Source organism: Megalobrama amblycephala, linkage group LG3, assembly GCF_018812025.1.
Source record: "Megalobrama amblycephala isolate DHTTF-2021 linkage group LG3, ASM1881202v1, whole genome shotgun sequence".
Taxonomy (NCBI): domain Eukaryota; kingdom Metazoa; phylum Chordata; class Actinopteri; order Cypriniformes; family Xenocyprididae; genus Megalobrama; species Megalobrama amblycephala.
This window is the reverse complement of record NC_063046.1, coordinates 6,032,741-6,093,688: the sequence shown is the minus strand read 5'-3', so window position 1 is coordinate 6,093,688 and position 60,948 is coordinate 6,032,741. Positions and strand designations below refer to the sequence as shown.

The 60,948-nt window shown below is 36.4% G+C and overlaps 1 protein-coding gene across 1 annotated transcript; it reads left to right on the top strand.

Annotated features, from left to right (window-relative positions):
• The first annotated feature begins 2,488 nt into the window (after nucleotides 1-2,488).
• Nucleotides 2,489-19,692, top strand: LOC125264372 (macrophage mannose receptor 1-like). The gene is made up of 5 exons (XM_048183637.1): nucleotides 2,489-2,700; nucleotides 2,872-2,910; nucleotides 4,207-4,554; nucleotides 17,686-18,016; nucleotides 18,686-19,692. The coding sequence occupies exons 2-5, from the start codon at nucleotides 2,874-2,876 to the stop codon at nucleotides 19,071-19,073; spliced, it is 1,104 nt and encodes a 367-aa protein (XP_048039594.1). The 5' UTR covers nucleotides 2,489-2,700; nucleotides 2,872-2,873; the 3' UTR covers nucleotides 19,074-19,692.
• The last annotated feature ends 41,256 nt before the right edge of the window (nucleotides 19,693-60,948 follow it).

The window sequence follows — 60,948 nt, the reverse complement described above, 5'->3', positions numbered from 1 at the left end:
ATCCCTGGTGTTAAATAACACTGCTCTGTGTCTCCTGGGATCCACTCTACAGAGTGTTAAAAACTAACACTGAAGCAGTTACAGTTAATTAAATCATTAAGTGATGATTTAACATTAGTGAGGAACACAGACATCACGAATCAGCGTATGAATCTTAGCAATGGTGACAATCAACAAAAAGTTTAATGCAGCAATGCATGCTGGGTGGCACCATAGTACAAAAGTCCCAGCATGCATTGCAGCATGAATAATTTATGCAGCTGAATGGCTACTTTTTTGTAGCCTGTTTTGTGATGTTTAATCGTCATCATTGTTCTTGATGTCTGTTTGTGTCTTAATAATGCTGTAGTTTTAAACTTCTTTTGTGTGTGAATGAAGATCTTGTTGTAGTTTCCCAGTGCTGGTAATGTGGAGTTCACATCTATTAATACTACAACATACTTTTGATGAAGGATTAAACAATGGATTAGATCAGTAAATCAGGTCTGATTGTCATCCTCGATACATAATCATCACCTGATCAGCTTTCCTCTCTGCTTTTTTCCATAACAAATGAGTTTTTTCACTCTGTTACAGCCAAATAAACTAATTGAAACTAAACTTGAAAAAGTCAAGGCCCCGATATATTTCAAATGAAATGGAAGAACGAACTGATGTGACATAATTTCGAACCAAATCAGGCCGAAATGAAGTTCGTTTTGGAAGTTCAAAACAGCTTTCCAACAGTTTCAGCTGGTAAACACCTTCGAACTACCATCGGTCCGTGGCCATTACGTAAGGAAGGTGTGCGCTGAGGCTCCGCCTTCTTTCACTCAGAAAATCTTTTCCAGTTCATTTCTCCTCTCGAATCTGTAGAAGTCAGACGTCTACGAGTGAAAATATGAACACTATTTTATAGTGTTGTAATATAAACGAAGCATGACTTTACTGGAGTGACTTTACAGAGCTCGTGCAAACAAACATATCCACGTTAGAAAATCCTTGCTAGTTTCTCAATTTTGTCGTGTTTATTTTGTTACTGAGAGGAAAGCGCGCAACATATTCATCTAACCGTCGCTCTCAGCAGTGTGGGCGGCGTCAGATATTCGATTACAGTATATCGCTGCTCACGTATTTCGAACTTTGTTTTACCTCTAAACGAAAAAGAGCTTCGTTTGAAGTATTTCGGGGCCTTAAGGCTGAACAGACACCTGAAGATTTTAAGCCCTCCCCAATGATCTGGGGTTTTGGCTCAATTCAGCAAAAACAAATCCTCAATTGTGTGGTGTCAATATAATTATTTAACTCTTCCCGATCAATGGAGGCCTATATAGACGAGAGATTGTGTTAAGAGGTTAGAAAGTACCCTCATTTGTACAACTCTAGCATGAAAGAATACAAAGATGTTTACATGGGTTGTAACTCGTGGTGAGATTGCTCAAAACTGCATATGCGCCGATTGTCTGTGTATGCGTATGAGTCGAAAGAAGTATACTTTGCAAGGCTGTGCGTTCGACCATGTGCATATATACCCAGGGCTTAAATGGATAAGTACATTATCAAGTTAATAAATCTTACACCATTTTGACATGATTAAAAACACTGAGTGACTGAAACAATCTTTTTTTTTTTTCCACTGGTTTGTTCAGTTTGAACATTGTTGTCCTTTATTTTTAAGATCTGAGGTGAATTAGCTTATCCATCTTGCTTTCAGTAGGCTGTCTATAAAGGTTATGAAAAATGATACTCAAACTCTAAATTATTTTTACATTAAACACTTTACATTTTACATTAATCTGCACCTGAGATTACGTTGTAGGCTTATAGTACTGTTTCATAGTTTGCATTGATTCATATTGTTAAATCTGTGCATTACGATTGCTTTCTTGTAGTATGGTGGATTTTTGTCCACATTTTGTTTAGATATAATATAATTACTCAGGAATGTCACTGTTGTATCGCCAGAAGGAATCATGCAATATATCCTAGGATTTTGTTAAATGCTGCCACTGGTAGACTGTCCATTTAATTATGGATGAAATAAAACAAAATAAGAATTTTCTCAATAAGACTCATTCTAAAAAAAAAAAAAGAAAAAAAGTCAAGCGCAAGTGTGTGTGGACAGTCCCGTACATGAAGATGAGAGAGATGAAACACGAGTTATTCAGTCCAGCAATATCATTAAAGCAGCTGTTTATTTGTGAATGTTAAAATATAAATTTATCTTCAGGTGATCCTGCGCTCTATCAGAACTGGAGATCTGGACCAGATGATGGAGACGAGTGTGCTGTGATGAAGAATGAACAATGGCATGATTTGTCATGTAGAGATACTCGACATTTCATCTGCAACAACAGTGAGTTCAGCTATTTAAAATTACAACCATTAATTTATAGATGCACCATATACCAAATATAATGATTAGAAAAAAACATGCATTATTTGTGAATGTTAAAATATAAATTGTGATAATTTTTTGATTGAGGTCCATATTATATAGACTAATACTGACTGACACAGACGTCAACATGCAAATAAAGGGACAGAGGTGGACAAATACACAAATATAGAGGAAGTGAATATGATATGGGGTTTTTGAGAAATAAACAAATGATGTGAAATGAGGTGATGAATGAGGGATTAGAGCAGATATAATGATCACACTGTTTAAAGCTGCAGACAGAAACATCAGACTCAGGACAGAAACACACGACCTCTAAAGTAAGAACAACTCACATGTTCATTCTTCAAACACAACTAGACTTTGAGATGTTAATATTGTCTGAATGATTGTGAATTTTGTTTTTCTGCTGTTTTTTAAATGACATGATCATGTTTTACTCCAAGATGAATATGGGATTATCTGAGTTTTTCAATGTGTTTCTTCCTCAGAAATGGAGCAAACTCTATATTTCATTCTTCTTCTCATTGGTGAGTGTGTTTGTTGTTTTATTGATGGTTTATAGTTTCAGTTTATAGTTTACCATGATGCTAGATGAACAAACTCAGGGTTATAGGATTAGTTTCGAGTTGACAAATCCAAACCACTCCAATCCGGCTTTGTTGGTACCATGATGCTGATCATCAACTTTCTATTTCAACTCAGGCTTTGATCCTGAGTTTGTGGAGCATGTGCACATGAATCTGTGACATCAGTGGCAAACAGCCAATCACATGCCTTGCAACAAAGAGAAACTGATTCACTTCTCGCGAGAGAGCCAGCGAGATTCAAAACTCTTTTGAGGTTAAGAGATTGAAGAAAATGAAAAATTCAAATGCATTTACACTAAAGAAAATACTTGTCCATGAAAGATGTCAAATAAAAGAAATGATCTTGCTCTATCAGTGCAAGTGAAACTTGTGAAGTTAGTTTATATAGTTGATAAAATATAGTGATAAACGTACGTACTGACGTACGTCTCCGTTCCCTCCTTCAGGGAACGAGGGTTACATACGTAACCGAGACGTTCTTGTGCATGGATTCAAGTTCAGTGATGTCATTCAGCTCCTTTATTTGACCAATGAGAGTTTGATGATTTCTGCCAAATTCTGACTTTAGTTCTTCAATGCTTCTTTTCAAATCACTTTTCAGTTTCCTGAAATATCAAACATTTTATCAGGATTAAACACTCAAACACTCAAACATGTATGGTCACATGTAGTAATTTTTAAAGTTTATTTACAGCTTATTTATATTATACATGATCTGTATATATTAATATTCATTTAAACTAGATGTTTAAAAATAACTTTAAACTAACATCGCTTGTGTAATGGATTAATAATAATATAGATCATATAGTAATTTTATAAATCATATATAAATCATAAAATAATTGTAATTATCATTAAAGCCAGACAATTTCATTGTTGAATATTTTTTTTACTATATAGTGACCTTTAATTTGGAGGAAGAGAAACTGGGGGAATGACTTTATTACGTTGGATGTGTCAGTGTCACTTAGCTTACATCTGATTGGCCCAATTTCGGTTTGAGATCTCTAACCCAGAACATAACCTGCCCTGGAGCAGGTTAGCCATGGAGCATAAGTTACCATGGCGATGAACACCCCTAAAAGTCAAGTTACTTTCATGGTACCTAAAACCCAGGATTGGAGTAAACTAATCTGAAACTTACCTGGCTAGCCAGCTAATCCAGCTTCATGGTACAGGCCCCAGGTTTGACTCTGTTATGAAAAGCATTAAATCAAAGCCTCTCTTTCACAGCTCTCTGCTCCGTATCTGAATGTGTTCAGCGTCAGTATTACTATATAAGTGAGGCGAAGAGCTGGACTGAAGCTCAGAGATACTGCAGAGAGAAATACACAGATCTGGCCACCGTTGACAACATGAACGACATGAACGTGGTGAAGAGTTTGATTGAGGTTAAGTATGTCTGGATTGGGCTGCAGAGAACGAGTGTTGATAAATGGCAGTGGTCTTCAGGTGATCCTGTGCTCTATCTGAACTGGTCTATTGGACAACCAAATAACGGACACGAGTGTGCTGTGATGAAGAATGGACAATGGCATGATGTGTCATGTAGTAACAACCAGACTTTCATCTGCAACAACAGTGAGTTCAACTTTTTAAAATTGCAAGCATTAATTAATTAGATGCACCATATACCAAATATAACGGCTCCAGAACATTTACTTCTGATTAGAAAAAACACGCTTCAACTGATGCCTTAATGTTTAATATCTTCATCACAAAGGGTCAGCACCACCAACATCATACCCAGTCAACAGTTTGTCTCTCAGTGATGTAAAAGTGTAACCTCACAGCGCTCTCACTGTGTGCTCATACTGTGGTCACAATGTGAGATCAGCCCAGCTAGAAATGTTATTGCTCAAAGCACAGAACATTACAGTAATAATGAACACAAACAACTTACAGAGCTTTACTTGTTCCACCTGACTGCTGCAGATTTATTTTGGTGTGGATTGTGTTGAAATAGAAACGCTCCAGGTAGAGCCTCACGGGTTTCCATCTCATAATTATAGTTACTCATGGAGTGAACGCAGCAGGAGCTCATTGTTTTGGTTCAGGAGGAACTGTTAAAGGCGCTGCTGTTTGTTTTTGGCTCTCGGTGACTGAAGTCTGTCTAACTCTGTATAACCTTATGAAACGCTCTGATGACGAGTGATGCAGGTGCATATGCAATGATTTATCAAAATTAAAACAACACAGGCTGATTATGTTGCCTAAATAATTTATTTAATTTGTACAGAGCCCCTAAAGTGACATGGTGGTGGAAAAAAATTTGGATTGGAAGAAAAAACTATTTTTCAAAGCTTTTGCATTCTCTGATAAAACCTGTTGTGAGTTCAGACAAACACTTCCTGTTTAATTTCCCTCAGGCAGTGGTTCAGACGTCTATTGCTGTGTCCCAATTTGCCTACTTATACTATGCCCTAAAAGTATGTACTCTTTCTGTGAACAAAAAGTACTTACTTTTGAATGTGTAGCAAAAGAGTAGACAAGCTTTGGGACATACTATCATGTCATACAATTGCATCTTTTCTTTCTGTCACAACCTGTCACCGCAAACTGGCCTGTCAATCATCTTACATAGTCCACATTTCATTTAGCTAATTTCCTACCGTATCGAAGAGAAATACAGCACGTTGATCTGCAGTCGTATTAATGCATAATGATGCCTTTAAAAGTTAATGGCCAGATCTTTGGTTAGGAAATGGCCAGATCAGATCTTTATAAAAGTCCACATTGGTATTTGTAGATGAAAAATAACACAGATAACATTAAATAAATATTTTCTATCAGGTTAAACTTTTTATTAGTCACTCAAACCTCTCATCATCGGTCGCGTACATATCCGCCATGTTTTGTAGTTTAACGCTTTTTACTCGTGTTTGTAGTTCAGAACTGAATCCTTGTCCAAAGCGCAATGGATTGTGGGCAATATTAGCCTTTATAGTGTGCATGGATCCACACTTCAAAAATCTACTGGAAATAGTAAACCATCCAGGGACTTTTGGGATACTCTTTTCAACATACTATGCTTTGGGACACACTTATTTTAATCTCACATATTACTTAGGACGGATAGTATGGACATTGTGACGCAGGGCAAGTCTATGTGTGCACATGCCTGGTGTTCGAAAGGTGTACATTTTTGTAGTAACATTTTACAGGTTTTGCACTTTGCAGACGGTCCCTTCAGCTCCTGCACATAGAGATCAATGTATTTACAGTGTGGAGGAAGACTCATTTTCCTCAAAACTAGGTTGTAGCTCGTTGACTACGATTGTAAAGAGATGTTATAGTGTTTTAGCAAAGTTTAGCTCATGAGTTATTGATCCAGGAAATCTGAATCTGTGAATATGTTGCCAACTTTACTGAACTTATCCATTCAGGTGTCTTTCACTGACGTCAAACCGTGTCTTGAACTAAACACTGAACATATTTCTTTATATTTAAGTCTCAGTTCAGAATCAAACTCTATTAACTGCTCCATTGTTAATGTACAGAGCTGTCTGAACCACTGCCTGAGGGAAATTAAACAAAGTGTGTGTCTGAACTCACAACAGGTTTTGTCAGAGAACGCAAAAGTTTAGAAATATTTTTTTTTTCTTCCATCCCAATTTTTTCCACCACCATGTCCCTTTATGGGCTCTGTACATCTAAAGTTAGAAAGATGTAGAAATCCAGTTTTGTAGAAAAATGTTTAAATGATTTAAATATGTCAATTTTTTTTAAGCTATGTGTAAAATAATAATAATAAAAGTGTAAATAGAATACAAAAACTTTATAAATACTTTTTTTTTTTCCTTTTTCAAAACACTACAAATCCATCCTTCTTAAAAAAAAAAAAAAAAAAAGTTGGTTTATGTCTTTAAAAAAAAAAACAAACAAAAAAAACAAACAAACAAAAAAACACACGCAACACACAACATCAGGGACTCATACTATAAATTAATATAAATCAAATAAATGCAAATGCATGAAATAAATAACAGCCAAATAAAATAAACAGTAAACTAAATAGTAAAATAAAGTAAATATTTTTAATTTCATGTTTCAATATTGTCCACCACATAAAACAAATAATTTAAAAATAACACACATACAAATACCTGTTACAATTGTGCAGGCATGAGAATGCAAATGCAAGCACCAACATCTAATAACAAAAAGGTAATCAATAACCAGGAGTAATCCATACACAGCAGACGAGAGCAACGACCAGGGCTGGACTGGGACAAAAAAATGGCCCTGGCATTTTTGCTCAGACCGGCCCACCACAATCGGTCGGACACCACCCACCAGAGTATTACAATTAATTGGTAGAGTTATTAAAAATACACTTAGTAAGAGTAGGATTTCTAGATGGACAATGTGCTCCATGATATAAAAGCTAGTTAACCCTTAGAACGTGGATGTAGAATACTGATAATTCTATAAAGATTTTTTTTTTTTTTTCAATGAAACAGACAGCAGAAAAACTATAATTTACAATTACAAATATACTTTGTTTTAAAGAGCACAAACCCCTGTTTAAGTGTCAAACATTTACCTCTCATTGTTTAGATACTCCCCATTAAAAACAATGAAAAAGAAAACTATACTACCAAATTACTCACAAAAAAACGTCCTAATAAAATGATATTCATGTTATTCACTTGCCATAAACAACCAAGTGTTCATACCAGATTAATAGGGTACAAGAGCTACAAAACAACTTTTTATAGCTGAAAAGTGAGATCTAGTAGACCATCATCACGACTAACAGCTATAAATAGACACCTATAGTCTCGTTGTGAAATAAACACATCATCAGTAATATTACATTATAATAATAACCTGAATTTTTTTTTTTTTTTTTTGAAAAATCAGATTGCATCATTTCAGGTTTTTTTAGTTCATGAGAAGGGCCGTTACTGCATAAGTGAACTCTGATAGCTACAAGGGCACTGCTAACTACAAAAAACAGTGCAAAATAACTTTTGCTGTGCTATTTGACTTTAGCTGACTGAGTGACCAGTGCAGTAGGTGACAGTCTGACTTTATAATAACGACGGCGATTATGTTGTCTTATAATATTCATTCATTTAAGCATCATCGTCGTCGTCGTCGCATCATGAGTCCCTCGCTGTTAATCATGTAACTACCCTGCATACCATTTCTATTATACTCTCCTGCTTACTCTTACATTGGCTTCACTGTCAGACACCTGCTGCTCCTCTGCCTTACAGGTGTCTCCTCCATGTTCTTCTATGTTCACCTGTTTTTGCACGTCAGGTAGGCCTACTGTAGGTTTGGAAACTGAAGCTACAGTAGCCTAACCGCACTAAACATGCCAGTAATTTTTGCACGTTGAGGCATCAACCGCTAAATTTTTTTATTTTTTTGCCCGCAACTTCTCCGCACCCCCCTTGCACTTGCGCTTTTGTTTCTCCATCCTCCTAATCCACAGATGTTCTGGCGAAACAGAGGGGACGGGGTGGCGTCTGTTAAGAGATGTGATTGGGCCAGCCCAGTGTCAGTATGGAAAATGAACCAATGGGCCGCTGTCCCTGCTTTATGGGCCGGTCGTTGGCCAATTTTATGTTTATTAAAAAAAATCATATCATATAGCGGCCCCGCCCTCAAGTGCGTCGGCCCACCGGGCATTTGCCCGGTATGCCAGATTACCAGTCCAGGCCTGGCAACGACCAACAAACAACAACTGAAGCGTAAAGGTTTAAATAGACATTAACAATGGACAGATAAGGGACAGGTGTTGGTGATATGACGTCATGGTAACTAATGAGGGTAACTATAACGACACACAAGGTACAAGGCAAAACAGGACAAAACACAGGAAGTAAAGATTGAAACAAAATTACACTTCAACATAAAAGTCCTACAAAACACAAGACAACACAGGGATCATGACAATACCACTAATTAAATAAAAATACAACAATGTTAACATTACTAAAATCATTTAGTAACACATTTAGGCTAATAGTCATTCAGTGCCGAACCTGTAAAAAGTAATGATAGTAATGAAAACAATATTCAATAGGCAAATTATTTAGTAATACATTCAAAGTCTTTTTTTTTAGTAAAGTGTCAAACCTGTAACAAGTAGAACAATTTGTCCACTACATATGCATGGAGAAAAAAAAAAAAAACTAATAATGATAACAATATTCAATCGGCAAGTCATTCAGTAATACATTGGCATTCAGTAAAGTGTCACGTAAACAGTAGGACCATTGTCCGCTATACATAAAACAATCAAATAGTCTGTGAGATGTGCTTTGAGTGTGTGAGCATGGATCACTCTGCATCTTCATCACTATGGCCTGTGTGGTGGGGAGCGGTACAGGTTAACACACACAAGCCCAAGTTTATCTACTTGTAGAAAATTTGACTACACCACCTGGGAGGGTTTCACTCAGGAAATAGAAATAAACCCCAAAGTTTGTTATTAGGTCACACAGGTTTGATTATCTTACAGAGAAATGTAGGCAGGAAACGTGGGCATCATATAAAAGTACAAAATTTATTCACAACTTGAATTCAAGATAGAAAAATCACTTAAAATGGCCTCAATGATACGGTGCCATTCCTGGCAGCTCTCTCTCCAATGACAGCTCAAAAATAAACAGATATACACAAACAAATTACATAAAAGACAAAAACTGCACACAAAAATCACAAACTCATATTATACCAAGTTACAAAAACAAACTTAACAACAAAAAGAAAACATTATCAGATAACATAACTCAGATCACACACTCGTACACTTCAAAAGTGTCACACGGCAAACGCTGAAGCAGCACCACCACACAAGATCTTTCACCCGTGGGACCTCAGCTCCTGAAAGAAATCAAAAACAAAATAAATAAATCTCATAAACAGAAATAAATGAAAATCAGTCAAAGGGAGTCACAATTCCACCATAAAACGATGGGTAACAGTCACCACAGTACAGCACAATTAACAATATACAAATATTCTAAAGAAAAAGATAAACAAAAACGAAAAAGCTTGGTTCAAACCACGAGGAAAACAGGACTCGTAAGGCCACATCATCCTTAGGCCAGCTCCAATAACTGAACGAACCTCCACCCCAAAGTAAACCAGTAAAGGTAAACTAGAACAATCACAGAAACCAGACAGCAGCAGCAGAAGTCTGCTTGTTATGGGTGTCCTAAAAAAGGGGGCCCTGTGTCGATTTCACAAGTGCTTCAAGACATAATCACGCAGAGGTGATCCCAATGTGTCTCGACGCAGCGTCTCATTCCCTATTCAGGGAACCAGGGTTACATAAGTAACCCGAGACGTTTTTTGGACAAGTAATTTTTACTCAACTCACTCTCCTTTTATATTTTTTCAGTACTCTTTCCACCCTGATTGTGAGTGCGCATTTTGTTTCAGTTTTGTTTTCACTCGCTCCGTGTCCAATAAAACAATCCACGTAGTCCGTTTTCTGATAAAATATCTTCCTTTAATCTTGCTTGTCAGTTAAATAAAACAAATAAAATTAAAAAAGCAAAATATAATCTTAGATCGTAAATATCACGGATGCGGTAAAGAAAACTCTGCGACTCCACTGTATTCCAAAGAACGCACTACCGCCCAAGCTTCACAGTCGTGATTCTTAAAGAGCCAGTACACAATTTTAACATATTACATATTTTCAATGTAAAAATACAGAATATTTATCCAAATGGTACACACAAACAAAGTAAGCTCACAAATGAAGCCAACTCAAACAAAAATATTCAAAAACTGAATCCAATCAAAATGGGCTCCTACATTACCGGCCCCTAATTGTTCTCAAACTCTTTGAAACAATTACTTAAATTTAAACAGAAGGAGCAAAATTATTTTAATATCCTAAGTAAATTCTTAAAGTCCAAAGCAACACAAATTTAGGTTCCTATAGACATATTGCCTTCACTACTCATTCTGCCTCCTGCAACAGGCAAAGTTTTGTTATGGGTCTTTCCAAAATGTTGGTTTTTGTCTTTTGGGACTTGTCGAACGAGACCCTTCTTGTCGGGAATAGTTTCAATAACTCTTGCTAACATCCATGAATTTCTAGGGGCGGAGTCATCAACTACCAGAACAATGTCTCCAACAGAGAAGTTTCTTTTTGTGTCGTTCCACTTTTGTCTCTGTTGCAGTTGTGGCAAATATTCACGACACCGACGTTTCCAAAACAAATCAGAAACATACTGCACCTGTTTCCATTTGCGTCTAGAATACAGGTCGTCTTTGTCAAACAGTCCTGGAGGCAATGATGGCTTTGTTTTGAGTAACAACAAGTGATTCGGTGTCAAAGCTTCTAGATCATTTACGTCGCTTGATGTTGCTGTTATTGGACGACTGTTAATTATAGCCTCTGCCTCACAGAAAACAGTTTGAAGGCATTCCTCATCAAGAACTTGTTCTCTGATTGTAGCATTAAGGATTTTTCTTATTGAGCATATCAGTCTCTCCCATGCCCCGCCATGGTGAGACCCAGTGGGAGGATTGAAAACCCACTTAATTCCTTGCTGGCAGAGATGGTCTTGAATTTTTTCGTTGTTCCATTTTTCAATGGATTGTCTTAATTCACGCTCGGCAGCTACAAAATTGGTCCCATTGTCTGACCTGAGAACTTTCACTTGTCCTCTTCTGGCTACAAACCGACGTATAGCATTCAGACAGGAATCGGTGTCCAACGAAGAAACCACTTCGTTGGACACTGCACAAATTGCTAAGCAAGTGAAGATAACACCATATTTCTTGACAAGGCTTCTTCCACGTTTAACCATGAATGGTCCAAAGTACTCTACACCTACTCTTGTAAAAGGTGGATCATCTGGTAACACCCTCTCTGTTGGTAAGTCTGCCATTATTTGCTTTCCTGTGGAGGAATGTAAACAACGACAAATAACACATCTTGCTAGCATTTTTCTGATTGCAGATTTGGCACCTGGTATCCAGTATTTCTGTTGCAGTGTAGAAGTCATGTGATTTCTGCCACTGTGTCCTGTTTTCTCATGAATATTCTGGAGGATTAAGTTGGTAACATGAAGATCCTTAGAAATAATCATAGGACGCTTGCTTTCTTCCGGCATAGCAGCGTTGCTAAGTCTTCCGCCGACACGTAAAACTTCACTGTGCAACTGGGGGTTTAACCTGTAGATCGAACTGTTTTTCTTTATGGCTTGTCCACTTTGCAGAGCTGATATCTCCTCAGCAAACTTCTCTCTTTGACAGTACTTCACTATTTCAAGCTCAGCCTCCTTCAAATCATCAACTGAAATGTTACTTCCTTTCCATTTAGCTTTGATATCTTCCATCCTTTTGTTCACTATCTGCTTGCCTTTACTTGAATTGGCTAGAGTCTCTGCAGCAGTAAGTGTCTTTCTCTTTTGCACAAGTTCCAACAGCATGGTCTTAAATTTTAGAATCCACGCTACAATGCGCTGAAGCTTTATCCAAGAGGAGAAATGATCCATCAGTTGTCTAACAGAACTGTTATTATGTTGGGTCTGTATTGAATTGACCAACACAGACTTCTTGATCTCTGGATCATCTGCAGATATCATAATTTCTTCCATGCTCTTTGGCCACTTCTCAGTGGATTGGTAAAGAAATTTTGGGCCTGAGATCCACTTTTCATTTTGCATGAAAGTGTTGACCTTTTGCCCCCTCGAGGCGCAATCTGCTGGATTTGAGCCAGTTACAACATGGTTCCACTGTTCGATCTTTGAGGCCTTCAGAATTGTTGTGACTCTGTTCGCCACAAATGTTCTGAATCTTGTGCTTTCATTTCTGAGATATTTAAGTACAGCTGTGCTGTCTGTCCAGAAGACTGAAGGTTTAAGTTTCAGCTGTAACTCTCCTTTTAACATCAGATCCATCTTTGTGGCAACTGTCGCAGCTGTCAATTCCATTCGTGGGATTGTAGGCCTTTTTAGAGGGGCAACTCTGGCCTTCCCTATCATCAATGCACAGTGCACCTGGTCCTGTTGATTACGTAGAAGAAGATAGCTTGCTGTACCATACGTATCTTCACTCGCATCTGCAAAGTGATGTAGTTGTGCCACAACTAGGGATGTCCCGATCCGATCACGTGATCGGAAATCGGGCCCGATCACGTGGTTTCAGACTCGATCGGAATCGGACGTTACCTCCCGATCAGGACTCGGATATATATGTATATATATTCTCATTATTTTTAACACATCTATAGTTATGCGGTGGCACAGAGTTAGGCCTGTTTCACACTGCAAGTGTAAGCGTATTTTTTTCGGCGTGCATGTTAACCAACCTGTAACCAATGGATGCATTCACACTGCCAGCAGGAGGAGCTCGCGTCAGGCAGGAGCGTCGCGTAAGCAGCAGTGCCGCGATCGTCTCGGCACGAGTCTATCCCTGTGTCTCAATCAGCTCCCTAGCTCTTTAGGTTGTGAATCAGTATATAATGAAAGTGAATGTGGCTGATACCCTGATCAGTGCCCTGACTACTGAACTAGGGAGCTGATTGAGACACACGGTGCGCTGCTGACGCTCGATTAAAGTGAAAGCACACTTTTGATGGACAAAATAAATGTAATTTCACACACAAAGTGTTCGAAATGCACAGAATAAGCATGTCTAATGTGTTTTAACAAGAATTTGAGTATGACAGAAAAGAAAATTAAGAATCAAAAATTATTATAGAAGATTTACCCATTTAAACTTGTTTTTAATTATTCAGTTTGGGTTAAAGTATGGTGTATTATAAAAAACTAAAGTAAACTAGCCAGAAAATATGATATATAAACATTATTTTAGTTATTACACAGACTGCAGCATACCCAAATCAAACCAGAGTTTGCTGTCTTTTTTCACCGAGTTTGCTGTCTTGCTGTCTATTTATATAATATAAAAACAAAGTCTAATATAAAACCAAATATATTTGTTTTTATATTAGACTTTTTTTATATTTACTGTTGCACTAAAGTGAAGTGAAGAATTTATGTTATTTATTACTTGATTGTTCAAGCTACCTCACAGAAGTGCTCTGTTTGTTAAATGTTAAATGTTAAAATAAGGTGAATTAAATAAAAAATAAGGAACATCCTGGATCTGTTTTTTCGCTCTTCTTTATTTTTTTGTATTTATTCTTTTGTATCTTTATTCTTTTCTTATGTATTATAGAAGTATCGGATCGGGACTCGGTATCGGTAGGTACTCAAAATCAAATGACTCGGACTCGGACTCAAGGGCAAAAAAACTTGATCGGGACATCCCTAGCCACAACTGTTTCTCCGAAATCTGCTGGTTTAATGCATCTGCTCACCTTGAACTCTTCAAGCTGATGAAGTCCACTGAGCCAGTCTGTCCACCTTTGTTTTGCTTGCTCTGGAAGATCATCATCCCATCCTATTTTCAGTCTGCATAAATCCTGCAGGATCATCTTTGCTGGTAAAACTACAGGTGCAAGAAACCCCAATGGGTCATAGATAGAGCTGACGATCGAGAGCAGCCCTCGTCGAGTGAATGGACGATCTTTAATGACTATTTTGAATTGAAATGTGTCTGACTTGACATTCCAGTGGATGCCCAATGCTCTTTCCATTGGCAGTGTTTCCTGATCAAGATCCAAGTTTTTCATTCCATCAGCCCATTCATTCTAAGGGATAGCTGCTAGCACAGCGCGACTGTTGCTTGTCCACTTGACCAGGCGAAAACCTCCTTTGGAACATATTACTCGCAGACCATGATATAACTCTATGGCTTGTGTCTCAGTGGCTGTGGACTTTAAACAGTCATCTACGTAAACATTTTGAAGAACAGCATCAGCAACATCAGGTTTGAACAGTGTGCCATGATCTTCAGCACACTTCCTCAAAGCATAGCAGGCGCAGCTGGGCGAAGAAGTAGCGTCAAATAAGTGGACAACCATTTTATGTTCCACCAAGTCTCCGTTATAATCTCTGTGAGGCCACCACAGGAACCTGAGAAGATTTGAATCCTCTTCATGGATGCGAACCTGGTGGAACATAGCTTCCACATCTGCCATAAAGGCGATCCTTTCTTGTCTGAATCTTGAAATGACACCAACAAGATTACTTGTGAGGTTGGGACCTTGTAAATGTTGTTGGTTCAACGACATCCCTTGATAAGATGCCCCACAGTCAAAAACAACCCTCAGTTTGTGCTTGACGGGATGGTACACCCCATGGTGAGGTATGTACCATATTTTGCCATCTGTTTGCTTGTCGTTGTCTTCTGTGAGCTCAACAGCATAATCATTTTTGATTAAACTGTTCATGAAAGATGTATACTCTGTGTGGAAATCAGGATTTCTGATGAATTTTCTTTTCAAATTCAGAGCGTGTTGTTCAGCCACCACACGATTATTTGGCAACTGTATAGCCTTGTTCTTCAAAGGCAGGCACAAGCTGTAATGACCATCTACAAGCTTAGCTGACTCAGACATAATTTTCATGAATTGGAGGTCTTCCTTGGACATTTCCACTTGATCATCCTTTTCTGCTTCAGGGAAATCCTGCTTGAATTGCTGTTGCCACAAGTCTTCTAATCTGGCTACTGATAGTCTTCTGCTCTCTCAGAAGCTGCTTTGCCTTAAGATAGCCTTCTGATGGATTCATATGTAGACAGCTACGAACCAGTTCCTTAGGCTTTCCAGTTGTGTACTGTTCCATGAAGTACAAACGGTCTTTATCATTATCGGTACGATCTTCAACGCCATGTTCGAAGGCCCGAATGAACAACTTATAATCGAGAGGATCTTCTTTGAAAATAGGTATGTCAACTGAAGGAAGCATGGACATTTTTTGATGCTTCACTAAGCACTCAGTGATGTTGGCTTGGAGCTCCATGGCATTGCATAATGTTCCAACTACGTTTCCCTCTCTACCTGTAGAAGGTTCATTTGGGTTGGAGTTATTAGTTGACTGTGGCCTAAGAGGTTGAAAAACGTTATCAAGCAGACTTTCCTGTTTCAGTACATCTTCACGAGGCGTTATGCTACCTGTTTCCAGATCCATTCCCTTGTGACTTACTGCTGAAGACCGACAACTTTCATACTGCTTAATAACTTTAATCTTAGCATCTGACACTGCAAGGGCAACTTCTAGCTCGAATTCTTCTCTTTTAGCTTTTAGTTCAGCCTCTTGTCGTTCAATAGCTTGTATCTTCTTCAATGCAGCATGTTTAACAAGCAGTGCAGCTCTTTCTGCTTCAGCAGATATTTGTGCAGAAGAAGTTATAGATCTGCCATCTACTGACCCATGTTTCTTATGCTTCTTACTGGAAGTCACTGACACAGAGGAAATGCTATCATCAGGATTCACTTCTAGATCGCACTGTATTGCTTGCTCAGCATTTTCTGCAACCTGTTTCATCCACTTGTTGACTGCATTAATAAATCTTTCACATGAGCTGACTCTTGGTTCAAACCATGTATGCTGGTCCTTTGCATAATCTTCATCAGACATAAACTCCTCAACAGCGTGATTCAACTGACAAATCTTTATACAAATTTTTGTACTCAGTTTCCAGTTTAGTTCGAACAATGTCAATATGTGCAGAATCATCCATAAGTTGTTCAATTTCCTTAGATTTACTTGTGAGCTGAGCAACTTTAGCTTTCCTTGACTGCAAAAGCCTTTGCAATTTTTCTTCCTTTGCTTTCTCCGTCATTTTTATTGGCCTTTTAGCACTAGTGCAATCCTCATTTATCTTCGTACTTTCATCCATTCTTTAGTTTAAACCATCAAAACGAATGATTAATTGTCCTTATATCGTTTACTGAACTGTGCAGTATCACGTTTATATTTTTTTACCTCGGAAATCTTCTCCGCAGAAACTGCGCCATTAGATCGCGGGTAGATAAGGCCGCGCTTCTGAGGTAATCCTAGAACGTCCTTTTCCAACGAAACTCCACATAACATGTACTGCAAGATCCACTGTTCCGTAAAACATCCACATATCTCCGTGTCAAACACGTCCTTATCCTTCAGGAGTTAGTTTTCTTTAGGCCTACTAATGTGAGTGCGCATTTTGTTTCAGTTTTGGTTTCACTCGCTCCGTGTCCAATAAAACAATCCACGTAGTCCATTTTCTGATAAAATATCTTCCTTTAATCTTGCTTGTCAGTTAAATAAAACAAATAAAATTAAAAAAGCAAAATATAATCTTAGATCGTAAATATCACGGATGCGGTAAAGAAAACTCTGCGACTCCACTGTATTCCAAAGAGCGCACTACCGCCCAAGCTTCACAGTCGTGATTCTTAAAGAGCCAGTACACAATTTTAACATATTACATATTTTCAATGTAAAAATACAGAATATTTATCCAAATGGTACACACAAACAAAGTAAGCTCACAAATGAAGCCAACTCAAACAAAAATATTCAAAAACTGAATCCAATCAAAATAGGCTCCTACACTGATGACAGGTTTAAACTAACACTCATTCTGTTCACCTGTAGGTGTCGCTATTACCAAAATTATGTTACTTTTTAAAATCATCATGATGTTCACAAATGTTACTTCATGTTAAATCTTTAAAATAATCCTGAAGATATTGAGAAGATTCAGTATATCATCAGCTGTAGAAACAGTCTTTGAATGACACGTGTTTCTGATGTTTCCACTGCTGCTCCTGTTCACATCAAACCATAAAGCAGTGTGAGAATAATTAACTTTTTTTTATTATTGTTTTTCTTAAAGCAAACACAGGACTCGTCTTTGTCAATCAGATGAAGAATTGGAGAGACGCTCAGAGTTACTGCAGACAGAATCACATTGATCTGGTCAGTGTGAGGAACCAGAATGAGAATCAACAGCTTCAGCAGTTCATTAGTAATAATAGTCACATATCTGGTGATGTCTGGATCGGTCTGTTCAGAGTCTCATGGCAGTGGTCAGATCAGAGTGACTCCTTATTCAGATACTGGAAGTCTGGTGAACCTAATGATGTAAATGAAAAATGTGCAGTGATCACTGATGACACTCAGAGAGAATGGAATGACAACCCTTGCTACAAGGAATTTCCTTTTGTGTGTCATGAAGGTGAGCAGATCCTCACAAACACACACAATCCATCCATCACCTCCAGATATCTTAAAGGGTTAGTTCATCCCAAAATATAATTTCTGTCATTAATTATTCACCCTCATGTCGTTCCAAACCTGTAAGACTTTCATTCATCTTCAGAACACAAATGAAGATATTTTTAATGACAAAATGCTCAAAGATCAAAAAAATGAAAGATCCGCACACGAGAATGAAGTCAAAAAAGCTCCAACGAATTTATTATCCAGAGGCCACAAAAAGTGCAAGACAAGACTGTACACTCTGCACTTGCACTTTTTTTGGCGTCTGGATAATAAATTCGATTGATTCTCTTCAGAAAATTTGGACTAAACTGCTTGATTCATATGGATTAATTTTCTGATCTCTTTATGGAGTTGTTGAAGTGTCAATTGAGTTAAAAAAGCAGTGAATGGAAGGAAATCTGACAGCATTGTGTCATCAAAAACATCTTAATTTGTGTTCTGAAGATGAATTAAAGTCTTACGAGTTTGGGATGACACGAGGATGAGTAATTAATGACAGAAATTTAATTTTGGGGCGAACTAACCCTTTAAAGTTCACACTACATGTCTGACATGACAAATTCCTCCACAGTGTTTGTTCTGCATGTTGTTTTTGATCAGTCTCTCTCTAGTTTCTGCTTGTGGTTTGTTTTGTGTCCAGAAAAACTGATTCTGATCAAAGAGAATCTGACGTGGTCTGAAGCTCTGACATACTGCAGACAGAATCATACGTATCTGGTCTCGGTTCATTCAGGAGAGATTCAGCGTCGTGTGATGAATGTGGTCAAATGGGCGTCTACTGAGGCGGTGTGGTTGGGTTTGCGTCACTCCTGCACTCTGGGCCTCTGGTTCTGGGTGAGCGGACAGACCGAGTGCTATCAGAACTGGGCTCCAGGGAACGGCACAGGAGAGGACTGTGAGCATACAGTGAGATCTGGAGCAGTTCAGTCTGGAGGAGATCAGCTCTGGATCAGCCGTCCTGAGACTGACAGACTCAACTTCATCTGCAGCAGAAATTAAGAGTGAAGGATTCGTTTGTGCTGTTCTTTCACGACTGGCACATCTTTTTTAATTGGCAAACACTTTTTGTTCTGTTTTCATCAGATAATGTGCTTATATCAGTACAATTAAATTAATTTTAGAGTATAAAATACCAGTGTGCACTATATATGTTTTAAAGACCCCATGAAATCAAAATGAGTTTTCATCTGTGGCTTTTAGAAACATTTGGAAATTGCAGTCATTCTCTTCTGGAAAAATGGCTCAATATTTTTAACACAGACTGTTCAATCAAACACACTTACAGTCAACTAGACATTAGAAGATCATGATTCAAGGATTTGGCATAAATCATATTGACTATTTAAAAGAAAATCAAAGTAAAGCACAATCACATCAGTTGATTTCATGGGATCTTGGGATTCTGGTGGTGTGGATACTTTCTTCTACTCCTGTTTCTAGTCATATCTTTACAAATGACTTTAAAATGAAAAAATAATTTAAAATGATTGAGCATCTATATGTCTTAGTGAAATGAAATATGGTTTATTCTTAAAGAAAAACTAAAAGTTGAGTATAAAGTTTCTTGTAACCTGTAATTCAACAACACCAGCTCAAATAAACATCTTTACTAACAGCATTCTTGTGTTGTGACGTTTATAAAACACAAATATACATACAATTTTAATAATAGAAAATGTTGAATGACATATAGATTCTTTCAACTTATTTATTATCAACTCTAGACAGTAAAATCCCCAGAGTTAAATCAGCTCAGAGTTCATATGTTCCTCTCTAAATAGAGTTAAAGTAACACTGCAGAAAAATATCACTGTTATTCCAAGTGCCACATGACAGATTTGAAGAGCAACAGACAACTTTACCAGCTCAAATATTTATTTTTTATTTTCTTAATGTTCATATTTATTGTGTTTGGTCTTCAATGATTGGCCATTAATAAACATTTGCTAATATTGTCTTATTATGTAACCCTCTCCAGCCGGGTTCACTCATATAATGTCCTGACAGGAGCCCTGCTGTCCCAGATGTAGTTACAAAGATAATGACTGGTGCTTTCCTGAAAATTAGATACACAAGAACAATTTGTTATATAGCGCTGTGCCTCCAATTAATAAACCTTACTATTATGTGTTTGAATAAACAATGTATTAAATAGACAATAACTAAACAAAAATAACAATAAAACAAAAGAAAAATATGAATAATGTATATCAATTTACACAGTGGAAGAAACAAAAATTGTTAAGGGAAAATCACAATGAACTACACACAGTATGATAAAGTCCTATAGTTCAACACTGTACGAGACCCCAAAAATACAATGACTACATATAGCTGAACTAATCAATCAGTTTCCTCAAATACAATGAATCACACTATAGAAGAAATCAATAATGACTTGTTGGAAACAGAGATGACTCTTAAAGGGTTAGTTCACCCAAAAATGAAAATTCTGTCATTTATTACTCACCCTCATGTCGTTCCACACCCGTAAGACCTTCGTTCATCTTCAGAACACAAATTAAGATATTTTAGTTGAAATCCGATGGCTCCGTGAGCCTCCATAGGAAGCAATGACATTTCCTCTGTCAAGATCCATTAATGTACTAAAAACATATTTAAATCAGTTCATGTGAGTACAGTGGTTCAATATTAATATTATAAAGCGACAAGAATATTTTTGGTGCACCAAAAAAAAAAAAAAATAACGACTTATATAGTGTTGGCAGATTTCAAAACACTGCTTCAGGAAGCATCAGAGCATAATGAATCAGTGTGTCGAATCAGCGGTTGGGAGCGCCAAAGTCACGTGATTTCAGCCGTTAGCGGTTTGACACGCGATCTGAATCATGATTCGACACACTGATTCATTTATGATCCGAATCTTCCTGAAGCAGTGTTTTGAAATCGGCCATCATTAAATAAGTCGTTATTTTGTTTTTTGTTTTTGGCGCACCAAAAATATTCTCGTTGCTTTATAATATTAACATTGAACCACTGTACTCACATGAACTAATTTAAATATATTTTAGTACCTTTATGGATCTTGAGAGAGGAAGTGTCCATTTCTCCCTATGGAGGCCTCATGGAGCTACCGGATTACAAAAATATCTTAACCCTGGTATTATCTTTGGGGTCTATGAGACCCCACACAATGTTTAACACATCTAAAAATATGGTTGACATCTTCTTTTTTTTTTGCTTCATATTTGATGACGTTTTGTCATTTAATGGGAACAACTAGGTAAACATAAATTTTTCACGATGAAGAATTTAATAATTTTAATGAAAACAGAGATGAGGAGAATCCTAATTTTGAGACATCCTGCTCAGAATGAGATTCTTAGTGTTTTCTCTTCTGTTGTCTCTCAACCACAAGGTGCTGGAGGTATTATGGTCCCACCCCCCACTTGAATGATAGGGTAAAGCCATGGCCAAAAGTTTTGGTGGTTCTCTGCAGTGGGTCCTAGTCTCAGAAACCCTCATTAGATGAACTGCTTGTTAAAAGTTTGCTGCTTCAGTTGTGGCGTTGATCAGATGAATTTTACATACAGTATTTACAGTACATACAGTAAACGCTTTATTGGCAAAAAAAAGGACCTGTTTGAGGTCCTGGTAAAAGGTGATCAGCTAGCATAATTTCACTAATCACATCAGCACATGGGAAAGTGCAAACAAGTTCTAGTCAGGAGGAAAAAGTGCTTCCAGTCATTGTGTTCTTGCGTCTTCAATGGTTACCTCTAAAGAAAGACATGTACCCATCATCACTTTGCAGCAATTTCTTTGCATGTGAGGCCATTTTGATCATCTGAAAGAACCATTTACTGGTCCATCAAGAACTTCAAGTTGAGAAATTCAACTGCAATGAAGAAGCCTTCAGAATATCCCAGAGTGTCCAGCAAGCAGCAGGACGGTCACCTCCTGAAGAGTCAATCCATTAATATATGAATAAGCCATTTTTTTGTGCCAATCATGAAATTTTATGGTGATTTGCACATTTTTCCATAGACGAGCAATAGGTATTCCAGATGAGATGGGATGGGATGGGATGGGATGGGATGGGATGGGATGGGGGGGGGGGGGGGGGTATTTGAGTTGTCAGTGAAGAAACATAAAGTACCCGATACATAAACCTAAATAGATAAAATTATATTCTGGAGGTTTTTAATTGCTGGGGCCAAATTGACCCCACTGGCAAAACCGTGTTACTGGATTTTGAGGGTAATAGGAGGGTCAATTTGTGTTCTGAAGATGAACGAAGGTCTTACAGGTGTGGAACGGCATGAGGGTAAGTAATAAATGACAGAATTTTCATTTTTGGGTGAACTAACCCTTTAACACACTCGTATGAAACAGTGACTCTTAAACTGACTCGTTTGTAATCAAATAACTCTTAAATTGACTCGTGTCCCTCCAACAGTTGTTGATAATCAGTTCACTTGCTACAAAGGTCAATTATCTACTCTACGTTTGTTTAAATGAGTCAAAACAGATATTAAACACTTAACAAAATAAAATAAGAGAACCTCAAGCTCAGTCTCTGAAACACTTGAATGGCCATGAACCATTGGTGCACTTCAACAGATCTCAGTCAGACTGTCCTCACAAATCCTCCGTATATACGTGTATAAAGCTTGATGGCATTCCCAGGTCCTGAAGAATCCTCTTGAGATGAAAACTGTCCGAATGAACCTCCACTCGAATCGCCGATGCACACAAAATCAGTCCTCCATTAGGTCGTGGTGAATCCTGCAAAAACGCCAAACGATTCCCTCTGACCTTCACTCTGACATACAAACGAGTCACCTCACTAGCTGGTGGTCAAAAGTTGGAAATAAATTACTTTTTTTCAAGTATTTTATAAAAAAAAAAAAGAAAAAAAGAAGAAAAAAAGTAATCACTAATATTGTGAAATTTTACATTTTAAAATTTCTCTTTTGCATTTTGAAATATTTTAAAATCTGTGATCAAAGCTGAATTTTCAGCATCATTTCTCCAGTCTTCAGTGTCACATGATCCTTCAGAAATCATTCTAATATGATGATTTGCTGATCAATTATTATCAGTTATTTTTTGTGCTCAATTATTAATAATGTTTCTTATTATGAGTGCTGAAAACTTTTTGCTTGTTAATATTTTGGTAACACTTTACCTTATGGTTCCCTTTCTAAAGGGTTTATAAAGGTGTTTGTTAACGAGTAATAAGTCATTTACAAATGCATTATAAATCATTAATAATGCCGTTATAACTGCATGAATAAAAAGGGCGACTTTAATGCAATACCTGCCAAATAGTGAGCTGTTTTTAACTCACATGTTATAAATGCTTAATACATGTATTTATTCACACTTATTTAACTCAAAACAAGATTCCTGGTTTATTGATGCAGCAAACATTTACTATCATAATTAGACTGAAGGGTGTTGTATTTGTGGTTTTCTTATTAATTTCTCATGACTGCCACTTATTATGTTGCTTACCAGAAGTTTCTGTCTTACCCATGATACTCTCCAAAAAGGTCATGATGCCTATCCACAGCTTGTTTATCAAGATGAAATTGAACCTTTTTTTTAACAATATATTTATTATTTTCACATGAACAATTTACAGAATCAGTTCAGTATACAAGTAAACTATTCTTTCTAAACACCCTCTCACCCCTGTCCCACCCCTCAAGAAACAGAACACTTGCATGGACATTATTACAAGCCCTTGAGCTGATGTGTAAGATAAAAAATATAAGAACAGTAAAATATATAAATGCATTAAAAAATGTTAAAGAAGGGTTACATTATCACATCAGCATTTTCAATGCAAATTATTCAAATATTCAATAAATTTGCCCCAAATCTTTTCGAACATGGATGATTATTTTTTTCAAATTATACATTATTTTTTCCACAGGCACATAGGAGAAAAGTTCTCTAAGCCATACAGCATGACTGTGCGGTTCTTCTGATATCCAATGTATAGCTATACATTTATTTACTGCTATCAGAGCCATCTTAAAAAAACATAAAATCTTCCTTTGATCAAATTGGAGGGCCGATTCATTGACCGAAAGTGAACCTAAATGTAAAGTGAAAACCTGTGAAACATTTATTAATGAGTTATAAACATTAATAACTTGTGAAAGTGAACCTGAATGTAAAGTGGAAACTTTGTATCACACAATTGCGACTTTATATCTTGCAATTCTGACTTTATATCTCAGAATTCTGACTTTATTTATAACTCACAATTGCTAGTTAAAAAGTCAGAATTCTGAGATAAAAAGTCGCAATTAATCTTTTTTTTTTTTTTTTTTTTTTGTGGCGGAAACGGGCTTCCATAATAATGAATAAATAAATAAATCTTTAACAAATAAATAAATATTGTCCGATTACATGTGGCAGTGGTTTTTATGAGTTCACATTTACAAATAATTGAATAGAGTAAAAAAAAAAAATGTAATAAGCATATTTGGTGTGCTGTCTAATGAGATCGAGGGCTCCGAGCTTGGAATTTAGCCCAAACCCAAAGTTCTCCCCGTATCTCCAGCTGAGAGTGAGGAACGAGGTGGCGGGGGGATACAGAAAACTGACGAACTATAGGGGAGTCGGCTCTCGTCTGTGTATATATTCCTCTTCTCAACCTGATTAGAAAGACCGTTTGAATGTGTTCCTCCCAAACTTTGTTTATAAAACATAATTTGTCGCTTGCATGTTGCATTCTTTTGAGATGCAGATATCCAAGAGGCGGACAATTAACTGTATATACTAGTTTAATTAGTGACACTTAGCCTACATTTTAAAATCTTTATTTGAATATCAAAACATTTTATTAAAAAAAAATTATTTGAATAGGGCAACATTTGTATTTTAAACCTTTATTTTAATATGGAAACATGACACCTCATTCTACAATATTTATATGATTAAATCGCTGACTCCTCCCCATCAGCCAGTCTCTGTGTGTTTACTCCATAGCAATGAGGTCAACCCTGCCCTACTCTTAGCTTAAGACTTCAGTCTATTCCTTAGTAGAAGTTTGGTTTTAAGAGAAAACTCTTATCTAAAAACTTTTACTGCTATTTAGGAGAAATATTAGTGGTAAGATAAAATGTTTTGTGAATAAGGCCCCTGGAGTCAGAGATCAAAAATAGAAATTGAATAAAATTTTACTAAAGAATAGTTTGCCGTTTCATCAGCAGAAGCCAACAAGAGTCTACTAACTACGTCATTACTTAGGTTAAACAATTCTGATTGGCTAAGAAAAATAGACAAAATTAGTAATTTTTTTCAAACATTGGACTAATAGACAGAAGCATATCTCCATCCATTACGATTCTGATGCTCGGTCCCTGGAACATGGTGACTCATGGTCAAGCTTTAGCTATAAACAGGAAAGATTCCCAAAACAAGTTCTACTTTTCTTTCAGTGAGGGGTACAGACAATATTCATGATTATTCTCTAGTGTCTGAAGGTGAAAAGGAAAATAAATGCTTTAACATAAGCTGAAGAAGTCATTCAAATATTTAGATATGATAAATGTTGATTAATAACTTCACTCAAAAGATATTGAAGTGGCAGTGGATTCCAGAATCCACCCCCTCGACATATGCAGCAATGTTTAACATGAGAGAGAAAGGCATATTATTGAAAAATAAAAGACATTGTATGGTAGAGTAACCTCAGTTGAAGGTTTTTTGGTTTGTACATTTTTAATACATGCTTTATACATGGGAACAAATTCTGTGAAATAAATGAAAAGTGAAAACTTGAATATCTGCATCTACAATTCCACAATATAAAGTTCCTCTAGCAAAAAAAAATAAATAAAAAAATCCACCCAAGCGACATCCTACATGGAGTAGCTATATCCTATTTGTTTTTGTTTTATGCCAACATGAATCATTGGGACAATGTGATGTTCAAATCATCCAATATAATGTCATATTGGTCTCTAGTCGGGCTGTTGTCCTGTCAGGCGGCTTGAGTAACATGCACTCTCAGTCTTCATATTATTTCGTTTTGTTGGGTTTATCCCAATATGTTGCTAGTAGGTCTTTTGTTTTCTTAAGTTCATCCATGATGTTTTGTAAGTGAAGAATTACTTTCCTCACATCAAGAATGAATTTCCCAGCTTTTGACTTGATCTGATTTGCACTTATTTGTTGATGTATGGGTGTATTTACAAGCTTTTTCATGTCACTGAATGCCCTCTTATCTTCAGTAACTGAGAAAAAGTAAGGCACCATGTCAATTCCGGCAAAGACTCCTGAAAGCGTTGCAGTCAAATGTGCAGTTTTAGACATCTGCTCAGCCACGTCAGCAATGTCATCTATGTTCATGACACATGCAAATTTAACAAAAGTGACAAATGGTTTACTGAAGAAACTGGGAACATGCAGTGGTTTATTAAGCTCTCTCAACATTTCCATAGTATACTGATCAATGTTTTTCAGTACGTCAGTTATAGGGGCGATTCTGTCCTGAAATTCCTTCAGTTCGGCTTCAGTGGCTTCTCTTAATTTCTTTTGCTGGTGGATTTTCTTGAAGTTGTAGAATCCACAACAAATGCCATCATATGCAGTAAAATAGGCTCCTAATCTAATGAAAGTAGTAGAATACACCAGGCTAAATGGAGCTAAAGCTAATCCCATAATCATAGTGATTCCTCCAGCTAATGCAGACACAAATGCATTCAAAGTGCTATCAGTAGCATCTTTGAAACCTTTTTCAAATGTTTTGATGATACGACACAGATTCTCTATGCACCGTTGAAGTTTAAGACAGTCTTTCTCATGGAATTGAATGAAAAGTTTAATCAAATCAGGTCTAGAAAAAAAAAATAATAAGAAGAAGAAATCAAACATTTGTATTAGATGAAACTACTTTCCTTCTACAATTTTGATACTTTGTAATAGTTTTTGCTATGCTTCCCCTGCATACCCTTGTGAAAAAAAAGTGCACTTTAGTATACTTTTATAAAGTGTACTTATTGCAAAAATAATATACTTTAAAAGAACACACTTAAGTGTGAATTAAATGTAATGTTTTCATCGCTTAAGTGCATTATATCTGTACTTAATTTCAAATACATCACATATTAAGTTCATATTAAATGCAATAAGTTGAACTTAAGAGTGATTTTTTTGAACAACTTAAGTGGTACTTTAATACAACTTTATGACAACCTTCGTAATTGCTTCTAGTACCTTTAAAATATAGTTGAAGTGCACTGCCCAATGCACTAACAAGCAATTAATGTGAACTAAAATATATTTTAATATCAGATATCAATACACTTAAGTATGAATTAAATGTAATGTTTCATCCGCTTAAGTGCAATCTATTTGTAATCAATTTCAAATATATCACAGATTAAGTTCATATTAAATGCAATAAGTTGAACTTTTGAGTGATTTTTTTGAACAACTTAAGTGGTACTTTAATACAACTTTATGACAACCTTCGTAATTGCTTCTAGTACCTTTAAAATATAGTTGAAGTGCACTGCCCAATGTACTAACAAGCAATTAATGTGAACTAAAATATATTTTAATATCAGTTATCAATACACTTAAGTGTGAATTAAATGTAATGTTTCAGCCGCTTAAGTGGATTCTATTTGTAATTAATTTCAAATATATCACAGATTAAGTTCATATTAAATGCAATAAGTTGAACTTCTGAGTGATTTTTTTTTTTAAAGCACTTAAGTTGGACTTTAATACAATTTTTTATGTACTTTAAAATATGGTAAAAGTATACTTCCGAATGTACTGACAAGCAATTAATGCGAACTTAAATATACTTTAATGTAATTTACATGTTCACTATTATATAATTTAATACATTTGTAATTACATTATTTGTACATATAATAATGAAGTTACAATTTAGTATATTTCAAAATATTACAATCAACACAAATGCAAATTGAAACCCTCTACATTTACTGACAAAATAATCTCTAAAACAAATGCACAAAAACGTTTTTGTTGATGCACAAGAAAAACCCAAGAAACACTATACACAATCACAAACAATTACACTTTAACTCTCATTTAGAAAGAGTCTGGAGGACAGTGAGGCTTATATGCACTATAATTTTCTCCATCACATACAAAGGTACCTAAACCTACCATCACAATCTTTCTGCATTTTTACATTTTCAGATAAAATCATTCTGTATAAGATGATAAATAAGATAACACCCATGAATTAATACAAACAAAATGTAAATAAAAGAAAAGATTCAAAACGTTGGGTAACACTGTACAATAATTTTCTATTAGTTAACTACTTTAGTTAACGAACTATGAATGAAAAATACTTTAAGCATTTATAAATCCTAGTTAATATTACGTATACATTATTAAAATCAAAAGTTGCATATGTTAATAGATAATGCACTGTAAACTAACATGAACAATAACTATACATTTTATTAACTTGAGAAAAAAAATATTTTTTATTGCCTAATGTTAACAAATATTGATAAATACTGTAAAAAAAAGTCAATGCACATAGTTAGATAATGTTGTCTAATATATTAATTGATGTTAACAAGCGAGACCTTTTGTAAAGTGTTACCTTTTGTAAACCTTGTTACTTATAAGCTCTGCAACCCTTACTAGCACAAACATTAAACAGGACAAAAAGGTTTCTTCTAAAATCTTACTCCAGCATTACAGTGAATGTAATTTTGAAAAGAAAAAACAAATCAAACAAAAAAACAATGAATTCCAAAGGCACAAAAACAAGAAAACCAAAATTGTCTGTCACCACCTTTTTTTAAGTTGTATGAAAAAGTGCTGTTTATGTCAATGTCCCAGAAGCTCTCCATCGGCAGAAAACCTTAAATGTCCATGAAGCTGCGAACCACCTCTACACAGTATGCATAAATGAACATGTTCCAAAGAGACAAGAAAGTAAAAAAAAAATAAATACCTGGAGGAAAAAAAAAAAAAAAAAGTAAGAGTCAGTCCATTATTATAATTGGTTCAATCAAATGAAATCAATAGCTATAGATATATATACAGAACTCCAAAGTTTATATCCACCTTTGTAGGTTTGAAAATAATAAAAACCCATTTGGTATTCCCTAAAGGCAAAGAGTTGCTGATAGTGATTGAAGCCTGTGGCCAAGATGTTTACTGTGTACTGATCATTTCCTCCACTTTAATACCAGTTACAGTGTGAAATAAATATGAATGAACATCTGAAGGTGTGTTACAACATACAGTACAACTGACCCATAAGTTGTCACATTTAATCGCTCAATCAGTGTTTCAACGCGTGGAAAGACGTCAATGAAACAGCTTGTAAACAATGTCACGTAACATCACATTTACTTCAGAAAAATCATATTCAGCATAAACTCATTAGTCAGCTATAGAGAGGAGCATTCTGCTAATTATATGCACCATGTTACATATTCATTATAATTTTATTTTAAATATTTTTTTAGAATTAATTTATGTATTTAATGTTTGAATACATAATTTATGACAGCTACAATTTAAATGTTTATATTTCAAAAAACAATTTAGAGTAGAAATATGATTATGTAATTCTAAAGTTTACATAATCATAACTTTATTATAAAACAAACAAATCATACAAATTAGCATTGTATTTGTTTCTTTATTTAGTACTTCCCTGATGAAGCAGTTTATTCTGCAAGGTGTAAGTAAACTTTTGACCGCAACTGCATCACCCAAGATGAATTACCTCAGTCATCAGGACAACACTGTTGTAGAATCCTGGGAGAACATCCTTCACATTTCCCACAAACACCAGGATTCCAGTGACCACACCATCTTCACTGACACTGGCCTTTCAAAATAGAGAACATTTTTATAAACATTTTTATTCCTACTTTACAAGGAATTAAACATAACTTTATCAGTTACACAAATATAGATAAATAACCCAAGGCCCAAGCAAATTGAGGGGTTTTGCTTTGAAAATAATTATATAATAATATCATTATATGTAAATATAAATATATAATGATTAGATGGGGATTTGTAAGTGCACAGGTGAGAATTTATTACTTGCAAACAGAAAAGATTCAAAGCATTTAAAAGCTATAAGGACAGTTGATGGCAGTGTTTTAGCTTGTAGTGTGTGATCAGGGTGGCTGAATTAATGGAAAAACATGGAACATCACCTCATCAATACAGGTCTTTGATTCCACACAGCTTGCACTGTATCTCCAATAACAAATCTGTACTGATCCTACAAAATGAATATATAAAACAACAGATAAGCACAAAAATATTACATATTACAAACACAAACAGTAATTGAACAACTAACTTTTCAAATGCAAAAAGAAAAATAGATTATAAGCATTACTGGTGGTTATAATAGCGATTAAATGTATATAATTGTCTTTAAATGTTACAAGATCAGATCTTTTAATTTAGTTCTGCAAATTTAACTTAAAGTCATTTAAAATGATTTAAAAAGTCAGAGTTCAATTAAAATATATTTTCAGCAGCCAAATTCTTTGAACACGCCCACACACGCGACCACGTTCATATTATATAATAAATTATTATAATGCAATCATAAATAAATTACAGGAAACATGATTAATTCACCTCCATATTGCGATTAAACTAAATAAGTTACACTCATAAGAACTGCTATGTTCCGGTGAAAAAATAAAAATGAAGAGAGCATATATCAAGATACTTACTTGCTTCTTTATTTGTAATACATAACGTCTCATCTGTAGTCATCCAAACGTGCGCTCCTTTGTTTTCTTCTTTGATCAGCAAAGTCTCCTCACGCATCGCGATCACAGAAAGATGGCTGAAGGTGCATTTTTCAAACTCTGGTGAAGTAATGCGCCGTCATGACGTAGTATTGTGGCGCATGCGCATGATTAAATTTGTTCAAGTTGGAAGTTTTTCTAATTCATTGTTGTAGTTAGACTGTAAGTTTACAGAACTTGACTCATTCACCTAACTGAAATTCAATTATTTTATAGTTTAGTCTGATTAAAATTAAATGTATTTTAACTGAATATGAATTCAAATTATTTTTTAGATCTGTTAAACTTTTGCTTGCAATTAAATAGGTTTAATCAACTTAGAACAACAATGATATTATAAGTATTATACAGATATGTAAAGTACAGCACTGTTGCATTAAGTATCACAAATACAGCACTCCGTAAAAAAAACAAAAAAACATTTTATGTCAAATATTATGTAGAAAACTGACACTAGTCGAGTTTAGAGCAGGAGCTGGTGATAAAAATTTCAACAATAAGTTGTACAGGATTATACACTGTATAAGCAAGTGTTTTGAAATTCAGAAAAATAAATTTCAAGTGTATTAATGCACACAGTATTTATTAAAGACTAAGCACATTTAAAATACATTATCAAATGTCATCTTGGACAACACACTTAAGTTGAAATTAAAATAAATTATTTTTCATGTGCTTTAATATATAAGTCAATACATCAGAATAAGTTTACTTATTTAAAACACTATAAAGTCATAATTAGGTAAAAATTAAGTGCATTTTTAAAAAGTGCTCTTAAGCATGTTTAGAAATATTATCATGAAAGTGTACTTTCTTCAAGTACAACTTAATAAGTCATTATTACAAAGTGCATTTTTAAAAAAGTGTTAATAAATATTGTCATTTAAGTCTACTTTCTTTAAGTACAACTTAATAAGTCATTATTACAAAGTGCATTTTTAAAAACTGCACTTAAGCGTGTTAATAAATATTGCTATTAAAGTGTATTTTTTTTAAGTACAACTTAATAAGTCATTATTACAAAGTGCATTTTTAAAAACTGCACTTAAGCGTGTTAATAAATATTGCTATTAAAGTGTATTTTTTTTAAGTACAACTTAATAAGTCATTATTACAAAGTGCATTTTTAAAAAGTGCACTCAAGTGTGTTAATAAATATTGTCATTAAAGTTTACTTTCTGTAAGTACAATTAATAAGTCATTATTACAAAGTGTATTTTTAAAAAGTGCACTCAAGCGTGTTAGTAAATATTGTCATTTAAGTGTACTTTCTTTAAGTACAGCTTAATTTGACATTATTACAAAGTGCATTTTTAAAAAGTGCACTTAAGCATGATAATAAATATTGTCATTAAAGTGTACTTTATTTAAGTACAACTTAATTAGACATTATTACAAAGTGTATTTTTAAAAAGTGCACTCAAGCGTGTTAGTAAATATTGTCATTTAAGTGTACTTTCTTTAAGTACAGCTTAATTTGACATTATTACAAAGTGCATTTTTAAAAAGTGCACTTAAGCATGATAATAAATATTGTCATTAAAGTGTACTTTATTTAAGTACAACTTAATTAGACATTATTACAAAGTGTATTTTTAAAAAGTGCACTCAAGCGTGTTAGTAAATATTGTCATTTAAGTGTACTTTCTTTAAGTACAACTTAATTTGACATTATTACAAAGGGCATTTTTAAAAAGTGCACTTAAGCATGATAATAAATATTGTCATTAAAGTGTACTTTCTTTAAGTACAACTTAATTAGACATTATTACAAAGTGTATTTTTAAAAAGTGCACTCAAGCGTGTTAGTAAATATTGTCATTTAAGTGTACTTTCTTTAAGTACAACTTAATTTGACATTATTACAAAGGGCATTTTTAAAAAGTGCACTTAAGCGTGTTAATAAATATTTTCATTAAAGTGTACTTTCTTTAAGTACAACTTAATTTGACATTATTACAAAGTGCATTTTTAAAAAGTGCACTTAAACATGATAATAAATATTGTCATTAAAGTATATTCTATTTAAGTACACTTAAGTGGCCTTTAATTTTATTTATATTGTATTATCTGCAAGTGCAATTTTTAAAAAGTATACTAAGTACACACAAAGTACACTTTCAATACAATTAAGTGCACTTCTTTTTCACAAGGGTAAGATCAATAATTATTTTTCATTTCCAAAGTTAACCAATTTACCTTCTTCTTCTTACCATGTTTTCCTGTTAAAGTTACTCACAGTGTTCTGGGAGGTTCCTCCATGCTGTTCCAGATGCCTGTGTGACTTGCTCCTTTACTGCTGGGATAAAGGTAACAAACAAGAATACACTGTCTCATTGCATTTCGAAATATCACAAAATACAAGGGACAGTGGGGCTTTATTCACCTGTAAACCACTAGATGGCACTAAAAACTTACCTCATCACTTTCCCGAACATTCTGCATTAGTTCGATCTGATAATCACTTTATGTTTTATAAAATATAATTCAACCACGTAACAAATCAGAATCGATACGATTAAAGAATATATTTTGAAACAGTCTTATTAATGATTTTCAATTTTGTTCAAGGAAAATAAATCAACAGCAGTTTTTTTTATAGTTTTTATATATATATAACTGAAGAATATGTAAAAGTATGGTGTTTGTTGGAGCAAAAGGCACAATAATTACCATGGTAATAAATTATTAAATGACTGGCTGACCTTAGTATTACATTTGTATGAGAATGTTGTAGGCCTACACCTCCCCATGTTAACAAACTTTCAAGACTCTCAAGTTTATAAATTCCCAACTTATAAAAACAAATTTATAGCTGTCCTTGTAAAGAAATGCTCACTTTATATGCAGCTTCGAGCCGCTGCTGTGACGCTGTACAAACGCTTGTAGTGTGAATACTCGCGCGTCACTGCGTAGTTACGCTCACGCTTGCAGTGTGAAACAGGCGTAAAGGTTTCCTGTTGAAAGCAATGGAGTTCCCAGTTCGTCCACAGAGTGACGCTGGGGGCGCTTGACCATGCTTTCAGTCTTTGACGCCTCGGGAGTGAGAACGGTTTGGAAAATCTGATGATGTTTTGGGTCATATATTTAAGTCTAAAAGGTTCATAAACTTCCAAGCACATCTGAAGCATGTTACTCAAGAAGTATCAATTGTGTTAGTGATAGCTTTACAGAACTAATCTAGAAAAATAATCTATAATTTGATTCTAGCAAGTCATGTGACACATAGTGAAAGAGAAACTATACCACAAAATGGAGTCCTATTAAACTAAACATTTCTTGCATCATTGTGAAGTTGAACAGATGAGAAGACTGGGTCAATTAAACTGAACCATTCTACCCATATAGCTGATCAACAATTTTATAATTGAATAATTGAATAGATTTTTATAGCGGTTATGTATTGTGTGGATTGTTCAGTGTGGATGCTGCAAATTCCATACCAAATATGTAATTATTTTTGGTGAAAAAATAAATAAATAAAAATATGCGTAAATATTTGAGGGTGGGAAAGGAAATCAATGTGTATTTTGACAATTATATTTATTAATTTAGCTGATGCTGTTATCCAAATCATTCTACTACAAATGCATAAATGGAGAGTTTAGAAAGGTCAACAACCACAGCACAGCAAAAGAGTTGAAAAAGCACATGAATTGCTGGAGATTTCATTCATTACAAAACAACGGATCCTAAAGCAGATGGTGTTTTATTATAGCCATGCACAAGCATGGATGTATAAGTACAGCATTTCAAATGTTATCACTGACAGTAAAAAATCAATTACTTTTTCATAATGCCACAACATTGTGCAGCCTCTATTTTTTAAAAATGCACCAAAGTTTAAATTCTTGAAGAAATGGGATAAGCTTTCACAGGAGAAAATGTGTTGGTTTGTGTTTTCAATGTATTAAATCAGGTTTTGAAACTATGGAAAGTTTTTGATTTCATGTTAAGCCTTCATCTTGTTGTGTGTAGCACTTTAATCTTTGGGTCTAAACAACAGCACATTACATTTGTTAGTTAAACATAACAATGGCTCAAGATGAACAGTCAACTTGCTCTTCTTGAGTATTTACAGACCATATTTACATGAGTAATGACCATTATAATGTAGCAAATATGGCCCACAGAATGTGCGTTTTGGGAGCGAATACTTGACAACAGTGGCAAACTGCACTGGAGGATGCGTATGAGCACTGATGCGTAATGTCTCTTTACAAAGTGACATTGCGCACAAAGTCACCATCTACTTGTCTGGCATGCTTAATACAGTTAATTTAGTTCCATGTAAACAGAGTTCATTTTGACATAGTTGTACATGAAACTTCCATATTTACATTGTTGTCATGCAAACGTACCCTAAAACTCCTTGAACACTTGTAAACAGTCTCAGCTGTAGACCAACAGTTTTAAATTTCAATTTAAATGTATTATTATTCAATAAAAACATGCAGGCTGATAAAAGAAGAATGAAACCAGCAAGGAATTCATGGCAGCCAAACCAGTTGGTGAAGGAACACGTCACACCACACCTGAAACAAAAATAAACCTGTAAACATAAGCAGTCTATCCAACCAACACCATTTGGTATTTTCGGTACTTACCAACACTGAAAGTGAAAGAACACACTAAGATAACATCATCAGGAAATGACACAGTGTATGTGAATAAATTGAGAAGGTTAAACAATATATATATAATAAGTAAAAAGCTGACAACAGACATTCCTGCATGTAATGTACAATACGTTTTGCATCCAAAAGGTCAAAATTATTTTTTTTGTTGACCTAAAGTCAGCTGTTCATGACTCTACAGATTTGCTAAGGCGTGGCTTATAAACACAAATAAAAGGCATGCAGCTAAAGTTCCTTTAAATCATGTGACAAACTAGAGACGATATTCCTGGAAATTCCACCACAGGAGAGACATCCTCTTCTTATCAATATATATATAATGCCACTCACTTCAGTCTTTTCACAAATGACTCAAGACATTTACTGTGACAACTCCACAACAGTATGCTCTCCAATGGTGTAAGTATTATAAATTAATGCTCTCTTAGAGGAAAGAGAATAAAACTCTTGATAGCACTTTTAAAACATGCAAAACATTACACATTATGTTTACGTAATTTTTGTAATTATATTTATCCTAATTTTGCATATGAATGTTAGATTAGCAGACGTTTATTTAACTTCTGTGTGAATTTCTTTAAAGTACAGACAGTGATGCTGCGTCATGAAAAATATTCCTCTGAATTCTCAGAGTTTTAAAAATGGAAGCACCAGGAAAACTGCTGTCATCACGACTGCTTTCCCTGCTTCAGAATGGACAATGGGGAAAAGATGATGTTGTTAAGTTGTTTAAAGCCCTCGTGGAGCAGTATAATGGCAGAAATGAAGATTTTTACACATGGATGATGAAAATCCTTCATCAGGTAGAGATTCACAAAATACGTGTGTCGGATTTGACAGTGAATGACAATAAGATTGTGAATCATGTTGAGGCCAAAATGAATGAGATCAAAACAAATGATGAGAAAACAGAAAACACTGAAAGATGTTGTGGAGGACATTCAAAAACAAGGAAATATTGATGAAGAAATTATGGCACAAGTCCAAGATATTGTGTCATCTGTGTCCAAATGTCTGTCAGCTTCTACAGCTCCACATCTACAAGGAATAAAGCAAGATTTGTTCAAGATCTGCAAAGCAGTGCAAAAGAAGAGCAAGAAGAAAATAACACCTCGAGTGACTCAGATGGTGAGCTGGTGCATTCTTGTTCTTTCTAAATCGAGTCGACTCCTTCAGGTTTTAACAGGAGAAGGAAAGTCATGCATTGTGGCAATGTTTGCTGCATATCAGGCAATGAACGGAAAAACCCCTGATATCATTTCCAGTTCTTCTATACTTGCTGAAAGAGATGCTAAAGAATGGGCTGCGTTTTATAAGGAACTAGGTATCACTGTTGACGTCAATACAAGTAAATTAGAAGAAAAAGAGCTGAAGAAGTGCTATGAATGTCAGGTGGTCTACGGTACAGCTGTCAGTTTTGCAGCTGATTTCCTGAGACAGCGTGTCCTTAGACAAGATGTGAGACCTAAGAGAGAGTTTCAGTGTGTGATAGTGGATGAGGTGGATTCTTTAATGCTGGACAAAGTTCATGAAGTGGTGTACTTGAGCAGCGAGATTCCTCTTATGGAATCTCTCAATGGAATTCTGGCTAAAATTTGGTATGTCGTCAACCAGCTCAAGCGTTTAGAGACTGGAGAGATTTTAGGTCCCATTCAGCTCTTCTCTCAGGTTCTGTCTGAAATCATACATGAAAATAAAGGCATCGATCAACGTAGTATTGTGCAGATGGCTGTGGAAATAGGAATTATGCCAATAAAATGCTCAAAAGGAATGCAAGAAAACATGAAAAATGCTCTAAAAGAACTAGACAATACAAGTGTTGAGCAAATTGTGGGTTTTTTAACCAAGTTTGTGCGAAATTTCCCTGAGTATTTCTTTAAACTTTACCAAGAAGGACATGACAGAAATTTACAGAAACTGAATGAGATTGGTTCCACAAGTAAAAATAATAAACAAGAAATATCACTTCTTCTCATGGGATGTGGACAGTGTCGAATAGTGTACTATGAGGAGGACTCACTAGTTAAATCACTGAGTAAAACGATTAAAAAGGAATATCAGTCTGAATCAGCAAAAGTACATGAATCTCGTATCCCAGGCCGTCAAGACCTTATCAATGGAAAGATGCAAACATGGATTGTAAATGCTCTGAAAGCCAAAAAAATGACTCTGGGTCACGAATACGTCCTTCATGGAGATGGAGTCGCTCCTGTCGATTACAAATGCACTGGTGTTGTGCAGAACAACATGAGATGGGGTGAAGGACTTCAGCAGTTCCTGGAGATGAAACACCAAACTAAACTGTCCAACATGACTCTAATAGCAAACTTTATGTCTAATTTGGGCTTATTTAAGAAATACAAAAACAATGTCTATGGGATCACAGGAACTTTAGGAGACCAAACAGAGCTTGAAATACTGAAGAAGCTCTACGATGGTATTGACACCTGTGAGATTCCCTCATTTAGACGAAGGAAACTTTATGAGCTGGAAGGCATGGTGATATCAGAGGAGGACGAGTGGATCAGGACCGTCTGTAATGTTGTTCAGCATCAAGTGACTTCTACAGTCTATCGAGGTCCACGAGCAGCTCTCGTCATCTGTGAAACCATCAATCGTGCAGAAATGTTTCACAGGTCCCTTGCAGACACCATCTCAAAACACAAACTAAAGCTCTATGTGAACAACAACATGAATAACTCAGAAATTGTAGATGAAGAACTCCAAGCAGGAGACATCATTGTTGCAACAAATCTAGCAGGTCGAGGTACAGACCTAAAGGTCTGTAAAAGTGTAAATGAGGCAGGAGGACTGTTTGTGGTGCAAACCTTCTTACCTCTGAACGTCCGTGTTGAACAGCAGGCATTTGGACGAACGGCTCGCCAAGGAAGTCCAGGATCCGCTCAGCTCATCGTGTGCGCCAGTCATTTCTCTGACTCTTTGAAACAAGTGATAAGCCTAAGCACATCTGCCATCAGCTTATTCAGACTTCTGTGTTGTTTAACAATACAGATGTCACACTGTGTCATGGAAAATCTATTTGAGGAAACTGTAAATTGTTACCTGAAAAATCACATCTCTCAAAATCATGAGACAATGATGTCTGCTCTCACAGGCCTTTTAACGATGAATTCATTCCCTTTTAAGGAAAGTAATCTAGAAAAGGCAAAAGAAGCCAGAAACAATGAGGTCCAGATCAGACTCTTAAGGTTCCTTAAAAAAGATATTAAAAAAATCATAAAAGAAGAGGAGCTTTTTTCGGTATACCTTGATGTTTTAGACAGCATTTATAAAGAGTATTTTTTCTCAGACCAGCTTGATGTAATTGTGCCCTGTCTTCATGAGTGCTGGGGTTTGTGGCTCATGATGCATTTCAATGAGGAAAAGCAGACACTGAAGGAACAGCTGAAGGTGGATTTGTTGATTGCAAAGCTAAAACTTATGTGCAAACAGTCCCCATCCTCCATGGTCTACTACTACATCAGGTCTGGAAACAATCTGCGTCAGAAAGGACGCCTTGCGGAGAGTATTGAGATGTACAGCAAAGCTCTGGAAGATGGTGCCTGTGAAAAGATTATTCCACTCTATAATCGTGCACTGACGACTATCATGAAGAAAGACACTGGTTATATTACTCAAGCATTGGCTGATCTGGAAAAAGCAGACAAAGAAATAGATTCATACAAGTCACGTCTAGATCAGATTCTAAAATATGTGGAAAAATCAAGCCAAGAGCAGAAAGCAGAAGGCAAGACTTCACTCGCAAAGCACTTCCAAGTAAAACATATTGTTATAGACCAACTCAGGATGAACATTAAAGATGCTGTAATGAAGCTGAAGAGGGCCGAAAGCAGAGGAGCAGAAGTGAAACTGACTGAAAAACTTACATTTTTTCTTTTAGAACACATTAATTTCAGTTCTCTAAGAGTTGTGAAAGAGCTGCCAATGGAATTAATGCACATCACGTCACTGGGTCTTGACACCATTTTCTCTTTGGACACTATATTTTCTTTGAGTGGCTTTTTGTCAAAGATGTTAAAAAGTTTTTGAAATGTAACACTTCTCTCAGATATCTAACAAGATGTGGTGTAAACCCATTTAATCCCACCAATCACAACAGTGACCGTTATGATGGTTTTCATTTGTAAAGCTCTAAAAAAATTGGTGTTTTAGTGCATTTCCAAATATGGAAAAAATAAAGGGTCTCATTTTAATATTTGCAGTTTCACATGGTTTGTGCAAATTGCCACATGACTAGAGCACTTCCTGTTTGCACCATCAGAAGATGATAAGCTCCAAAACAAAAGGTTGGTAAAGTGTGTTAAAGATATGACAAAGATTTTTGGTACACATTATCTTTAAGGTGTCTAGTATTAATATTTGAATTCACAATTATTCAGTTTTGTTGAATGTGGTCATAGAATGAATAAACATGTTGATGGCAACAATGTGGCCAGTGGGAAAATACTGTGAATGAACTATCCAATTGCAGTTGTTAGGGAAGGTTGCACTAAATGTTGCAATGACAAAGTTACAGTGAATATTGCACTAAACTAAAAGGTTCAAATGTTACAAATAAATTACAGTATTAATGTTTTAAGACTGGTTGCACTAATATAACAATATTATGATATATATATAACAATAAAGTAACAATTTTGAAATATGTTGATTGTTGCATTTATTATTTATTATGTTTGTTTTTATTGACTTTTATTCCTGTGTATATCAGTGTTGTGTAAGGGGTTTTATGTATATGTGGAGGAACATGAAGGATTGAAGATTTACAACTAGCGACTGCGCCACCCTGGACTCTTACCAGGGACAACACTAAATAAATTTCCTTTTTAAAGGCAACACAGTTTAGCTCACAGGGAATCAGCAGAAGACGTAGGTATATAAATTAAATATAAATTTTATTAAAGATAAAGGATTTTACAAAAAGCACAGACAAAAGAAGAATTATCACTAAACCAAACAAAAAAAATTAAAGAAGAATGATAAGTTAGAAATGTAAAAATTGGTTTAAACAGTTTAACGCCAGAAGTGAGCCAGCTCTGGCCCAGCAATGGTTGCCAGATTTGGCCAGGCTTTGGTTGTGTGAATCTGGCCCGATTGTGTTTGACAAATGGCACATTAGGTGTTTTCCCATAATATGTAGAGTGCCATTAAGATTGCTATGCCCCATTCTTACTCTGCTTAAAATTACTTGTTCTCTCCTACTCATAACTTCATCTCTTGATACACCCACTCTGTTTTGTATTGAATATAAATGTCTCCTTTTGTTTCATTCTGCCACAGCTGCTGCCATTTGTCCATTATTTCTTTCCACACTATGCTCTTGTCACGGGGCAGGCCACTCAGGCTGCACCCACCCCTAAGACCCGTACCACCCTTGGGGAGTCGGACAGAGGCCAGGCAAGGACGACAGACAAGACTTCAAGTAACACAGTATTTTATTGAATATAAAAAGGGAATCTAAAATGATGAGTCTTCTGGGCAGGGTCGTTCCGTCCTGCGGACCCTCCGGAGACCCACAGAGTGCGATATAGGGGGGTGCTCTAGTGAGTGGCTTCGCTGTCTTCCAATGGGAGAGATGGGTCGGGGCTCACACTGGGAGGAAACTGCTGTAGGACCGTTCAGGTACGTATTTCGGGTGACGTACTCCCTTCTTCCCAGAGGGAGGACGGGTCGTGACTTACGACCGGAGGGTTTATGATGGAACAGTTAAGGTACGTGTTTTGGATACGTACTCCTCTTCTTCTGCAGAAGACAGGCAGAAAACTGACGGCTGAGGAGCTCCACTACCAAGCAGTCCGGGAAGTATTCCAATATGAAATCCTCTTGAAGGGCTGGCAGACACAGAGCTTACAATAGGGGAAGTTCACTGCAAAGCAGAGAGGTGAATACACAGATACGTAATCCTCTTCTTCAACAATGACAGACAGAGAACCTACAGCTGGAAGAGCTTCACTGCAGAGCAATCAGGTGAGTATTCAGGTATAACTTCCTCTTAAAGGACTGGCAGACACAGAGCTCACAATGGGAGAAGTTCACTGCAAAGCAGGCAGGTGAATACACAGATACGTAATCCTCTTCTTCAGTAATGACAGACAGAGAACTTACAGCTGGAGGAGCTTCACTGCAAAGCAGTCAGGTGAGTATTCAGATATGACTTCCTCTTGAAGAAAGCTGGATGAGCTTCACTGCAAAGCATTCAGGTGAGTATTCAGGTATAACTTCCTCTTGAAGGACTGGCAGACACAGAGCTTACAATGGGAGAAGTTCACTGCAAGCAGGCAGGTAAATACACAGATACATAATCCTCTTCTTCAACAATAACAGACAGAGAACTTACGGCTGGAGGAGCTTCACTACAGAGCAATCAGGTGAGTATTCAAGTATAACTTCCTCTTGAAGGATTGGCAGACACAGAGCTTACAATGGGAGAAGTTCACTGCAAGCAGGCAGGTAAATACACAGATACGTAATCCTCCTCTTCAACAATGACAGACAGGGAACTTACAGCTGGAGGAGCTTCACTGCAGAGCAATCAGGTGAGTATTCAGATGTAACTTCCTCTTGAAGGGCTGGCAGACACAGAGCTTACAATGGGAGAAGTTCACTGCAAAGCAGGCAGGTAAATACCCAGATACGTAATCCTCCTCTTCAACAATGACAGACAGAGAACTTACAGCTATGTTAACCTCTTCTTACGTCTTAGAACGTGACAGAAAGCTCAGGTAAGCAGTGGACACCCGGCGGGTTTAAGTTCACACTTCACACATCAAAACAGTGCATCACATCACTTCATCACTGCAACTCAGTGGGAAATACATATATAGATGGCCGTCGCCCATTTCTGACCTGGCATTCACGTCAGAAAGTCCCATAAACAAGGAAGAGGATGGAGATTGATTGAACTACTCACAGTCTCTCCCAAACAATCTTACTGTCCAGCGGTTTCCTCCTTCCAATTGAGTCAACGTGCTCTCTCTCCCAAACTCACAATGCCGTGCCTGATTGCCAGTCCCACTTCCTCTTCTCCACCGCTCACTCTTCCTCCGTGATTCACAGTCCCCAAACAAAAGAAACAAAAAAAAAAACGCCCCTTTTAGTGCCTCCTCTCTCCTTTTATCCTACCCTAAGGGCAACGTGTCCCAATGTGCACCGCTGCCGGCAATCTTCACTAATCATCCCATTCGCGGGGATTTTTCGCTAAACCGGAACTAGGCCGGTGTTCCGTTGTTATTGGTCCGGCGGGAGGCAATCGCGGCGAACATTAGTTCCGCCTTGACAGTTGGAATTTGTCACCTCGTGACACTCTTTCCCTCTTATTTAGATAACATATTGATTTCAACATTTTCCTTTTTAGTTGCCTTTATTGCCAGATTGTCTGCCCTTTCATTGCCCGGGATACCTGAATGAGCCAGAGCCCAAATGAATGCGATATTCTTCCCCTGCCTAACTGCTGTTGTATAAATAAAATATAGAGCAGGCCCTTATGGTTTCTAGTTGTGCCTGATTTAATGCTCGAAAGAGCAGATACAGAGTCACTACATATTAAAAAATTGTTGGCAGCGCTTTCTACAATCCACTCTACTCCTTCCAAAATGGCAACTAACTCTACAGCATACACACCTAAATAATCAGATATTATTTTACTAATATCCACATTACACCTTGTACACAGGGCAGCAGTGTGGGCAGTGGCCAAAAACTCTGTTTATCTATGGGAAAACGGCCTGCGCTTCAGAGAGGATCTTTGCAAGGCCGACAGAGAAAGTAGAATGAAGTTGTGGCCATTAGTAGACGAAGCACGGAAAGCATGAAAGATTGTCTACTTTGTAGCTGGTCGTGCCTTTGTGGAAAAAAAGAGAGATTTTTCCATCAGGGTGAATTTTCTCAACTTTGAGATAAGGTATTTACGTGCTTGTTTATAAAAACAAACTTTTTTTAAAAACAAACCTTGCCTTTAATTTCTCTCAATGCCAGGTGACTTAGGAACAATTTAAAACAAAAAGCCATTTTTTATTTGCCAAACAACATAAAACAGATAAAACAGAAGAGACTCACAGCATCTCTGAGGATGTGCCTTTTTGGAAATCCCAGTGGGGAAATGACATTTTTTGTTCTCATGCTTCTCAAAGCTCTGCAGGTGTTTGTACACTCAAAAACTTATTTGCTGGAAAACTTCCCTATACAGACTTTGATACTAATGGACATTATCTATGTCATGTTGTTCAAATTCATAATTCTCATTTCATTGTCATAAATATTTATGGGTACAATACTAAGGCAGAAAATGATATTCTTTTAGATAGGGTAGAAGAGAGAATTGTTCATTGGTTAGCCAAATTTCCTAATGCACATATAATTTTGGGTGGTGGTTTTAATATCACATTAGATAACGTGATTGATAGATGGCCTCCAGGATCTTGTTCTAACACAAATGTAAAGCTAAAAATGTTAATGCAACGATTTGATTTGATTGACGCTTGGAGAGTTAAGCATCCTAATAACACTACTTTTACCTGGTGTAATAATTCAAGGTCTAAACAATCAAGATTTGATCTGTGGTTAGTTTCCCATGTGCTTGAAGACAACCTAAGTACTAATATTTTATCTACCCCATTATCTGATCATAAGGTGATACAAATCAAAATTGATCTACTGCTGATATCCTCCACAAAATTTTATAATTCTTATTGGAAACTTAACAGCTCAATACTGAAACATGAGACTGTTATTCTAGAAGTGAAGAAATGTATTAATTCCTTTTGGACTAAAGCTAAAGCAGAGAGGGTCTATGGTAAACATTGGGAGTTGCTTAAATTTGAATTGGGCAAATCTTTCAGAAATTATTGTAGTAATATTGCTGAATTTAAAAGAGCCCAAGAAGAGAACATCATTTCCACCATTGCTTACTTGTCATCTAGATGCTCTAATAGCTTATCTGTGGAAGAAAGTAATCCTCTCTTTGAATATCAGCACAAATTGGATGAACTTTATAAATCAAGAGCTGAAGGTGCTTTTGTAAGGTCCAGAAGACGCAGGCTAGAAGGAGAACAAAATTCAGCTTACTTTTTTAGATTGGAAAAATCTCTGTCTAAAAACAACTTTCATCAGTTGAAAATTGGTAACTCTCTCTCTCTGAAGACCCGAAAGAAATAGCTAAATATTGTTCAGAATTCTATAAGAATCTTTATAACAGCCGATTCTGTTGTGACAGCACTATATCCTTTATGGCCTCGGTAGGTAGCATTAATGGTATTAGTGCTTCTGATAAAGATTTTTGGGTAACACTTTAGAATACTGATCCTTCATTAATGAATAACTACACAGGAACAAATGAGTAATGCATTATTAACACTCTAGTAACTACTATTAACTAACAATAAACTCTGATGAATGAATTAGTAAGTAATAGTGCTCAGTTAAAGGTGGTAGTTCACTATTAACTAATTAGTAACTACTGTTTTTTTCATACCTCCCAGAGAACTACTAAGAACTACTATATACAGGTTCGTAATTAATGTGAATAATGAATAATGTATAATTAATTCTAGAGTAAAGGCTTTGGTAAACCACTAGTAATGACTGAAGTATTACCAAATACCTAAGAAGGAATTACTAATTATTTGGATCAGTATTCTAAAGTGAAAAGCATGATAACTCTCTAGTAACTACTGAAGTCACTGTAAACTTTTGAGGTTTTTGTAAAGTATTCGATAGTAATAACTCAAGAGTTACTATATAACTCTAAAGTAACTACTTCTTTTTTGGATCAGTATTCTAAAGTGAAGATCATAGTAACCCACTAGTAATTACTTAAGTGTTACCAAATATATCATAAGGAATTACTGTACAAAAACATACAAAAACATCAAAAGTTTACAATGACTACAGTAGTTACTAGAGAGTTATCATGTTTTTCACTTTAGAATACTGATCCAAATAATTAGTAATTCCTTCTGAAGGATTTGGTAATACTTCAGTCATTACTAGTGGGTTACCAAGGCCTTTACTTTAGAATTAATTATACATTATGCATCATTCATGTTAATTATGAACCTGTATATAGTAGTTCTTAGTAGTTCTCTTAGAGGTATGAAAAAACAGTAGTTACTGATTAGTTAATAGTGAAATACCACCTACAACTGAGCACTATTACTTACTAATTCATTAATCAGAGTTTCTTGTTAGTTAATAGTAGTTACTAGAGTGTTAATAATGCATTATTCATTTGTTCCTGTGTAGTTATTCATTAACGAAGGATCAGTATTCTAAAGTGTTACCGATTTTTGTAATCACCCCATCACATTAGTTGAGGTTCTTAAATCTATAAAAAAATGTAAAAGTAAATAAATCGCCAGGTGTAGATGGCCTTACTTCAGAATTTTACCATAAATTTGCAAAATATTTGGCCCCTTTTCTGTTAGAAGTAATTTATGAAAGTATTAGTATGGGATCTCTTCCTTCTACCCTAACACAAAGTTTAATAACTCTTATCCCCAAGCTTAAAAAAGACTTACTATTAATTGATAATTGGCTCGATTAATCTTTTAAATTGTGATTATAAAATTATTGCCACAATTTTTGCCAAACGTTTAAAAACTATTTTAGAGGACATAATAGATTAAACACAATCAGGCTTTCTAAAAAATAGACACATCTCAAACAATATTCGATTGGTTCTTGATTTGTTAAATTATTCGGAGTTAGTAAGTGATGATAGTTATATGCTTTTTCTGGACTTTTACAAAGCCTTTGATTCTATCGAACATGGTTTTATTTTCAAAACCTTAGAAAAATTTGGCTTTGGGGACCTGTTCACTAGAGCAATTAAAACTTTATGGCCCGGTTTCACAGACAGGGCTTAGACTAAGCCAGGATTAGACCTTAGTTCAATTAGGGTATTTAAGTAGCTTTTATAAACGTTCACTAGAAAAAAAACATTATTGGTGTGCATCTTGAGACAAAACAATGACACTGGCATATTTTAAGATATGTCAGTACAAGTTACTTTCAGTTGAAACAGCTCAAACATGTATTTTAGTCCAGGACTAGCTTAAGCTTTGTCTGTGAAACTGGGGGTATATGCCCACGGTAATTCTTCCATTAAGCTCAAACACGGCACCTCTCCAAGATTTGAACTGCAGTGGGGGATACGTCAGGGGTGTCCCATTTCGCCATACTTGTTTATATTGACTATACAATTGCTAGCCATTTATGTCAAGAATAGTGCCCTGCAAGGAGTTAGTATCATGGGAAAGGAGATCATCACCAGTCAACTGGCTGATGATACTACCCTTTTCCTTAAAAATTCAGACCAGATTTCCTTAGCTCTTGATACTATCAAAATGTTCTCCAATGCTTCTGGGCTTCACCTTAATGTGCTCAAATGTGAATTAATGCCAATCAAGCAATTCTCCATTTCCAGCATTTGTGATATCCCAGTCAAAGAGACAATAACCTACCTTGGAATAATAATCTCCAAAAATCCCAAACTTACATGTGATTTAAACTTTTTGCCTATTATAGAGAAAACTAAAAGAAAATTTAATCAGTGGCTTCAAAGAGACTTATCGTTGAAAGGAAGGATTCTGCTCTCTAAGGCAGAAGGCATCTCACGTCTGACATATGCCGCCATCTCTTTAGAAGTTGATAGAGTGATGTGTAAAAGGATTGACCAACTACTATGTAATTTTGTATGGAAAAATAAGACTCATTATGTAAAAAAATCTGTTTTGTCCAACAGTTTCAGTAACGGTGGTCTTAATTTTGTTGATTTTACAGCGTTAAATAATACATTTAAGATCAACTGATTGAGGAATTACTTGAGAAATCCATCCAGTATTTGGAATATTATACCAAAATATGTATTTTCTCAATTGGGGGTTTGAATTTTCTTTTGGTGTGTAACTTCAGCATTGAGAAGATCCCTGTTGCTCTTTCCAATTTCCACAAACAAGCACTATTGGCATGGTCTATGATCTTCAAACACAATTTTTCTCCAACCAATTACTTCATTTGGAATAATAAGAATATTTGTTATAAACATTCAAAATTGGTTTAAGAATGGAATCAATCGGGTTAGTCAACTATTTAATCAGGATGGTTTCCTATTTACTTACCAAGAGTTTCTTTCTCATTATAATATTCCTGTTACTCCAAAACAGTTTGCCATTGTATTTGGTGCTATCCCTAATGGTGTCATTATGTTATTTAGAAGCTGTAATAGTGTTTTGACAAGTTCTGAAATGCCTCTCCCAGACCCAGCTGACACATATATAGGCAGAATATGCTTTAAATCTACACTAAAAAGTAATAGAGATATTCGTTCTCTTTTTCTTAATGATTGGGTTTCCACTCCTCATGTCCTTTCAATATGGAACAATTTAGTGGAAAACATATTGTGGAAGAAGGTTTGGACTCTTCCTAACAAGTATATATTGGTAAATAAGGTCAAAGAGATTTCATTTAAGCTTATTCATCGGTACTATCCTGTAAAAACCTTCATTGTGTCTAAATTTAAATTAAATATAGATGTGAACTGTACTTTCTGTGATTCACAACCAAAAACTCTCTTGCATCTTTTCTGGCTTTGTGTTCATACAAGAAAACTTTGGCAAGACATTTGCCAATTTATGGTAGACTATATATATGAAGACTTTGAGCTTTATTTTAAGAATGTCTTGTTTGGATTTTTTATTTTTGAGAAGCAGCACGAAAATGTCTTTTTTCTTTCCAACCTAATTATTTTACTTGCGAAATACTTTATCCACAAATGTAAAGTTATGAAAGTGACCCCCCACTTTTGTCACTTTCAAGAAGATGTTAAGATGTCTATATTAAATCATTATCTACCTCCTGTAACAAAAAGGCTACTAAAACTTTGAATGTATGCTCACTTTTTGGTGTCTTTGTATAATCTTTATTTTGTTTTATGGGGAAGATTATGTTTAAGTGATCAGTTTAATTGATATTTCCCCATTTATTTAATTTTATTTTATTATTATTATTATTATTATTTTCTTTCTCATTTCCAATGTGATGTCATGTTTGGCCATCCCTGAACCCCTGGCTCTTTTCTCTTAGCTATATCACTTTTGTATTTTGTAAGCAAATGTGTAATTTCAATAAAAAAAATAAAATAAAAAAAAATCAATAACAAAAGCATGCAGTTCACAATGTGTGTGTTGTCATCATTAATTTGAAGTATTTCCACACCTCTGAGGCTGACATTGTTTCTGCTGCTGCCGCCGGTCTCTCTGTGCACGGACAATTCTGTCAGTTACGTCACGTGAAGTATCTTTGGTATCGGGGGTACTTTTACGAGTACGAGTACAAGTACATGAGCTTGGTATCGGCCAATACTGATACTAGTATAGGTGCAACCTTGTACAGAGGTTCCATGAACGTCTATATCGGATGTGCAGAAGACGTCAAAAAAAAAAACTTTTATTCTGGCTCCTCAGTGCACATCTTTTCAACGTGTGCCAAGACGTAACCTTGCTTAGTGGGACTGGGACAGTGTAGACAAATGACAGCGACAAGACAGATAGCTAATAAAAACATATAAAAATATAAAAACTACACAATATTCTAAATAGACAACATGTGTATACATTATTTTATATAAATGTAAGGCAATGTAGATTAGTGTTAACAGGGCCGGCCCGAGGCATAAGCGAACTAAGCGGCTGCTTGGGGCCCCCTGGCCAATAGGGGGCCCCCCAATCGTGTTTTTTTTTTTTTTTTTTTTTTTACAATTAAATAACTTAAACAAGTGATATAAATGAATGAATGAATGAATACGAATGAATAAATAAATAATTCGACACAAGAAAATTCTGATTTGCCGACAACTGCTGCTGTGTCTGCTAGCGTTTGAGTCATGCGCAATTGCGCATAGACACCTCGCGTGCATTGACAATTCGCGCCGGCGCGCAAGTGCACGTCACTGTAATAAATGTTATAAATGATAAGCCATGTCACAAAAAAGGATGTATCCCTCTGGTGCCGAAAAAAGAAAGAAGAAAAAGACAGAGGAGGAGAAAAAAGAGCAAGATAAAGGTGTGTTTGCATAATTATTTACAGAATGTTTTGTGCAGCAGCACAAATTGTGCTCATGTCACTTGAGGTAGCAGCTAGTCATGACTCATGATCTTATATAAGCCATCACCAGAGCTAACGTTAAATCGCATTATTAATATATATTTATCTAGGTGTATTTCACGTATTGATTATAGGTATCAGTTTAAGTTGAAAGGGATGCCATATTTCTTTATTTCTTTATTATTTATTTATTAATATGGTGGCGAGTGATGTAGCAGTGCTATCCTCGGTAACACTTTAGAATAATGGTCCGTCATTAATAAGTAACTATGCAGGAAGTAATGCAGGACTAATGAGTAGATCTACATTAACACTTGAGCTACTACTATTAACTAATATAGAAACAAGCTTAACTAATCAGTAAGTAATATCAAATTTAGGACAAAGATAGTTCCTTATTAGCTAATCAATAATTAGAGAATGACATTGGCATCAAAAATAACTAATAGGTAACTATGAGAAATTATAAAGAATTACTAATTAATTACTAATCACAACATTTAAGTGTTTGAGATGTGAGCAATTGTCTTTTTTTACTCTCAGTGTGGTCATAAAATGCATCATTAATTACTCAAGTGCATAGTGACTAGCTAACACTTGAGTAATTAATGATGCATTTTATGATTATATTCAAAGTAAATATTGTGACTGATTACATCTCAGACACATGCTAATGTTCTTTACAATTTGTCCATTAGTTAATAGTTATTAATGATGGTAATATCATTAGGTAATTACTGATTAGTTAATAAGGAACTATCTTCTAAATTTGATATTACTTACTGATTAGTTAAACTTGATTCTATAGTAGTTAATAGTAGTAGCTGAAGTGTTAATGTAGATCTACTCATTAGTCCTGCATTACTTCCTGCATAGATGTTTGTCTATTTTGGTTTTATTTAAAAGATTGCACATTTAATGCACATTTGCATTTGCTAATTATTTATTTCATGTTTTGTGACAGTTTGTATACAGAAGTTTAAAAATAAAGTATTTTAAGTATCGATTTTTTTATTATTTATTTTGTATTAATACATAACCTCACTGTATTCATTTATAATGTAACATTATAGTGTGACATTTGTGTCAATAATCTTTAACCACAGGTGACTTCACGTGGTGGGAGGGGGGCCCCCAAATCAAATGCTGCTTAGGGCCCCCAAGAGGCTCGGGCCGGCACTGAGTGTTAAAGTGAGCAAAATAAATCAACTGACACTGAATCACGTTTTAGATTTGCTTATTGTTTTTTTTTTCCTATTATCTCAATCAGTTGTTTAAATTTGCTTTTGTGATCTTCAGTGATTTGAAATTAATGGTTCAACAAATAACTTGCATCAAAAATAACATTAGCCTACTCAAATTTACCACAGGGGGTCACTATAACTGTATAAACTCAAAAATAGGATTTCACAAGAATATCTTCACAGAAAATACAATAAATCTATTTCTCAGAATTTCCAGTTATTAACTCATGTTAGGGCACATTTTCGGGGTGAAACAATATGCTTTATAAATCACACAAACTCGGTAGTGAATTATCACCTGTTGCTGCTGTCAACAGTATTACGCATCTGATTTTAAAACATCTAGAGGACAGCAAAGCTTATGCACGTTTGCTCTTCGTTGATTTTAGTTACGCTTTTAATATGGTTCAACCTTATGGTGGCGCATTGCTGCTACATATTTTTTCCACTCAATTATGTCGTTTAAACGACATCTTTTCTCGTTCAAATGACATATGTTCAAACAACATCTTTTCTCATAAAAACAACATATTTATGTCATTAAAACAATATATTTTGTCGTTAAAACGACATATATCATTACAACTACATATTTTGTACGTGACGTGTACAAAAAATACCTTTATCTGATCTATAATAGAGAATTTATATAGCCTAGATCAGTGCCTTTATCACACTTCCGCACTCGAAAAGCAGAAGCAAATTGTTACGAACTCCACAAATAAAACATTTGGTCGTAACACAGAGAGCGACACATTGTAACGTGTGTTGCCTGGAGTCCCATCTCCTGCTCCCACAAACACACCACAATGTCACAGGTTGAATCAGAGAGGAAATGTTTATTTCTTAAGTAAATTAAAGAAAATAAAGGATGGCTTGGAGTCAGTGGGTCAGCCAAAACAATAAACAAATGATGGTTGTTCTACCTACTTTTAGAGATCTTCCCTGGAAAGAGATAACAAAACAAAAACAAGCCTTACCTCCCTGCTTAACAGAAAACGGGAGAAAATGGTCATTAAACAAAAAAGGGCCTCCCACTACTTGCAAACAGTCCGCATGAAAAGGGGTAAAAGGCTATTGAACATTTACCGGCCTATACTGCTAACAGTTTGTACTCCACACTAAGATTTTGTTTAAAGGCTAATCCAGCAGTGTCACCACACTTTGCTAGAAGCACATTCACACGCCTACAACAACGCCAATGAAGCAGGTCATCAAGCTGACTTCCCTCAGAGCTTATATCCACTGAATGATCTTTGGCTCCGCCCACGTAAACAGCTGCACCTGCTTTCACACAAATTAGCACGGAGCAACGGGGAGAGCGAGAGAGAAAGAGAGCACTTTACACATAAACAACTTTGCTCCACACAATAATGTTACACGATATCAACAGTGATGTTCAGACATGTAACACTCTTACCCACCCAAAAGATTAAGACTTTAATCTCAAAAACACTTAACCCATACTTTCAGCACTATGAGCTCTGGACAGCGCATCGGCGATGACATTATCGGTGCCGCGCTTATGGACAATCTCTATATTAAATTCTTGAAGTGCAAGAGACCAACGCATTAAGCGCTGATTCGCATTGTACATACGGTTGAGAAAAACCAAGGGATTATGGTCTGTATAAACCTTGATTGGGAACATAGAACCACCCAGGTAAACCTCGAAATGTTTCAATGCCATCAACAAGGCGAGGGCCTCTTTTTCAATGGTGCTATATTTGCACTGACTGCGACTGAACTTTTTCGTCAACTTCCAGTTGGAAAGGGCATTTGAAATTAGGGGCCGACAGGATTGGGGCGTTAAATAAGAGATCTTTCACTCCCGAAAAAGCCCGTTGACATGCAGGAGATCACTTAAAACTTTGTGTAATCCTCGACAGTAATCGGCCATTCCTATAAAGCGGCGCAATTCGCGTTTATTCGTGGGCACAGGAAACTCAGATATAGCAATCACCTTGGCATCCACCGGGCAAACTTGACCCTGACCAACACGTTTGCCAAGGTAGGTGACGTATGCTTCAGCGAATTCACATTTCGTTAAATTTACCATTAGGGATGCAGCAGCCAACAGAGAAAACACATCATGTAATGTTTCAACATGTTCTTCCCATGTGGAAGAACATACAACACTGCGTTAGGCTTAGTCACAGCGTTAACCTTACGAAAATCTGTACAGAATCAGAACGTTGAATTAGCTTTTGGCACTAGAAGGCAGGGAGAGCTCCAGGCGCTCTGGCTAGGTTCTGCCAAACCATTACGTAACATGTATTCCACCTCCATTTTCATAATATCACGGTTACAAGGATTAACCCTGTAAGGGTGTTGTTTAATTGGAGCAGCATCTCCAACGTCGATGTCATGAAATAACATGAGAAGAGGGACATCTGAGAAAATACTAGGGAAACTGTCAATCAATTTTATAATATCTTCCCTTTGACAGTTTGGCAGATGACTCAGGAAAGCATGAACATGTTTGAGAATGTTAAGAGTTCTGTAAGCTTTCTCCCAACACAGGAAATTTCCCTCCAACCTCATTCTCGACTTCGATGTGCGAAACAGATAAAACCACCGTCACAACGGGCTTAACTGACATTTCACTTTGAGAGATGAACCAGGCACTGTTAAAAAGGATAGCACCGATTGCCCTGGTTCGAACGAACGAGCAATGCTCTTGCGATCATAACACTTTTTCATTACTGCTTGCGAGCTTTCAAGATTCAGCTACGCAAGTTCACAAACACGTGTCAACCACTTACGGAGTGTATCAACATACTCGGTCACTGGCACAAACGCGGGTTTGCTCGTAAGTAACTGTTCACTCAGAAGTTTAAGGGGGCCACGAACTGAATGTCCAAATACCAACTGTGCTGGGCTAAAGCCAAGGGAATCTTGTACGGTTTCTCATACAACGAAAAGTAGTAGAGGCAGACTATCAGCCCAGTCTTTCCCTTCCTCTGCGCAGTGAATACGCAATAATGTTTTGAGCGTTTGGTGGAAGCGTTCCAACGCGCCTTGGGTCTGGGGACGATAAGCGCTGGACATCTGATGTGTCACCGAAATTCTAGTCAGCACCTGTTTAAACAGCTTCGACGTAAAGTTAGTTCTGTGGTCTGTTTGGACTACTCGCGACATCCAATTTGATGGGTTGATACAGAATTTGATGAGTTCTTTGACAACAGTCTTTGCTTTTAAGCTAGACAGAGGGACAGCCTCGGGAAATCGAGTGGCTGCGCACATCAGCATAAGAATGTACTGGTGTCCACTTTTAGATTTTGACACAGTCTAAAATTAAACGTTCGAAAGGCTCCCCCACCACGGGAATTGGGTGTAAAAGCGCTTGTCGTATGACCTGGTTGGGCTCCCCCGCGTCCTGACACACGTGACAGGAACGCAACACAATAAGCTAAATAAAATGATAAACAGGGCCTAATTCAGTCCCGTCTGCAGACATAGGAAGCCATTTGCGCATTAAAACATCCTCGTTCCAATAATACCTATTCTTACACGAGCAAGGTCATTTTTCGTTTTCACGGCAGTTTCAATACAGTGAGATAAAGTTTGGTCAAATTTCTGCGCACTACTGAGCCACTTTCGACCAATGTTAACCGTTTGATTGTCTTTAGTGGGCACATCAGAGCATCCACCGACAGAGACAACTCCGTGGGGCCTGAATGCAACAAAAAAGAATCACACAGATCAACGGTATCAGCAAATATTTTCGGCCTGTTGTCCGGAGAAATAGAAACTGAGCCACTCATCAGAAAAGGCTTAAACATCTCCGTTCCAGGTGACAACTTCTCAGCGTTTTCTGTCAGCGGCTTGAATGCCACATGTGCAACACCTATTGCTTTAGAAGCCGCATTCTTTTGTTTCCACGCCTTGCAGTTAGCAATAAGATGACTGGGATCAAGGCAGTAGAAAAATACGCGCTTAGACTCTACACGCTCAAACACATTTCCTGCAGACACGCTCGCATGAGTATCTGTTTTCGAGGGCCGAACAACTGCATTCACAGAAGCGCTGTATGTGATACAAAGAATCCTCATGTTTTGTTGCTTCATCTATGTGCATATAGCCTAGGCCAGTGGTTCTCAACCGGTGGGGCACAAGTAGGCTACAGGGTGGGAGGGGAAAAAAACCTGAAAAAAAAAAAAAAAATGCAAATTTTTTTTATCACTAAACTACTGTAATAAAAAGTTATAGTTTTGTATATACATAACTCCTGAATAAAAATTAAAATGTGTTTGGACAGATTAAAAAAAAAAAAAGTTTTGAACAAATTTGATTGGTTTGTCGATAGTGAGCGCAAATGCAGGTGATAAGCGGTTTTATTAAGCGAGTCATTGAGTCGTTCATTCACGATTCGTTCAAACGGCCGATTCATCAAGAATGAGACAGATGTTTGTGAATGGGTCATTGAATCTTTGACTCAAACGATTTGTTCAAAACACTGAATCATTCAAAACACGGTTGAGTGTTGCTGTGAGATGCGCTATGTTGTGATCTTTGTTTGGATTCATCGGATCTATTTTCGCTGCTAAAATAGACCAAAACAGTCATTATTTTGTCTAAAATGTAAGTGACTTAATATTATTAACTTGTTTGTTGAACTGTCATATCAGTGTCACATTTTCAATCGTGAGGTGATGGTAAATTAAGTGATGGTCAATTGTCAGCTCTCTTGGTCGTCAGGTTGTGTGATGCATGTTGCTGAACTGTATTCAAATGTTATAAACATAAAAACACCACATTTTGAAATTTAACTGCAGTATGTCAGTTTAGTTTATTTGTGTGTGCTGGGTTCATAGACTTTAGAAAACGGTGCTCATTTGTTTGATTTCTCCTCGAGAAGCTGCACAAGCCTCAAAAGTTTAAGGTCCTTGCACCCTGACTGAGTCCGAAACTGTCGTATTCGTTTTTTCATATTCGTCATTTGGTGGCTCTCAATTTTCAAAAACACCCCTCAAAATATTTGCTACGGATGCGAAAAATGCAGAAAATCGAACCATCCAAATACATTTTTTATGACGGACGGAAATTTCAGAGGCTGGAAACGTATAAAACGTGAGGTCGTATTTAGTTATATATATATATATATATATATATATATATATATATATTTATTTATATTTATATATTTATATTTATTACACACAGGGTGCGATATGTAGGGGGGATGGGGGATTTCTATGTATCCCTCCCTCTGCTGAAATATTTTTATCTCCGGTGGGAGATAAAATTTTATCACTGCTATTATGTTCCTTGTGAGAGACGTGCACGCTCCAGTAAATTTCCACAGGCGCCGCATGCAATGTTTTTGTCAGGAGTAACTGTAGATGAGTTACCTGCGGTGAGTTTGACATAATGAATCCACTAACACGACACAGCAAATGGCAGTGGTAAACACTCGTGTTCCAATACTCGTGCACAAGTTTTGGGAGGCGTTCCCTCGAAATGAGCTGTGAAGGAGGGGGTTGTGCTTACGCATGTACTCATTTCAAAAACTCACTAACGGTTTCTCAGTCATTGAAAACATCCTCTATAACACCTTTAATTCGTGGGAACGTGATAATAACTTGTGGCCACTAGATCATTTTGTCGAGGTAATGACATCCTTATGTCGTGGCCATGCGATGTAAAGTCGTGGCCTCAAGATCATATGTTGAGGGAACCTGGAGCAACCATCAGAAATGGATGAGACCATGATAATATTTGTAATATTTATGATAATATTTATTTTTTAATTAAGGATGAAAAATAAGGGTGGAAAATATATACATATATATATATATATATATACACACACACAAGTGAAGGGCTACAAGGGCTACAAGTGAAAACAGACACTCATTTAAGCTACAGAAAAAATTTTTTATTTCACATTCTGACCAATATTTTCCTACAAACAATGTTCATATTGAAGGCTATGAAAACAAACATGAATGTAACCTTGTCTATGTTATATTATGTGCAAAAAAAGGGGTCAAATTACATGAGGCCTACATTCTAACATTGTGACAATACAATCTAAAAACAAAAATAATGCTTTTAAAGCAGAAGTTACATTCACTAAAATTAAAATAAAAAAGTACAGACTAATTATTAGGCTATTTTGATTACCCAACAATAGTCACTTTACAGTTACTGCTATCATAAAAATACACTTAGTTGTAGGTTCGAAATTCTACATATGGCATATTTATGTTCGCAAACAAAAACAAATACTCAACAAATATTTTAGTTAAATGTATATTTTAGTCAGAATTATTGCGCTCCGTCTGTTTGGCGCGCATGTGCGTGGTGGCACTCGTTCACGGAAGTTTGTGCTTCCACTCCTGTCACAGCAAAATGGAAATATTTTCTCAACTTTCTAACAATTACAGTTGGAGAAAATGTCTGTGAAATGTAAGTTATGCACTGAGGAAATTATTGGATGTCACTTTACCTTAAAGATTATAAATAGAGACGTTTCCACCAATCGCTGCACAAGTTAAGGTTACGTATGATGATGAAAGCACATTAGTGCTAGTCCTCCCCAGAGCCATAGCAGTGCCTGCAGTTCGAAAAAAAAAGTTTTTTGAATGGAAGTCTTTGAGAGCACTCAGGGCAATTCTCGGCCAAAGTGAAATCAAAAAGAGGCGGTGCTCCACAGAACGTGATTGGCGCTGATTGGACTATAGCGTATATCCAGAGATAGAACAAACAGCCAAGCAATGACAGCTAGCGTAACACTGTGGTTGAAAAAAAATCCGTCCCTTTCTCACTTTGGTGGTGCATCGCCCTATTGCCCTAATGAAGAAACCGCCCCTGGTGCACAATATAAAGGAGGCAAAGAACACGAGGAACAGGTGACAACACTTAGACTAACGAGGACTGGACAATGACTAAACAAGAGGGTGTGGTAACTGGAAACAAGGAGGTGGGAACAGAGGAGGACATGGCAAACATAAACACAGGCAGAGCCATGTGCTGACACACAACACAAACAACGAGACATGAAACAAAGACAACACGGACAAGGCTGCCAGGGCAGAACCCTGACATTATACAGACTGCATTACATTATACAAACGATGGTAACTTTAACCACATTTAACAGTACATTAGCAACATGCTAACGAAACATTTAGAAAGACAATTTACAAATATCACTAAAAATATCATGATATCATGGATCATGTCAGTTATTATTGCACCATCTTCCATTTTTCGCTGTTGTCCTTACTTGCTTACCTAGTCTGATGATTCAGCTGTGCAGATCCAGACGTCCTGCCCTTGTCTAATGCCTTGAACATGAGCTGGCATATGCAAATATTGGGGGCGTACATATTAATGATCCCGACTGTCACAGTCTGTGTTATGTTGAGATTCGCCTGGTCTTTTAAACAAATGAGATTTACATAAGAAGGAGGAAACAATGGAGTTTGAGACTCACTGTATGTCATTTCCATGTACTGAACTCTTGTTATTCAACTATGCCGAGGTAAATTCAATTTTAGATTCTATGGCCCCTTTAAATAAAGCATTATTTTAAAAATCAAATGGCATTTTCGCTGTAGAAACAAATGCAGTTTTAAAGAGCAGTGTACTAGTTTTCTTGCAAATTAATTTGTTGTTTATATGTTTAATATTAATACAACTATCAGCACACTAAGGTTTTTTTTTTTTTTTTACCCCTGATTTAGAGAGTAATTCAAATCAACATCATAAATTACAAAAGTAGTCATAATTACTGTGTGTGTGATTTTGTGATCTCCAGGGCATATGTTCTTCAGAGATCTGCAGTGAAGAATTTCCCAGCTGAGGTGAGTGTGATGGCCTGTTGTTACATTTATGCTCTGTTTCATTGTGTTTTCCTGCGACCTAGTTTCTCTGTGTTTTTAATTAGACATTTCATTCACCTGTGCCTTGTTAATCACCTTGATAATTATCTTGTTTGCTCCTATGCTATGCATTTATACCCTGTGTTCTCCCACTTTCTCTCTGTTCTCATCAGTGTATATGTCTAAGTTGTTTGTACAAGTGTTATTGTCCTGAGTTTTGATATTAAAGTTTGTTCCCTGAACTATTCCTCAATGTGCAAGCTTATATACAAACACATTACATGACAGAAGAATGGACCTAACCGAAAATTGACTTGCTGGCTGTCTTGCTGCTATGCCTTGACCAGGAGCAGCAATACGTCGAGACCCATACCTGAGGATTTCTAGATCTGGCGTGCCTCAACACCTTTCCAGACCGATCACTGTGCGTCTTCTACCATGCCAGCCTGAATGCGGAAACGAAAGCACGCCTGCCCGGTGTGGGTCCTCGCCACTGACCATAGGCCTCACTGAGGAGGAAGTCGCCAGCCCCACTCCTAATCCAGAGTTCAGCTTGCCGTCACCCATCTGCACGAACAACGAGCCAGAGCCCACCGCAGATGGAGGTATTCAGCCTTATGCAAGGAACAAGCTGCAGCTGACGATAAGGACCTTGCTTTCCATTGCCTCAGAGCTGGAGCGTCGATGAACATCATGGGAGTCCTCGTAGAGTTCGATGGGATGGAATGGAGCCACAGAGGGTAAGGAAGCGCTGGACGATTTTTTTGAACAAGGGGACTGTATGGAAGAAGATGATTCCATGCCCCCTGCTGTTTCTATCCAGCAAAAATTCTCCTGTGCTTCCAGTGTTCCCTCCCAGCCTCCCTCTCCCACCTCCTCTTCAGACTTCATCCAGTTCCTCTACCCAATATCCGCTGTCTCTCGTCAGCCCCTCGGTTCCTCCTCCACCAGCCCTCTGTGGTGTGGATCCACCTTGGACCAGCCGTTTCACAGCACTGTCTGGATGTTTGGATCCCGTGGCTCCGGCCCTGCCTCTGATCCAGTCACTCCATCTCGGCCCGTTGTCCAGAATCCTCCACCCTTGCTCCTCCTCCATTCGGCTCCACCTGTGACCATCGGCCATTCGGCTCCACCAGGCTCCCTCGACCCTCCGGCTCCACCTCTGTCGGACGTCACCACGCCTTCGCCACAGACATGCTCCTCCCTCCCTCGACTTTGCCATGGGGCATCATCCTGGCTGGACTCTTGATTTCCACCAGGTTTATCACTTACTTCAATTATCATATATATTTCAGAATAAAACAAAATATTCTTCTTGAAAAAAAAAATTTTTGGATATTTTATAAGTAATTGATGGATCATGACTGTAAAGTACCAAAATTAGCTCAAAGAAAATAATGAATTTATAGGGAATTATAAAGAGTCTTTTAGTTTATGACTGAGCAACTGAGTTGTCCAGCGTTCATCTGCTCAAGCCGTAATAAGCTCTTGTAACGGATATGAAAATCCACTATCATGAAAACACTGATTAGAGCCCGGTAACTTTAAGATTGACATTTTAAGACATTACATTTCACAAGCACATAATACAAGACACTTTCTTTTAAAATCTACAAGAGAGTTTATTTATTCTAACACAAACTAATCTAAACACACACACACACACATTCATACATGTTGCAGTAAGAAACAAAATGAGAGAGAAATAATTTTAAGAGAGAGAGTGATATGATGAACAGGATTCTGACCTGACCTGAACGAACCATTAATCATTAATTTAATGCACCAGTTCAGTTTTAGAATCTGGAGGTACATGCTTGAGTCGACTTTTAATGTGAATCTCCTCGTCGGTGTGAAGAGAAGGGTTTTCGCTGGTCTGGCAAGTCGATGACTTGTTGCAGAATCTTTTCAGGTCTGGATGGTGGTCAGATAAAAACCAATCACGTTTGAGCATACTGGCAAAATGAAAGGAAGTCTTTGTCGTGTCTGGAGTTAAAGTTGAAGTGGCAAAAGTCGTTGGTTGAACTTTGCGGAAAAACTTAGAACATGAGACTCTCAACGGAAGAGATAATTAAGTAAAAGAAAAGTGAGTGAAGGTTGGATGGCTTGAATGAGCTGCTTGGTCTTGTCTTTGTTTCTTCTTCTTGTTACTCCATGGTTACTTTTTGTTCTGCTGGTCACTGCTTACTCGTTCTTTGTTTTGGGATATGACTATTTAAATTTAGGTGTTTGTCCCACCTCTGAGAGGAGTTCTGGCCAATCAG

What these genes read in the sequence shown, in the direction of transcription:
- LOC125264372 (XM_048183637.1), top strand. Translation starts at nt 2,874, where the DNA reads ATGGAGCAAACTCTATATTTCATTCTTCTTCTCATTG. An exon ending in TTTCATTCTTCTTCTCATTG is followed by an intron (nt 2,911 to 4,206) that starts GTGAGTGTGTTT and finishes TCTCTTTCACAG; the next exon opens with CTCTCTGCTCCGTATCTGAA. An exon ending in GACTTTCATCTGCAACAACA is followed by an intron (nt 4,555 to 17,685) that starts GTGAGTTCAACT and finishes TTTTTCTTAAAG; the next exon opens with CAAACACAGGACTCGTCTTT.